Source organism: Pituophis catenifer, unplaced genomic scaffold, assembly GCF_029215685.1.
Source record: "Pituophis catenifer annectens isolate HBS135680 unplaced genomic scaffold, rPitCat1.0.hap2 SCAF_2, whole genome shotgun sequence".
NCBI classification, from domain to species: domain Eukaryota; kingdom Metazoa; phylum Chordata; class Lepidosauria; order Squamata; family Colubridae; genus Pituophis; species Pituophis catenifer.
In genome coordinates, this window is record NW_027256882.1 from 7,745,251 (window position 1) to 7,817,339 (window position 72,089).

Consider the following 72,089-nt stretch of genomic DNA (forward strand, 5'->3'; position numbering starts at 1 on the left):
ATTTCTTCAAAAAGGAAATGTAAATTATAAGTGCTTTCAGCTAATGCCAAGATTAATTTTAATACTAGAACTATTTTCTGTTTCACTCTCTATTTTCTATAAGCTCTTTATCCTTTAATGTCCCATTCCACTCTATCTTCCTGATTTTAGCTGTTTTTTTAGTTTCTGTTTCCTGTTTTTCGTCTGTCAGAAAAGGAAGAATTGAATTTTTCTTGAATTTTTCCTTCATTTTAAAAATATTTTTCAAAATATTCTTTCATTATTCTTTCTGAGGAAGACCTTCCTAAAAGAGAGAAGATTTCCCCTTCAGCTCCTCCAGTTCTGAGGGGGAGACAAAAGACCCGCCTCTCTCTTTCCCTAGTGGCTGCCTCTGTTCCTGGCCTGCCCCTGTCGTCATGGCAACCCAGCAGCAGCCAATCAAACAGGAGGGAAGAGATAATGGTTGCCTGGGAACTCAGCCACCAATCATGGAGAAGAGGTTGAATAAACAAAGACAAAGGGTGGGGTGTGTGGAGAGTTTCACATAAGAATAAAATTAAGAGCTTTCAGCGTGATGAGAAAGAGGCAAAACCTGCCAGAAATGCAGCGGGAGGGGAGGCTGAAGTCCTAAAAGTGTCTCTCCACCTAGAAATGGCTGCCTTGAAGAGATTCTCCTCCAGTGGAGGCTCTTGGGCAAGTGGGAGCAGCGGCTGCCCAGGAGAGCCCGGCCGGAGGGTCTTCAGGGGCTATGAGGGACCAACCCCAGGATGCCCCTTTCTCAGAGCCCCAGAGGGTCCATCCAGGGAGACCCACATTGCCTTTTTCTCACAAACCCTCATTGACTGCTTCCCCCTAAAATGCAACACAAAAGCCCATAAACCACGTTAGTTTCTTTTCAGAATTGGGGTGTGTGTGAAGAGTTCCCCCAGATCCTCTCCTCCTTCCTGGGCCTTTTCTATGGGCAACATGATGGGTCTGGGCCTTGGTTGTGTGGAAAAGAGTGGCAGTGGAGGATGGGCCCCCTTCCCTCCATTTCTTCCTTACATGCAGGTGAAAGTCATCATTTATTTCTCTAATTTCTCTCTCACACACACTCTCTGTACAAGGGTTGATATTATTCTTAACTATGTTAATTCCTGATGACTAGTTTTTCTCATAGGTTGATTTTGTCCTTGTGGACTGGTAGTCCATGAGTTATGACCACAATTGAGCCCAAAATTTATGATGCTAAGTGAGTTAAGAGAGTTTGTCCCATTTTACAACTTCTCTTGCCACATTTGTTAAGTGAATCATTGCCGTTCTTAAAATAGTAACAATGTTGTTAAGTGAATCTGATTTCCCCATTGACCTTGTTGGTCAGAAGGTCTCCAAAGGGGATCACATGATTCCGGGACCGTCATAAAGGTGAGTCAGTTGTCAAGCATCCAAATGTAAATCACGTGACCATGGGGATGCTACAACAGTCATAAGTGTGAAAAATTGGCCATAAATCACTTTTTTCAGTGCCATTGTAACTATGAATGGTCACTAAGCGAATGGTTGTAAGTTGAGGACTACCTATATTGCATCAACCTTTTGTGGTGGAGCCCTTCAGTATTCTCTTTCAAAATAAAGTAAATTTTGGCTCTAACTCAGTAGGAAGCAATTTCAGTTCAGTGACATGTTCAGGCATTAAATAGTCCCCGGAGTTTTCTCTTTAACCTCTATGCCAACAAATGTCACAATTCTTTTTCTTCAACCACAGATGCCGTGTATTCCCTCTGGGCCAGTTTCAAGGATGGAGCTTTCAAACCTCTCAATTCTTGGTGAACAATTTAATTCTATCTTTACTGTATCATTTTGAACCAGATGGGGATTATTTCCCTTCTGTTTCTCTCCAGAGAAATGCCCAATGAACTCCGAGTCCAAGAACTAGTTAAATTACTCAGGGATCTCTCGTGAGAAGGAAAATTATTATCCTCAAAGTTTTATCTCTGCTCTTCGGCCGAATCCTCCAGGGGAGACTTTGGGCAGAGACAGATGGAGTCAGCTGCAGTTCACTTCTCACACTGACCTGGAAGGTCCTAAATGGAAATCTTTCCTAGTGGAGAACTTGGCTTTAGGCAAAAAATGTCACTGGAAAATTTCAGACTTTGGACTTCAAGCCCCACAAAAAATCAGGGCTGTCTGTCTTCCATCATATCAAAATGTGCTGCCCTGAGAAAAATAAGAGCTAAATTCAAATGCAACTGTTTTTCAGCCCCCTCCCCAAAAAAGAGTTCTCCTTTTTTGACCCCCTTTCTTTCCCCAACAAAGCCACTCTTTATGGTATAGAAGGGTTGGGGTGAGTAATTTAATCAATTCTAATTTTGGGTGGCTTGTTTCTAATAATCTGAGCAATTCCTGACTGACTTGAAGGGAAACATTATTTGAATTTTTTTTTTGTATGCATGGAATTCCTTTCCTATAGAGCAGGGGTGTCAAACTCGTGGGTTGCGTTACATGCTGCCCCTCCCCCGCCCAGTTTAGCGAAGGGGGGGAAAGTCCCGATACATCATGTGATGACGCCATGATGATGCGAGTTTGACACCCCTACTGTAGAGGGTTTGCTGCTAATAGACTTCTCCCTATTTGGAGGATTCTACTGATAGGCAAGAAAAACAAAATGCACAGGTACGGCCGTGTGCCTGGTGAGAGACTTATATAGATCTATTTCTGGCTGCCAGAAAGAAAAAAGCCCAGAATCGAGTGGATGTGATTCTACTGAGGCTAGGGCTGCAGAAAAACCTTGGTTACGTAGGAAAAACTTGGCTAGAGGAAAAACATATATATATGTCTATGTAGGTATTCACGGGTATATATGTGTGTACAGTTAATATCTCGGGTTTCTTCCCGTGTAATTGTAAACATATCCTTAAAAGGGTAGTAGCGACGTTTCAATGAAATTGCATTCATCATCTTCTGGCTGATGTTCTTGGTTTGGTGCTTATGGGCAAACTGTGTGATCATAACTGACGTTTTTCTATGAAAAGAGGCAAAGGTGTATTCTGATTGGTCGACAGTGTTGTTGTATTCTGATTGGCTGATGACGTAGCTGTATTTTGATTGGGTGGAAGCGCTGTTGCTTGGTTGTGGGTCAATGGATAAGTTATGCTGGAACTGGTGGCAACACAGGCATTATGATGAACTTTTGATCTATGGTTTATATTTAAGATTCGTCTGTCTATGAGAGCAGGTTTCCAAATAGTAGGCAGACAGGAAGCGTCATCACGTTTATTCATACAATATGGTCTTTTCTCTATTTCAATGGCCTCTCTGATTATTCTGCCATTGAGATGTTCTATTTTTGCAACTGTTTTTGTGTTATTAAAATTAATATTATGTCCTAACATAGCATCACAGTTCCCTTTTCCTTTCCAGAATCTAATGCTTACTCATGTCCTAATTACCAGGTTATATAAATCAGATTACATGACAGTTAATACGGTGTTACTTAGGTTATTCTTTTTACAGGAATAATTCATTTTCTCTCAAGGGTGAAAGTTGATCTGAGCCAAATGAATGATGATTGCTGAGAAAGAGCACCAAACTCATATAGAGCTCTTGAAGTTGCAATTCTGCATCATCTAACACTAACCCTTCTGCTCCTAATAGAATCAGACCTGGAATGAATTGAAATACCAGTTTGGAAAGAACCGTGATGAGAAAATACAAATATCAATTATTAATTTATTTTATTGTTTGATTATTACCTTGGATTTTAATTTGATTAATGTAACTGTTTTTATTTCGTTGGATTTTAAATAACCTATATTGTCAAACAGAGGCAAACGAAGCATACAAACCAACAACAATGGCTATCAATAATCAACTATGAGCTGTGAGCATAAGAAATAATTTCATTATCAGGTCCCTACTTTTATCAATAAATGTTCCTTAGTATTTAGATCTGGTCTAAGGATAATAATGTAGCACTTGGGGAAGAAGATGCAACCTAACAGCCCAGCACCGGAGGCCAAGATGGAGAAGACCTGCACGGCCACCATGGACTTTCCTTTGGCACTCAGGTAGGTGGGCAGGAAGGAGATCCAGACACTGCAAAAGACCAGCATGCCGAAAGTGATCAGCTTGGCTTCATTGAAGGCACCAGGCAGGTTTCTGGCCAAGAAAGCTACTGTGAAGCATATGATAGCTAGGAAACCCATGTAGCTCAGGACAACGTAAAACATGATGACAGAGCCTTCGTTGCATTGCAGGATGATCTCTCCAGGCTGGGAGTGCATGTCAGAGTCCGGGAATGGGGGAGAAACTCCCAGCCACATGGCACAGATGAAAATTTGGACAGCAGAACAAGAAAGGATAATGGAGTTGGCCAAGCTCTTCCCCAACCATCTTCTCATCCTGTTGCCTGGTTTTGAAGCCAGGAAGGCCAGCATCACCGTGATAGTTTTGGCCAACACAGAAGACACAGCTATTGAGAAGACAATGCTGAACATTGTTTGTCGGAGAAGACAGGTGGCTTTTTTTGGTTGGCCAATGAAGAAAAAGGAGGACAAAAAGCAAAGCTGGAGGGAGACCAGGAGGATGAAGGAGAGATCCCGGTTGTTGGCTTTGACAATGGGAGTTTCTAGGTATTGAAGGAATATGATTAAAACAAGGCCTGTGATTAGGAACAAGAGTAGGGCAAATGACACAAGGATGATTCCAAGATATTCTTCATATGACAGGAAGGTTATTCTTTTGGAGATACATTGGACTCTTTTCTTGGTTGGATATTGATCATCTGGGCACTTGGTACATTTTTCAGTATCTGAAAAAACAAAGTAATATTTCTTTTATTATCTTTCAAATTTCAAGAAAACCTTTGGATGAGATATGATACCGAGCGACAGGAAAGTCTCACTAATAGTATATTCTTACACTAGCAAAAAAAAAAAAAAAAAAAAAAAACCCTAATACATACAACCTATAAAAACAACAACAAAAATGAAATAAGATGAAACTATATAAACAAGAACAACAAAATAAAATTAAAAGAAGAAACATATGGTGCCACAACCTCCCTTCTCTGAGAAAATCCATCAGATTCCTATCTTGCACTGAGCATAGCACAGCCCAAATGCCTGGGAGATGTAGCAAGTCTCCAGAGGTTTTGTTGGGGGCCAATTGAATGTTTTAGGGAACAGATCTTTTGCACACCAATTATATCTGGTCTGGTGGAAAAAACAGATACCCTCAAGGAGAGGAAGCTCTGCAGATACCCTGGTTCTGTCTCATGTAGGGCTTTGAAGGTGAATTTAATTGCACTTGAAAAGAAATGGGGAGCCTGTGCAGCTTGCACAACAGGGGTGTACCATGGAAGAACATAAGGAAACACTGTTCATGCCATTGGATTCTGGACCATCTATAATTTCCAGATGTGTTTTAAAGAGCAACATGAGTGTAGAGTAGAAACACAGGAACAGAAAAATGACTGCAAAAAAAAAAAAAAAGAGTGCTCCATCAAATCTGTCCTTTGAGGGTTTTTTTTTTTTTGGTTTTTTTTAGGTGTGTGTGTGTTTGTATTTATTCATTTATTCTTTTTTTGAGGGGGGTCATAGCTTTAGAGGAGGAAAACAAGAAAAAAAACTCTGCCTCCCAGCATCCATTTGGTATTCATCTGGCTAGCTTCCTTGCAGCAAACAGCCAACAACTTGGTCAGCTTCAGCATGTTATCGCAGCCTCAGCATGTGGCTCATCAAGGCTCTGCTCTGTTGCGCCTACCACCAGTCAACTGAGCTGAGCTGCTGCCGCTGCCAAGGAACACTGGAGCCTTCGCTGCCGAGTAGCTGATTGGCGGTTGGATCGGCTTCCCAGAATACTGCCAATCAGCTACCCTAGGCGGTGTGGATTGCCACCGCCACTTATTGCTGCCCATTCACCACTTCCCATTTTCTGTGGTGTGGCCCATTCACTGACAATCACAGCAGCCTGTTCATCTACATCCATCAGCGAACGAGTGGCGGTGACCGGGCAGCAGTGAACGGGCAGTGGCAAATGGGCGGCAATAGGTGGTGGTGATGGTGGTGATCCCCACCACCTAGAACCTAGATAGGTGGTATTCCAGGATGCTTAGCCAACCGCCAATCAGCTGCTCGGCGGTGAAGGCTCCAGCATCAGCCACCTCCCCCCCACCACAATATTCACTCAAACCTGCACAGAGACTTCCAGCCACTTTTTTTGGGGGGGGATCTTATAGTGTGAAAAATACAGTATGTTTATCCCTGCTGCAATATTTTCAGGATCAGACTCAATAATAATAATGAGAGTTAAAGGTTTAAATATACTTCCATTTATTTACAAATAGGCATTCTATATTCACTGAATATTCACAGATAGAAGCAAGGAAAAGGGTGTAGGTGGCTCCTTATATATACAATGGGTGGAGCTGTAAGTGGGAGTGGTAAATTATGAATACATTAAGAAGTAAAGAATAAGTTAACCCCTGATACCCCATTCATATATTATTTACACATTAGAGAATAAGGCATTTATATCTGACAAATCCCCCTCTAAATGCCGATTCGTTATACAACACCAATTACATTCAGATTCAGGACAATACAAAACATACAATTTAGATGTTAAATATTTGTGTTGCTTAGAAGGTAAAGGCTTTGTCAATATGTCAGCTAATTGTTCTGAAGTATCACAATGCACTGCTTTAATAAATCCGTCTTGAGATAATTGTCTCACATGTTTAAACTTTATATCTATATGTCTGGACCTTTGTCCAATGGCATCAGATCTAGATATTTCAATGGCTGCTTTATTGTCTTCATGCATAACAAAAGGTAAAGCAGGTTTTTTCCAAACATCTGAAATTAAATCATTAAACCATACAAGGTTATTTGCAGCTTTGGATAAACAAACATATTCCGCTTCCGTCGTTGAAGTAGCTACTAGTTCTTGTTTACCGGTATACCAGTAAACTGGACAGTTATTTAAGAGAAAAATATAACCAGATGTACTTTTTCTGCATGATGTGTCTCCAGCCCAGTCCGCATCTGCATAACATGCAAGCTTTGGTTCTTTGTTATCACTAGGTTCTAATACTAAGCAAAAATCTAGTGTACTTTTCAAATATCTTAAAATTCTTTTAACAGCTTCCCAGTGATACATTGTTGGTTTGCTGACGTGTCTGGATAATAAATTGAGTGGTAAGGCAATATCTGGTCTAGTCCAATTAGATATATAAAGAAGTGAACCTATGATTGATCTATAAAACGTGTTATCCTTGAATTCAGGTGAAGATTCATCAGTATTTCTAAGAAAATCAGTTTGCATAGGAGTATCACAGGGTTTGGCATTGTTTAAATTGCATTTATTTAAAAGTTCTATAATCTTATCTCTCTGAGTAAGTTTGAATCCCTTTCTAGTCTTATTAATTTGAACACCAAGATATTTGTTCACTTTACCTAGAGATTTCAATGAGAAATGTTCATTTAACTTATTTACAAAAGTTTCTCTTTTCTCTTTGTGTTTTCCTATATATAAAATGTCATCTACGTAAATCAACACAAATTCAGCGTAATCATCACTCTTTTTGACAAAGAAACAGTTATCAGCAGTGGTAGCGTTGAAATCCATGGTCTTAAGTACCTTTACTAAACAATCATACCATCTTTTACCAGATTGTTTTAATCCGTATAAACTCTTGTTCAATAACCAAGTTTCATTTTTGTTGGTGTATTGACTGTGAGGTGCTCTTACGTATATCTCCTTATCTAGTTTTGCGTGTAGATACGCAGTCTGTATGTCATATTGAAATACATCAAGATTGAGTGCTGATGCTACCACTAGAGCTGTTTTGACACTCTCTGTTCTTACAGTGGGGGAATACGTGTCAGTATAGTCCTCCGGATATTTCTGTGCATAACCTTGTGCAACTAATCTAGCTTTATATAGAGTATTGCCTCCCTCTAAGTTCTTAATTTTATATATCCACCTGGTACCAATAATTGTTTTATCTTTAGGTGCAATTGCAGGTGTAAATACATTTAATCCTTGTAAGCTTTCCATCTCTTTTTTCATAGCTAATTCCCATTTTTCTTTTTCTTCACGAGGGAGTTTTAACACTTCCTCATAAGTATTAGGTGTTATTGGCTCACCATCCATATGCATTATGTAATCTCTGTATTTATTTGGCATTTGATTTCTGTTGTTTCTAATGACTCTTACAGGTTTGCTATCGTTATCATGCAAATATTTTGCTTCCTTTTTTGTTAGTGTGTCTGTCTTTATTTTGTGTTGGCTATTTGTCCAAGTTTTGGTTTTGCTTTTATATTTGTTGATATTCTGTTTTTCTATGGTCCCTTTCTCTTGAGATTTTGTTTCTTTGCATTTATTTGGAAATATTTCATTAAGATGTAATTTAGACCAATTGGCCTGTTCATGGAACACAGCTGTTCTGGTAGATTTTCTTGGCCTGGGACTAGTTTTTAGTTTTGTAGATTTACATACTGAGCATTCCAAATAGTTTTCACAATTTTTTATTTTGACACCTTCTGCGTGTTCAGTCATTTTTTGTACTACAGGAAAACTGGCATGTCCTAACTTCCTATGTAAGATGTGAGCACACTCATCATGAATTGGTTTACCTATTTTTGGTTTTTTTTCATTGTGTGTATCTGCGTGATCATGAGATATTTTACATTCATCATTGTCACTGTTGCTAATATTTTCATCATTTGCTTCAATACAATCTTCCATGTTTGAATCAATGTTATGCAACCATTTTTCTTTTGTTATCAGATAAGGTAGGCCTCCTTTAATCATCACAGTGCCTATATTTATTTTATTCTTCTCTAAAGTCGCTTTTCCCTTTGAGAAAACTATATTAATGTCAGAATCTATACTTAGTTTTATGGCACTTAGTATGTTATGAGGTATTTCAGGTATTAACAATACCCCCTCTATTCTTCCTAGACCAGGCAAGGTTACATTTCCTCTGCCTAATACTTGAACCTTTTCTTGGTTAGCTACCTTTATTACAAATTTATCTTCTGTAAATGAAGACAATATATTTTTGTCATTAGTAGTGTGATTAGTTGCTCCAGAATCAATAAGCCAATTATTGTTCTCATTTTGCTGTATTTTAGTGTTGTCTTGTTTATTTAATCCATTCAGTGAACCAGATTTTCTATCCTTTGAATTATCTCTGCCCCCTCTATTCTCTTTGTAATTTGGTGGGCTTCTGTATCTATGTCTATCTATGGAAGACTGTCTATAATTGTATTTGTTCCTGTATTCTGACCTATGTCTTTCCTTTGAAATTTTAGGACAATCTCTTCTATTGTGTTCCCTGGATCCACAATTGTGACATTTAAATGTTTCATTATATTTTTCTTGGAAAGCTACTTTCCTATAAGGTTTGTGTTCTGTGTGATTGCTAGAACGATTTCTTCTTGAATTGTCTTCTGCTATCAATTTATTGGATAGACTTTCTATGGATAAATATCCTAGATTGATAGTGTCTAAATGTGACATAAAACTGTCCCATGATGAATCAAGTGAATTGATAATAACACTTTTCATTGTTTGGTCTGAAATCACCTCCCCCCTCAAATGCAGCTCAGCTCTTATTTTGTTTAAAGATATTAAATGCTCACTTATGGAAACCCCTGGTTTCACTCTAGAAAAAAAGAAATCCTTAGACATTCTTGTGGTGGTAGCCACACTATCGCTGTGAAACAAATTAAACATGCATTGAATAATTTCTGAAACAGTCAGACAAGGTTTGATGCTATGATACATTGCAGGGGACACACTAGATATTATTAAGAAAAATGCTCTATGGTGTAAACAATCTATTTTTAAAGTCCAAGGTCTTTTTGGGGGACTAGTGATAAAAAATAGTAAATTTTCTTTCATAAAGACAACCTGGAGTTGTTGATACCATTCTTGCAAATTAATGCCATCAACCCTTAGTTTTGGGAAGTCACTGGGTAAATTTCCGACATTATTTTGTCCATTACTTACGACCTGGGGCAGTCCGTGGTCTCGCAAGTGTAGAAAATTGCAAAATGGCATGGGGATGCTCGCAACGAGTCTGCGTGGTTCTCTCGCCATTTCATGTCTTCCCGGACCGTCTGCGTAGTTTCGCGCATGCGCGTTGTTCATTTCTTCTTTGAAGTCGTCGTGGAAGGTTCTCTCCATTGCGGCTCGCTCGCTCTGCTCAGCTTCAGACGAGTCGGTCTCCGGTTCGACCTTGGGGGTTCTGACGATGGCGGCTGCTCTCCTTTTTCTTTTGGGTGCGTTGACACTTGCTTCGGTTTGTGGTGTAGGGCGGAATCGACAAGGCTCTCTGGGTTCGGGCGTCGTCGCCTTCGAAGTCAGGATGGGAGCGGGCAGGTCTTGAGGTATCGGCTTGCTCGCTCGTTTCTTCGGTGTCTCTTTGGTAATTTTTAGTTTTGGCCCAAATGCAGCAAAAAGTGTTTTCATTGCTGATTTTACTTGGGATTTTGTTGAGTCATCTTCACTTTCTGATTCTGATTCTTCTGAGGAGTTCGAATCTTCTTTTTCGTTTTCGTTGTCTGATAACGTTTTTCGCGCCAGAAATTTCGAATTGAGCATTTTGATTGGCTCTGCTTCGCTCACCTTGGAGGCCTGTTGAAACCAAGATGGCTGCCATTCAAAATTTCGCGCGGGATCACTGTTTTTCTTCTTTGTAATGACTTTCTCTGCAGTTATATTACTCACTATTTTTGGGTCTTTAGACTTCTCATTAGTGATGTTTTTCTCTCTCGCTGCTCCGCTGTTCTTCAGCATTTCTTGGAGGTTCGCGATGAGGCTTTCATCATTCTTCTGACTTTTTAATAGTTTTAATATTTCTGACCTGAGTTTGTTATTCTCTATTTCGGTTTCCTCCTGGTCATCATTTTCGTCTATTATTTCTTCGTCTTCAGTGGTGTATTCTTCGGATTCTCTCGAAATTGCGTTTGTGGATTCGTTGATTATTTCTTGTTCTGTTTCCATTTCTTTGCTGTAGGCCCTGGTGTTGGGCCTATCTTTCTTAGACATTTTTAAGTTTTTATTGAGTCAATTAACCATCCTCTGCTACCAGCTTGTTGCAATATTTTCAGGATCAGACTCAATAATAATAATGAGAGTTAAAGGTTTAAATATACTTCCATTTATTTACAAATAGGCATTCTATATTCACTGAATATTCACAGATAGAAGCAAGGAAAAGGGTGTAGGTGGCTCCTTATATATACAATGGGTGGAGCTGTAAGTGGGAGTGGTAAATTATGAATACATTAAGAAGTAAAGAATAAGTTAACCCCTGATACCCCATTCATATATTATTTACACATTAGAGAATAAGGCATTTATATCTGACAATCCCAATAATGTTTAAACTCAGTTACTGATGATTGACCCACCAATCATGCTCCCAATAAACTGCTCTAAAAATATGGAGCACAAGATAAAAGTTGTCTGACATGTAGAGTCTTTTTAGTAGGAAGTGCACAATTGCTTACTTCAGAGCAAGTGGTACAGCCCAGGGGTGAAATGCTCCCAGTTCGGACCGGCTCGGGCGGGTAGGTAGCGATGGCGGTGGGCAGTTCGCATAACCGGTAGCAAAAATCCCTGCCCCTGCCCCCCATGCCCAGCTGAGCCATGCGATCATCAGAGCCTTTTTTTTCTTTTAAATGGCTCTGACGATCCAAGCTCTGACGATCCCAGCTGAGTTTCCTTATGATCAGGCAACTCAACGTCAGAGCCTTTTGAAAGCATTTTTTTACATGGTTTTACATGTAAAAAATGGATTTAAAAGTAAAAAAAAAAATTGGCCATGCCTACCCAGTCACATTAACCCCCACACACACCAAGCCACGCCCACAGAACCGGTAGTAACAAATTTTAGATTTCACCCCTGGTACAGTCCCTTCCATGAAAAGAAAAATCATTAACAACCTGAAATTTAGAGTATCTCCAGACTATGAGGCCCTCTAGAAATCCCTTAAAATGTAATAGTTTCCAATAGTCCTGGGGATCCCTTAACAACAGAGTCCTGTGTGATGGTTGCATGGTAGGTAGCATCTTGATGGATTCCTCTCTTGCTTTCTTAGCATTTAGTTCTCATTGTTTAAATTTTTAATTTGTGGTTTAATTGTGTGCCACCAAAAGTCCCTATGTCTGAAATACACAACCATATAAATAAATTTGAAAGGAAAGAGATCTTAAGGAAATTAATTCGTGAAGGAATTCAAGAAGAGGAACTGAATTTGTCACCTGCAAAATCTTTTTACTCTATAAAAAGGAGAAGGTGAAGCAATATATTTCTATACTCACTAGACTTGGCAACAAATTTAAAGAGAAAACGAATTCAACATTGGTATCAATGGATATTAAATAGATTGGTCTTTTATTACTTCTCCATTACCCCCCTCCTTTCTGTTTCTTTTAATTCCAATACTGTATATTAATGTAGTCTTTTTTTCCCTTTCAGAATCACATCTCTATTTCTTTTTTGTTGGTGTTATAATTGTTTGTATCTCAATATTTAACAACAATGAAAATTGGAAAAATAAGAAAAGGTGGGAAGTAAATAGCTACTTGGTGATTTTATATTGAAACTTCTGTTTTGTTTTCATTGTTCTTTCAACTCAATTAGATATTTCAGTTTAGAAGGATTTATGATCTTCATACAGATTAACTGATTAAATGAATGATTGATTGATGTATGTTTGGACCTGTAATTTAAAGTCAGGTTAGGTGAGCAAAACCATTGATCTAAAATCATTCCTCAGGTTACAAAGGATTCAAATATTCCTAAGGAAGATAAATATGGAAAGACACGTCCAAACTGGTAAATAAAAGAGAGATTTCCTACCAATCCACAACATCCTTCTTCCTACCTCATCCATCCAAATCTTTGTCCTATCCCTCCCTTTATGGAAGAAATTGGATACAATGAAAATAAGAACAAAACCATTAAATTTATATATGTCTTTAAGATGTAAATTGATACAAGTGGTCTGGATGAACCCAGTAGGTTTCCTTATGGTGTCACCCACCTTCCTGAGTGGAGATGGTCCCCTCTGGACAAGGAATGCAGTCGTAGCAGCAAAATGGCTCTCCTTCTCGAGCCTTCTTCACAAATCCAGCTTGACATTTTTCCACACATTTGGACTGAGGCAGAGACTGAGAAAAAAAAAGAAGGAATGAGAAAGAAAATATGTTGAGACTCATCATCCATGTAAGATGGAGATAGATATGAACATTAGCCAAGTAGTCTCTGGGCTTCACATAGGCAAATATGAAATCTCTCAATACCTCCAAATGGTTAAAGGAGATACAATTGAAGGCAGATGCCTCATTTAGTTCCTCCTGTTTTCTTGGGGCATATCGGATTGCAAACAAAAGTATCTTTTTATTTACTAAAGTCTGGAGGGATGAAATAGTGAAAATATTTAAGCATCAAGTAACAACCAGAGGTTTCCACCTCACAGTGGAATTAACACATTCCTCTCTTCTTCATATAGGCATGATTTTAAAATAAGGTATCCACTCGTACTAAGTTGTGAAGTAAACTTTACTGTAAAAGATTTATTAAGTTTTTATTCCATTAGATTTATTAGAATAAAACTGTGATGAAGAAAGAAAATTCTGACCAGTGGGATCTGGAAAGTTTTTTTCCTGGAGTACATAAAACATTGCAAAACTGTTTATCTTTGAAAGCAGTCCAAAATTATCTTCCAGTTAAGAAAAAAAGGAAAATTACCTTACAAATAAGGACTGTCAACCTTAAAGATGTTCATATATACTAGTTTACTAGTTTCTAAATCTATAGTGAGATGAGATGGTCATAAGAACATGTCCCTCAAAAAGGGTGAGTCAGGCATATATGAGCCAGTGGTGGGTTTCACTTAACTTTGCTACCAGTTTGCATGTGCTGAGCATATTTGATGACCTCTATGCAGGTGGGTGGAGCCTCCCACCACCACTGCTACAGATTCGGCCGAACCGGAGTGAACTGGTAGCAACCCACCATTGGTATGAGCCCTGTGTGAGAAAGGGATATCCAACACAAGTTCCTGAAAGACTACAATCAAGTGACAAAAACCCACAGAGAAACACACACACTCATATTTATAATATTATTATATTATATTATAATAAATTATAATATTTATAGTATTTATTATTAGTTTGATTTGGTCCCTCTCAGTGAGTCCCTGTTAGGTAGCTAACAGTCAAGATAAAAAATTGCACTGAAGGGAATTTCAGATGAAGTACATTTTTACAAGCCAATGCCAAAATCTATGTAATATTTCCCTCAAAATTGTCCCTTATTGCTTCTCATATCAGGATGATGATGATGATGATGATGATGATGATGATGATGATGATGATGATGATTTTGCACCAAAGTCATGCTTCAGTACTTCAGTTTTCAAGCCATTATCATGAGCAGCAAATAAATGTACTGAATCAATGAATAAATAAGCTCACAGATCAGAACAGTCATTATAAGTTCATGAGAATGGAAAGCCTTGGACCTCCTTCCTCAATTCCACTATCCCAGCGGGGTTAAAGAGAGGCATGTATAACTATGATTTCAGCTGATTAAAAGCATCACAGACTCTGGACCTGCAATTTTAGGAGACCCTGACTCCAACCAGGACATGATAAAGCTTATTTCCCAATTGAACCAATAATACTGCCATTCAATCTTGATTCCATTTCATCAGATTCAGCCCAAACCTGAATTCAACAGAATTGATTCATCTTTGATAATTGAAGACAAGGAACAAGTGTACCAGAAGCTATTAACATGAAAATCTTCAGCATATGAGGCCCTCTCTCACCTGTTTTATGGTGTTAAATTGCAGGAAGGATATTAAATGGCAATGATTTGTGTCCTAAATAATTATCACCCCAAATCTCATTTTGGATATAGCTGAATCAGTTTACAGCAGTACTCAGCATTATAGCATCTGAAGGATATTTTGGTCAATAGAACTGAAGCCTCCCTATCTGTCTAAGAAAATAATAAATGTTTTACTCCACACATTCAATTCTCAGTGAAGGTTACCCACCTTCTTGACTAGGTTTAGTCCATTTGAAATGGGTCCTAATTATTTGGAAAAAAGAGAAAAGACATCAATATTTCCCCCACCTTGTTGAGCAACTTTAGCTGTGACAAAACATTTTGGTTGATTGTAAGTCTCTGCCTTTCAAAACTCCCCAACTCCTTGTCGATGGGATCGTCCTTGGGCAAAACCACCCTACTAAAGATCCGCAGATCTGCTGCTACCTCTCCATTTTGATCCAAGTACACTTTTAGCAGAGAAAGATTGTACAATTCCTTCTTCTTTAGGAATGGATGAAACTACAATGGAAACATCCAGGAATTTTAAAAACAGAAATCTTGGTTTCTTATCTCTTACCTCTTTTTACATTTGAATCTTTCTTCTATGGTTTTTTAACTTGTAAATATTGTGAGTTGGGAGAACAAGTGTTGCCACTATCTTCAAAACATAAGAACAAAGGTTCAGTAATAGTTGTCAATCATACAATATATTGTCAAAAAGTATAGTGGGAAGGTGTAATTGACAAAATATGTCAGTTATAATTTTATACGTTTTAGGAAAGATCACATATCAGTTGAAGAAAATCCCAAAAATAACCGGAGTATTCATAAACTCCTTGAAAACAACAGGGAGATTACCAGAAATCAAAGATTTGTTAAGAAGAAAGTTACAAGGCCAAACTTCATTCAGGTAGAGCAGACAGGAAAAACGATCAGATGAACTAATTCCATTTTATTGTAAGACTACATTATCGGAATCTTGCAAGTGTGAAAGTAGAAATTTTTCATCACCTCATTTGACAGTTACAAAAAATTATCTCTGAATTTCTTTCTCTGACTGTTACACAGCTGCGGGTTCATTCCCCCCTTCCCATCTTATCTGATCCTTTCCCCCCCCATCTCTTTCTCTGGTCCACATTCCCACATATAATTAAAATTTCTTAATACATTGTGTTAAGGAATTCGCAGAGTAACCCTTGAGTAGCAAGGGTGTGCACATGAAAGTGATTGAGAGCACTTGCGAATAAACAGCCAACACACAGATACACTGAGTTGTGTTTACTTTTTAGAAAATAGTAATAAGGCACAGTCCAATAAACAGTCCAGGTCATACACAGATAAAGCAGGAGATAGTAAAACAATAGCCCAGGGATATTCCGATAACAAAGTCTTCTTACCAGTCGTTGTAGTCATACACAATAAAGAGTTGCAAATAGTAGCAAACACAGCAAATAGCAGTAACAATCAGCAAAGAGCAATAATGATCAGCATGTTTCAAGCTCCCTCTTAAGGACATTGGCTACAGAGCTAACCAATCAGGACACAGTATGATGCAATACAGCAATACAGTCTTAAAGCTCTATTGAGGGTTTATATATTGCCAACCCAACAAGTTAGGTAATTATCATTTCCTAACACATTGTGTGAATATTGGGGGTACAAAATGTTTTTTAAAAAAGAATTAACAAAATGCTTCATGATGTGATGAATGGGGATGTAGTTAATTGAGCATTGGATGGCATGATAACTAAGTGGATGCATCTTTAAAATTGTACTCAAATAAATTTTAATTTTATTGATAAAATTGGTGAGTTATGAAAAACAATTGAACCTTGGTTATTGATTCTTCTATATTTTCATTGATAAAGGAAGTAGATAAACTATGTCAGATTATTCATGAACTGGCAGAGACATGGTAACAAGGTCAGCCAATGAATAGGCATAGCAACTAAATCAGCCAATTGGGAGCTGAGACAGACTGGAGCCAGTGCATGTCTTAATCTGCAGCTTCTGAATCTGTGCAGAGAATTGAAATTGAAAGTAAGCAGTCCGTGTGTGCTTGTCTGCTCTGCTGAAATGAAACTAACTGTTCTCTCCTGCCTTGTGTTGTAACTGCTACTACGTTGAAAAAGAATCAACTATTAGTATTGTAAATATTTCATTTGTTATTACATATGTAAAGAAGTTAATGAATCCAGCTGAATCACTTATCTGTGTGTGCTTCTGGATTTGATTTTTGCTAGAAACTCTGATAAACTATGATTTTGGGCTGGAAAAATTATAATAATGCTTGAACAAAATTATTTTGATCTCCTTTAATAAAGTCCAAGCTTTCACAAAATAAAAGTATGGTAGAGAGAGGTGCTTAAGTAAAATTCAGTTGGAAACTAATTTTTAGCATTTAGGACTTGATACATGATTGTATCTTGGATAAGAACAAATGAATGGCAGCCACAATCTATATCTTTCTTTAAGTTTTCATTTGTAGTTTTTCTCACATTATTCTGTATGTAGATGGGTTACTGATTATAATAAAGTAGTAGTAATATTTTAATGATATGATAATAACCCTGTTATTAATTTGACGATAATGTCATTAATGATCCAGTGGAATCATACCAGGTCCTCTTGTAGGAAACATTTGTAGAAGACATTGCACAAAATATTCATCAGCTTTAGGCAAGGACAAAAAAGGCAAGGAAGAGCTCAAAGGAGCTGCTTTTAGCCTTGAGGAAAGACAACAAGGAGGAGAGCCATGTTGGTTTACAGGGAGCTTAAAATCAGAAGGAATCTGGGAACAATGTTTTGAATATACAAGTTCTTCTTGCAATAACTTAACAGATGTTGTACAGAAGCTTAAGATCTTAAACAACCAAGCTCAGACAGCACCAAAGACTCTGAAAAGGAATTTAGTTTGATGGATCCTTGTTGGGACCCCATACCTTCCATGGCTGCAGCTTTGAAGTTCCCAATCTTTCTTCTCCCTTCTTTCTTCTCCTCTTGACATTGGACATTGCAGCGTTTATGGCATGGGCCAGAATCTTAATGACACTATAAGTAATGACTCCATTTGTGAGCTGCATTCTTTTCCCTTTCTTTTGGGTATCCAGTGGTGTTTTCTGGGTGCATCTTCTCTGACCTTTGGCAGAAAAGATATTTTTTGAAAGAGAACATTGAAAATACTCATCTTGAAACTCAGGCTCTGCAAAGAAATAACGTTCATAGGCATTATCTTTTTCCCAATTCTCTTTCCACTGAAGAGGAAAGCTCCAAATACTATGGACGTATTTGAGACGGTTGTCCTTTGTCATTGAATACACTCCAATTACTGTCATGATCCAGACTTTCCCTTCAATGGGTCCTGGCAAACCTTCAAGTGCTGAATGGAAAGGAAGAATTCTAGGAAAAATGGGAACAAATTCTATGTAGTGAACAAAGACATTGACTTGTTTCCACTTGAAGAGGGCACTCCTGAGAGGTGCTGTATGTCCAGTTTCTGAGAATTGTTGTGATATAACAACACAAATTCTACTCTTGACAAGCATAGGAGTAAAAGTCCTCATGAAATTCTCCCCCTTCTCTGTGTCTGGAGCAAAGAGACCAATCAGGATCCATCCAAAATGGAGGAGCACTTGAACAATTCCTGGGTACTGGAAACCACCTTTGGGGAGCATCGGATGGAAAAAAGGGAATTGACTTTTATCATTCAGAGCCTCTGAAGCAATTCTATTACTGAGCTGTGAAAAGCAATGAAGTGCTGGTTATATTTAGGGTCCTACCAACTTCCAATTTTTAGCTTTTAATGAATCCAACTTTTTTCTCATGCACATATCCTGTTTCCCCAAAAATAAGACCTAGCATGGTTTTTTTTTACATATGTGCCTAATATAAGCCCTACCCACAAAATAAGCCCTACTTAAATGCCCATGCAGACAGTTGGCTGCCCATTCTGTCTGGGCAAGCAGAAGAAGGGGGCCGGCGGCCTTGCAGAGTCATGCTGGATGGGGCTGCCGGAGCTGTTGATGTGAGGTGAGGCAGGTGTTGGGCATGAGTGGCCTGGCCTTTGGTCTACATAAGCTCCTTTAATGTTGAGGGAGCCAAGATCTAGTCACAGAGAAAAATACACTGGGTAAGAAAAGGTATGAACTACCTCTATTGGCTCATCATCTAATAGCCCTATATGGCAATGACATCATTTTCCAAAGACCATAACCTTTGACTTTGGCTTATCAATAATCAGGTAATTCTTATGAGAATAGGAGTCAAGTCTTCTTAACAGTATATGAAACCCAAATGTCATATGGGCAGTACCCTTGTCTTACCTTTTGGTAAGGATCAGTCCTACTTCTTATGGCTCCATTGATCCTAAAACAGGGTACCCCAATCTATGGGCCACACCTACTAGTGTCGCTGGGAGAAATTTGCAACCGGGATGCAGAAACAGCCAGCAAGTGCTAATGTTCATAGATGCATCCTCACACGGCCTCTTGGCTGGAACCATCCCCTCTGCTCCTCCACCCCACCCCAGTGTACAAAGCTAGAAACATTAGGGAACTCTGACTTAAAACACACTCTCAAACAAATGAATGTAGAATATGGAATAATTGGGACAGAAGGGATCTTTAAGGTCTTCTGGTGCAGCCCTCTTCTCACATAGCAGATCATATGCCATTCCAGACAAAATGAATGTCCAGCTCTTTTTGAAAACCTCCAGTAATGGAGCATGCATTCATGAAGCAAGCTGTTCCACTGATTAATTTATTTTATTTATTTATTTATTTATTTATTTATTTATTTATTTATTTATTTTATTTATTTATTTATTTATATGCCGCCTATCTCCGCAGGACTCAGGGCGGCTCACAACAATAAAATATCCAATAAAAGTGTGTTAAAATACATGTTAACCCCCCCAGTCCAGGCTGAACAACCATGTCTTTAAGTCGCGGCGGAAGGTGCGGAGGTCAGAGGCCAACTGGAGCCCCAGAGGAAATTGGTTCCAGAGGGTGGGAGCACCCACTGAAAAAGCTCTGTCTCTAGGGGTCACCAGTTGACACTGTCTAGCCGACGGCACCCTGAGTAGGCCCTCCCTGTGAGAGCGCTCCGGGTGATGGGGAGCTGTTGTTGGTTGACTAGCGCATGAGTAACTGTGCGTAGGGCATCCCGGTCCAAATAAGGGCGCAACTGGCGCACCAGGCAGACCTGGGCAAATGCCCCCCTGGTCACGGCTGTTATATTATATATTATACATTATATATAATTTTTCTCACTGTCAGTGCTTGTAGAAAGGGCTTTGAAAAGGGTCAACATTCTGAGTTCCATTGTAAGGGCAATCAGTTTCCTCCATAATATTTCTTGGTTTACTGTGTCAAATGCTATAAAGATAGCAAACCATTATTACCTCTGACTGATATGTTTTTATAGTTAATGGTTCAAGGCAATGCAATTACCAATAGTAAATCAAATCTGCTTGAAGACTGCTGGAGCTTCTACAAGGAATGCACTTTTCATCCACCTACCCTCAACTCTACTCAAGTGGAAGTTTGCATATAATTTAGTCAGAATAACTGTTACAGAATGGGCCATGAATAATTAGGGTCCTTTTAATTCCCTTTTTTATACAGTATATATGAACTACAATTGCCATTTTTGACCCAAATTGGAATGGCAATTATTATTTATATGTGTAAAGGAACCTGCCTATAGAGTTGGGATATTTATTGAATTGTAAATCTGGTAAAATTGTTCTTAACAAATTTAACAATGAATTTGAACATGAGCATTTTAGGGTAAAAAATAGTTGACATTTGGCTAACATATTTGTAATTCTTTTATAAAATGGTTAATTTATGTTTGAGATTATCATTACTTTGGCTAATATCATTTAGCTAATATTGGCTAATATTGAACATTGGGCACTATTTAACAAAATGAAATTCAACGGTGAAAAAAGTAAGGTTCTACATTTAGGCAAGAAAAAGAAAATGCACAGGTACAGTATATGGTACCTCGCTCAATAGTAGTAACTGTGAGAAGGATCTTGGAGTCCTAGTGGACTATTATTTAAATATGAGCCAGCAGTGTGCCACAGCTGCCAAAAAATGCAACATAGTTCTAGGCTGCATAAACAGAGGAATAGAATCAAGATCACATGAAGTGTTAATACCACTTTATAATGCCTTGATAAGGCCACACTTGGAATACTGCATTCAGTTTTGGTGATCATGATGTAAAAAACATGTGGAGATGCTAGAAAGAGTGCAGAGAAGAGCAACAAAGATGATTAGGGGACTGGAGGCTAAAACATATGAAGAACGGTTGCAGGAACTGGGTATGTGTAGTTTAATGAAAAGAAGGACTAGAGGAGACATGATAGCAATGATCCAAGATCTCAGAGGTTGCCTCAAAGAAGAGGGAGTCAAGCTATTCTCCAAAACACCTGATGGCAGCACAAGAAGCAATGGGTAGAAACTAATCAAGGAGAGAAGCAACTTAGAACTAAGGAGAAATTTCCTGAGAGTTAGAACAATTAATCAGTGGAACAACTTGCCTCCAGAAGTTGTGAATGCTCCAACACTGGAAGTTTTTAAGAAGATGTTGGGTAATCATTTGTCTGAAGTGGTGTAGGGTTTCCTGCCTAGGCAGGGGGTTGGACTAGAAGACCTCCAAGGTAACTTCCAACTCTGTTATTCTATTCTATTCTATTCTATTCTATTCTATTCTATTCTATTCTATTCTATTCTATTCTATTCTATTCTATTCTATTCTATTCTATTCTATTCCAAGATAACCGTGAAAGAAATGTCAGCTTTCTATGAGTGCTACACCTTCCTATTGTCCAGAAGAAACTTTGATTGAACACAGAACCTCCCCTCACCTTCACAAGTGTGCGGTAAAAGCCCTTAAAGCAATGAGGAAGGTCTCATGAGTAGATGTTTCCATTTTGATCCTTCCTCCCTCCCCACTGTTACCTAAATCCCCAGCCATGAAATCTTCATAAAAGTCAAAGCGAAAAGCAGATTTTGAATTCTATAGAGAAGAAATGGTTGGAGCTATCACTCAAACACCAACACCCCACTCACTTTACCTGATAGAAAAACACAAACACAAACCTGGGCAACTTTGTAGGGACCGACTAATGTTGACATCTGGACAGAGATGTCTCTGTCAGCTCCATCAAGAATCACCAAAAGGTTGTCCTTCCTTCCACAACTGTAGTTGGGAACATTGGCTTCTCCAGTAGAAAGCATACCTAGCAATGCCTCTGAAGTGCCGAGGGTGTTATCATAGTTGTCATAAATGTTGTAGCCAAGTGTGCAATTGCGCAGGAGCTGCTCATTTTTATTCACCACTTCAATATTGAAAATCATGCATATTATTTTGTTCTTTCCATAATATGAACTAGTGTAAAACCATGCTCAGGTTAATATTAGCATCATCGATAGCAAAAACTATTTTTTCTCTATTTAATCCTTTTTTTCTCCACAAACTAACTAACTCTTAAGCCAATATTGATCCAAAACCAGAGGTACATGATAGACTCCCATCACCCTTTAATATTTGTGAGTATGGGAAAGATAGCATGGAGATATTCCTCCAAGAGGATTAAAAATAAGACATAAACCACTATTTGTAGAAGTACTAACTTTCATCAGCCCAGTAAACAGGTTGCAAAATAATTCAGTCATTAAAGTAGAACAATCATAAAAGGAAGAAAATATTTGATATGTGACCCAGAAAAGCTATTCTAAAAACAAATCATCTTCTATTCCTTTAAAAATCAGACATTGAATATCAATCAGTGGGTATAAAAATATGGAAATGAGCTGGGCAGGGGAGACTACAACAATTACTCTTTTCAACAAAACTCAGTATTCACACCATTAATTTAGGATTGGACAGGGAGAGGAAAATAATGTGGACTGCTTTCAGGTTTTCCCCCCTCATGTGTGGATCTGAGCCTCTCCCAGTAAATAAGACAAAAGAGAGAAGCCCTGGAAATCAAAACAATTCAAGAAATTAGTCAAGTCCTGTAGTATAAAAGTAAGTAAAAGAAGAAAAAGAAAAGAAAGTGTTAGAACTGCAAATGGAGGGAATGAAACTCCATCACAGTGAATCACTTACAATTGAATCTGACTAGAAGGAGCCATGTTGAAAGGTAAAGTTGCAAGTGTTATTTCTGATGGAGAGACGACTATACCAAGGAGAAGATCTCCTGGCGTATAATAGCTCCATGGCTTTTCTCCATCCTGGTGGTCCAAATTCAGTGGGCACTTCAGCTTCCCCAAGACTGGCTGGGGCACCAGCAGCATCAGAAGCCGAAGCAAAAGCAGGAAGTCCATAATTCATGGGGCTGAATCAATCCTCTTGTTTCTAAAGAAGAATTAGAAGAATTCAAAGCAATCTCAAAGGATGGAATATCCAGTGGCTTTCCTGATTCAAACAGAGACAAATCAAGATTCATCTGGAAGAGAGAGAAAGTACACTCAAGAGCACAGCTCCTGCCAGTCCCATAACTTGAGCCACAAAGAGCATAATCCATGGTATTTATCCTTTTCTAATGCAAGATCCCTTCCATGTTGCTTCAGTCTGATGTTTACATCAAAGGCAGTCACTGGGAGAAAAAGGAGAAGAGGTCTCAAGGCCTGTAAGGGGATAATTAGAGTGAGAAGTAACTGGTCCTCTTGGGACCCTGAACTACTACCATCTAATGAGGGGTAGGTGGAAAAAAGCATGTTGGTGAAAAATCACAGCTACACCCCTTGGGGCACTGTCCTATGGTGGCCATAGTCCTTCTTGTTAGGACATGTCCAGAAAGTGATGCTGGAGCAAGATACTTCAACAATCAGAAAAGTGATTTCTGCTCAAGTGGTCTCTTACCTCCAGAGACTGCTAGTGAAGGCCACCCAGAGATATGGATTGCCACAGGAACAGGACGCTCAAGTTCAAAGCCCAAGAGAGGGTATCAATAACCCTCACTCTCCACTCCATGTGGTCAGCTACCCAGGACTTCAAACCCATGTGGTCCATTTCACCATTAAACCATCCTTCCAGGCAGCCCCCATGTTTCCAGTGCCTTTCTCCCCACTTGGAACTGAACCCAGATGGACATTTCTTCCAACACTTGCTCCCTTGCTTTTCTCTGTTCTTTGACTCTTCGCAGTCAAAGTAACTTACAGATTTTGATCCAACCTAGAACTAAGGAGAAATTTCCTGACACTTAGAAGAATTAATCAGTGGAATGATTAACGTCTGTCTCCAGAAGTTATGGATGTTCCAATACTGGAAGTTTTTAAGAGACTGGACAACAAATTCGTCTGAAATGGTAAATGGTAGGGTTTTCTGCTTGAGCAGGAGGTTAGACTAGAAGACCTCCAAGGTCCCTTCAACTCTGCTATTATTATTATTCTGTTTCAGGCATACAGTATATTTAGCAAATTGTTAAAAAGGTTGTTAGAGATTGGAGGGCAGAGGTGGGGAGTTTAGTTTTAGCACCTAATTTGGGGATGGGGTACACATTTGAAAATGGACAAATTTGTCTCCTCCAGCTTTTTTGTGTTCTTTATTGAAGAAATTTGGGTTTTCGGTTGGTTTGCAGTCACCCAACAGCCTGATGGTCAGGGTTGAAAGCTTCAAAAGCAGCTGCCATTTCTACAAGAACTTGTCAGGGTATTGAAAATGATGGCCACTTCCAGGAGGCAATGGGGATCAGGCCTAGGCACTGCAGGGTCCATTTGGGCCAATATTGAAGGAGGAGAGGTTTCCAGCCAGAGGGGAAGATGTTACCAAACCACATCTGGAAGGATGCAAGACCCCCAACACTTGTATACCACAAAGAGGGGCTTGGTGATGGGGCAAAAGAGTCAAGGAGAGGCTTCCATCCCTTGAAGAAAGCTCACATTTTGGGAAAGGAGATGGAAAAGGAGGGGCTCTCCTTGATGGTGGGTGACCCCAGTAGGTAAAAACACGGCTTCATTTCCATTCAGCTGTTATTTTCCCCAGAGTGGCACATTTTGATATGAAGGAAAACCGCCATGATCTTTAGTGGGAAAGAAAATTGAAAGTCCTTCTGAAGCTCTGGTTTGTCGTTGTGTGTTTCCAGGAAAGGCTCCTGTCTGGGGGAAGCCACGCAGGGCCTTTGTCTCCAAAGGGGGATCCGGCATTGCTCAGGAAGAGAAGGCAAGGGGGGTCTCCCTGGAGGGACCTTCAGGGGCTCTGAGGAAGGGGAATCCTGGGGGTCCCTCATGGCCCCTTAAGACTCTCCAGCTGGGCTCTCCTGGGCAGCCGCTGCTCCTACTTGCCCAAGAGCCTCCACTGGAGGAGAATCTCTTCAGGGCAGCCAATGGTGGGATGCCCCCAGTTTGGACCGGTTCTATAGAAGTAAAACCTGCGGGAGGCTCCGTCCACTGACCCTGACATGATCAGAAGCGATCTGCGCATGCGTTGCGAACCAGTAGTAAAGGTAAGTAGAACTCACCGCTGAGGGCAGCTATTTCTAGGTGGGGGAGGGGAAACCCTTTCAGGACTTCAGCCTCCCCTCCCTCTGCAGTTCTGGGAGTTTTTGCCTCTTTCTCTTCACACTGAAAGCTTTTTAATTGTATCCTTATTTGAAACTCTCCCTCTTTTATCTTTGTTTGTTCAACCTCTTCTCCATGAGGCTGATTGGTGGCTGAGTTCCCAGGCAACCATTGTATTGGTGACTGGAAACCCATTATGGATTTTTTTTTTAAAAAAAATAAAGTTGTGACTTACGGTTTTCATATGGAGGAAAGTATCGATAAAAAGAGTCACAATGTAACCTCGGGAAAAGAGACGTTAAAATATAATTGTACTTATAACTGCTGTGAAGAATATTGGGAGGTATTTGTTGATATTTTTATTTGACAATTTAGACTATTTAACATTTCCTAAAGATTATTGCTTTTTCCCGTACCTATTTTGTCAAGCATTCAAAATTGGTATGCTGCATAAGTAACAAAAAGTCCAGGGATACAATAATTAAATCACAAATTAGTTTTTTTCTTTTAAATGGCTCTGAGGATCCAAGCTGAGATCGTCAGCTGGGGTGGGGTGGGGGGCAAAGTGGCGGCAGTGGCAGGGAGTCCCGGAACTCCCAGGGACTTTTCCTGCATGGGTTTTTCCGCTGCAGGCATCAGAGGCACAGGAGTAGAGGAGGGGCATCCCAGTAATCCCCGTGGCCAGGCCCACTTGCTCCCAATAGAATGAGACCTGTATTAAATTGAAATACCAGTTCAGAAAGTACCATGAAGGGAAAATACAAATATTTTTTTGCATTGTATTTGTATTTTGTACAAATAAGAGCTGAGGTGGTGCAGTGGTTAGAGTGCTGTACTGCAGCTACTTCAGATGAATTGCTAGTTCAGCAGATCAGCAGATCAAATCTCACCAGCTCAAGGTTGACTCAGCCTTCCATCCTTCTGAGGTGGGTAAAATGAGGACCCAGATTGTTGGGGGCAATATGCTATTTAGTATACTGTCTTTGGTGTAGGCCGCCCAGAGTCCTCGGAGAGTGGGCGGTATAGAAATATGATTAAATAAATAAATATTAATTATTAATTTATTTTATTGTTTGATTATTACCTTGGATTTCAATTTGATTAACATAAGTGTTTTTATTTCCTTGGATTTTAAATAACCTATATTGTCAAACAGAGGCAAACGAAGCATACAAACCAACAACAATGGCAAACAATAACCAATGATGAGCTGTGAGAGTAAGAAATAATTTCATTATCAAGTCCCTACTTTTATCATTAAATGTTCCTTAGTATTTAGATCTGGTCTAAGGATAATAATGTAGCACTTGGGGAAGAAGATGCAACTCAACAGCCCAGCACCGGAGGCCAAGATGGAGAAGACCTGCACGGCCACCATGAACTTTCCTTTGGCACTCAGGTAGGTGGGCAGGAAGGAGATCCAGACACTGCAAAAGACCAGCATGCTGAAAGTAATCAGCTTGGCTTCATTGAAGGCCCCAGGCAGGTTTCTGGCCAAGAAAGCTACTGTGAAGCAAATGATAGCTAGGAAACCCATGTAGCTCAGGACAAAATAAAACATGATGACAGAGCCTTCGTTGCATTGCAGGATGATCTCTCCAGGCTGGGAGTGCATGTCAGAGTCCAGGAATGGGGGAGAAACTCCCAGCCACATGGCACAGATGAAAATTTGGACAGCAGAACAAGAAAGGATAATGGAGTTGGCCAAGCTCTTCCCCAACCATCTTCTCATCCTGTTGCCTGGTTTTGAAGCCAGGAAGGCCAGCATCACTGTGATAGTTTTGGCCAACACAGAAGACACAGCTATTGAGAAGACAATGCTGAACATTGTTTGTCGGAGAAGACAGGTGGCTTTCCTTGGATGGCCAATGAAGAAAAAGGAGGACAAAAAGCAAAGCAGGAGGGAGACCAGGAGGATGAAGGAGAGGTCCCGGTTGTTTGCTTTGACAATGGGAGTTTCTAGGTATTGAAGGAATATGATTAAAACAAGGCCTGTGATTAGGAACAAGAGTAGGGCAAATGACACAAGGATGATTCCCAGATGTTCTTCATAGGACAGGAAGGTTATTCTTTTGGGGATACATTGGACTCTGTTCTTGGTTGGATATTGATCATCGGGGCACTTGGTGCATTTTTCAGTATCTGAAAAAACAAAGTAATATTTCTTTTATTGTCTTCCAAATTTCAAGAAAACCTTTGGATGAGATAGGATATTGAGGGACAGGAAAGTCTCACTAATGGTATATTCTTACACTCTAGCAAAAACAAAAAAATACATACAACCTATAAAAACAACAACAAAAATGAAATAAGATGAAACTATAGAAACAAGAACAACAGAATCAAATTAAAAGAAGAAATATCTGGTGCCACAACCTCCCTTCTCTGAGAAAATCCATCAGATTCCTATCTTGCACTGAGCTTAGCACAGCCCAAATGCCTGGGAGATGTAGCAAGTCTCCAGAGGTTTTGTTGGGGGCCAATTGAATGTTTTAGGGAACAGATCTTTTGCACGCCAATTATATCTGGTCTGGTGGGACAAACAGATACCCTCAAGGAGAGGAAGCTCTGCAGATACCCTGGTTCTGTTTCATGTAGGGCTTTGAAGGTGAATTTAATTGCACTTGAAAAGAAACGGGGAGCCTGTGCAGCTTGCACAATAGGGGTGTACCATGGAAGAACATAAGGAAACACCTTTCATGCCATTGGATTCTGGAACATCTACAAATTCCAGATGGGTTTTAAAGAGCAATGTGAGTATAGGATAGAAACACAGGAAGAGAAAAATGACTGCAAAAAAGAAAGAGTGCTCCATCAAATCTGCCCTTTGAGGGTTTTTTTTTTTTTTGGGGGGGTTGTATTTATTTATTTATTTATTTATTTATTCATTCATTCATTTATTCATTCATTCATTCATTCATTCATTCATTTAATCATTTATTCAAATTGCAATATAGTATTTTCTCCCTATGTATAATTTTACTGTGAATTTGACGGAGTGGTTTCCACCACTGTTCTTGCTGCTGTTTTGCTCTTTAGTCTGGTCATGTGCCAGCTATGAGTCTTGGATGTTTTGGTCTTTTTGGTCTATGACCACAATAAAGTATGCTATGCTATTCATTCATTCATTCATTCATTCATTCATTCATTCATTCATTCATTCATTTATTCTTTTTTTTTTGTCATAGCTTTAGAGGAGGAAAACAAGAAAAAAACTCTGCCTCTGCCTCCCAGCATCCATCTGGTATTCCTTGCAGCAAACAGCCAACAGCTTGGTCAGCTTCAGCATGTTATCACAGTTTCAGCACGAGGCTCATCGGGGCTCTGCTCTGTTGCACTTACCACCGGTCAACTGTGCTGAGCTGCTGCTGCTGCCAGGGAACACTGGAGCCTTCACTGCCGAGTAGCTGATTGGTGGTTGGATCGGCCTCCCGGAATACCGCCAATCAGCTATTCTAGGCAGTGTGGATTGCCACCGCCACTTATTGCTGCCCATTGACCGCTGCCCATTCGCTGCCGCCAATCGCCGCCACCCATTCGCCACTGCCCATTTTCTGTGGCCCGTTCGCTGCCAATCACCGCAGCCTGTTTGTCGACAGCCATCAGCGAACGAGCGGCAGTGAACGGGCAGTGGCGATTGAGCTGTGGCGAATGGATGGTGGCAAACGGGCAGCAGCGAACGGGCAGTGGGAAATGCTAGAGTGTAAGAATATACCATTAATGAGATTTTCCTTTGTTCCTTTGTTTTTTCAGATACTGAAAAATGCACCAAGTGCCCAGATGATCAATATCCAACCAAGAACAGAGTCCAATGTATCCCCAAAAGAATAACCTTCCTGTCATATGAAGAACATCTGGGAATCATCCTTGTGTCATTTGCCCTACTCTTGTTCCTAATCACAGGCCTTGTTTTAATCATATTTCTTCAATACCTAGAAACTCGCATTGTCAAAGCCAACAACCGGGACCTCTCCTTCATCCTCCTGGTCTCCCTCCTGCTTTGCTTTTTGTCCTCCTTTTTCTTCATTGGCCATCCAAGGAAAGGCACCTGTCTTCTCCGACAAACAATGTTCAGCATTGTCTTCTCAATAGCTGTGTCTTCTGTGTTGGCCAAAACTATCACAGTGATGCTGGCCTTCCTGGCTTCAAAACCAGGCAACAGGATGAGAAGATGGTTGGGGAAGAGCTTGGCCAACTCCATTATCCTTTCTTGTTCTGCTGTCCAAATTTTCATCTGTGCCATGTGGCTGGGAGTTTCTCCCCCATTCCTGGACTCTGACATGCACTCCCAGCCTGGAGAGATCATCCTGCAATGCAACGAAGGCTCTGTCATCATGTTTTATGTTGTCCTGAGCTACATGGGTTTCCTAGCTATCATATGCTTCACAGTAGCTTTCTTGGTCAGAAACCTGCCTGGGGCCTTCAATGAAGCCAAGCTGATCACTTTCAGCATGCTGGTCTTTTGCAGTGTCTGGATCTCCTTCCTGCCCACCTACCTGAGTGCCAAAGGAAAGTCCATGGTGGCCGTGCAGGTCTTCTCCATCTTGGCCTCCGGTGCAAATACAAATACAATGCAAAAAAATATTTGTATTTTCCCTTCATGGTACTTTCGGAACTGGTCTGATTCTATTGGGAGCAAGCGGGCCTGGCCAAGGGGATTTCCGGGATGCCCCTCCACTGCTCCCGTGCCACTGATGCCTGCAGCGGAAAAAGCCACGCAGGAAAAGTCCCTTGGAATTCCGGGACTCCCTGCCACTGCCGCCGCTTTGCCCCCCCCCCCGCCAACTGACGATTTCAGCTTAGATCCTCAGAGCCATTTAAAAGAAAAAAACTAATTTGTGATTTAATTATTGTATCCCTGGACTTTTTCTTACTTACCAATTTTGAGTGCATGGCTTGACAAATGTTTACAAAAAATAGGTAGGAGAAAAAGCAATAATCTTTAGGAAATGTTAAATAGTCTAAATTGTCAAATAAAAATATCAACAAATACCTCCCAATATTCTTCACAGCAGTTATAAGTACAATTATATTTTAACGTCTCTTTTCCCGAGGTTACATTTTGACTCTTTTTATCCATACTTTCCTCCATATGAAAACCGTAAGTCACAACTTTATTTTTTTTAAAAAAAATCCATAATGGGTTTCCAGTCACCAGTACATGTAGATGTTGCCCATTCTCTGTTCAAAGTAGGCAGTTTGTTCATCTCAGAAAGTTCTGTCAATTTCACAAGCCATTCCTCCCCGGTGGGTAGTTCTATTGTGGCAATTCCCAACACAATAATCACATATTAAAACAATATTCCTTGGCATTTTCCTAACTGATCATCCATCAATCCTCAAAGAAAGTATTGAATATTTCTTTAAAATCCTCAGTATTTGAAAACATTTTTTATCTATGTGTCATCTCTCAAGGTCTTGAATGTTTCCTTCATTTTTAAAATATATATATTTTTTAAAATATTCTTTTATTTCTCCCTACTCTGGGCTACATCTGAGCAGAGTTTCCTAAAAGAGAGAAGATTCTGCCTTCAACTCCTCCAGTTCTCAGGAAAGGCAAAAGCCCCGCCCCTCTCTCTCCTCAGTGGCTGCCTCTTGTCCTGGCCTGTCCCTGTCATCATGGCAATCCAGCAGCAGCCAATCAAACAAGAGGGGAGAGACAATGGTTGCTTGGGAACTCAGCCACCAATCAGCCTCATGGAGAAGAGGTTGAACAAACAAAGATAAAAGAGGGAGAGTTTCAAATAAGGATACAATTAAAAAGCTTTCAGTGTGAAGAGAAAGAGGCAAAAACTCCCAGAACTGCAGAGGGAGGGGAGGCTGAAGTCCTGAAAGGGTTTCCCCTCCCCCACCTAGAAATAGCTGCCCTCAGGGGTGAATTCTACTTACCTTTACTACCGGTTCGCAACGCATGTGCAGATCGCTTCTGATGACGTCAGGGTCAGTGGACGGAGCCTCCCACCGGTTTTACTACTGGTTCTATAGAATTGGTCCAAACTGGGGGAAACCCACCATTGGCTGCCCTGAAGAGATTCTCCTCCAGTGGAGGCTCTTGGGCAAGTAGGAGCAGCGGCTGCCCAGAAGAGCCCAGCCGGAGAGTCTTAAGGGGCCATGATGGACCCCCAGAATTCCCCTTCCTCAGAGCCCCTGAAGGTCCCTCCAGGGAGACCCCCCTTGCCTTCTCCTCCTGAGCAATGCCGGATCCCCCTTTGGAGACAAAGGCCCTGCGTGGCTTCCCCCAGACAGAAGCCTTTCCTGGAAACACACAACGACAAACCAGAGCTTCAGAAGGACTTTCAATTTTCTTTCCCACTAAAGATCATGGTTGCTGTCTTCCTTCACATCAAAGTGTGCCATCCTGAGGAAATCAGAGCTGAATGCAAGTGGAGCCATGTTTTTACCTACTGGGGTCACCCACCATCAAGGAGAGCCCCTCCTTTTCCTTCTCCTTTCCCAAAATGTGAGTTTTCTTCAAGGGGTGGAAGCCTCTCCTTGACTCTTTTGCCCCATCACCAAGCCCCTCTTTGTGGTGTAGAAGTGTTGGAGGTCTTGCATCCTTCCAGATGTGGTTTGGTAACATCTTCCCCTCTGGCTGGAAACTTCTCCTCCTTCAATATTGACCCAAATGGACCCTGCAGTGCCTGGACCTGATCCCCATTGCCTCCTGGAAGTGGCCACCATTTTCAATACCCTGACAAGTCCTTGTAGAATTGGCGGCTGCTTTTGAAGCTTTCAACCCTGACCATCAGGCTGTTGGGAGACTGCAGAAACCCCCAAAACCCAAATTTCTTCAATAAAGAACACAAAAAAGCTGGGGGAGACAAATTTGTCCATCTTCAAATTTGTACCCCATCCCCAAATTAGCTGCTAAAACTAAACTCCCCACCTCTGTCCTCTAATCTCTAACAACCTTTTTAACAATTTGCTAAATATACTGTATGCCTGAAACAGAATAACAATAGCAGAGTTGAAGGGACCTTGGAGGTCTTCTAGTCTAACCCCCTGCTCAATCAGGAAACCCTACCATTTACCATTTCAGACAAATTTGTTGTCCAGTCTCTTAAAAACTTCCAGTATTGGAACATCCATAACTTCTGGAGACAGACGTTAATCATTCCACTGATTAATTCTTCTAAGTGTCAGGAAATTTCTCCTTAGTTCTAGGTTGGATCAAAATCTGTAAGTTACTTTGACTGCGAAGACTCAAAGAATAGAGAGAAGCAAGGGAGCAAGTGTTGGAAGAAATGTCCATCTGGGTTCCGTTCCAAGTGGGGAGAAAGGCACTGGAAACATGGGGGCTGCCTGGAAGGATGGTTTAATGGTCAAATGGACCACATGGGTTTGAAGTCCTGGGTAGCTGACCACATGGAGTGGAGAGTGAGGGTTATTGATACCCTCTCTTGGGCTTTGAACTTGAGCTTCCTGTTCCTGTGGCAATCCATATCTCTGGGTGGCCTTCACTAGCAGTCTCTGGAGGCAAGAGACCACCTGAGCAGAAATCACTTTTCTGACTGTTGAAGAATTTTGCTCCAGCATCACTTTCTGGACATGTCCTAACAAGAAGGACTATGGCCACCATAGGACAGTGCCCCAAGGGGTGTATCTGTGATTTTTCACCAACATGCTTTTTCCCACCTACCCCTCATTAGATGGTAGAAGTTCAGGGTCCCAAGAGGACCAGTTACTTCTCACTCTAATTATCCCCTTACAGGCCTTGAGACCTCTTCTCCTTTTTCTCCCAGTGACTGCCTTTGATGTAAACATCAGACTGAAGCAACATGGAAGGGATCTTGCATTAGAAAAGGATAAATACCATGGATTATGCTCTTTGTGGCTCAAGTTATGGGACTGGCAGGAGCTGTGCACTTGAATGTACTTTCTCTCTCTTCCAGGTGAATCTTGATTTGTCTCTGTTTGAACCAGGAAAGCCACTGGATATTCCATCCTTTGAGATTGCTTTGAATTCTTCTAATTCTTCTTTAGAAACAAGACGATTGATTCAGCCCCATGAATTATGGACTTCCTGCTTTTGCTTCTGCTTCTGATGCTGCTGGTGCCCCAGCCAGTCTCTGGGAAGCTGAAGTGCCCACTGAATTTGGACCACCAGGATGGAGAAAAGCCATGGAGCTATTATACGCCAGGAGATCTTCTCCTTGGTATAGTCATCTCTCCATCAGAAATAACACTTGCAACTTTACCTTTCAACATGGCTCCTTCTAGTCAGATTCAGTTGTAAGTCATTCACTGTGATGGAGTTTCATTCCCTCCATTTGCAGTTCTAACACCTTCTTTTTATTTCTTCTTTTTTTACTTACTTTTATATTGCAGGACTTGACTAATTTCTTGAATTGTTTTGATTTCCAGGGCTTCTCTCTTTTGTCTTATTTACTGGGAGAGGCTCAGATCCACACATGAGGGGGGAAATCCTGAAAGCAGTCCACATTATTTTCCTCTCCCTGTCCAATCCTAAATTAATGGTGTGAATACTGAGTTTTGTTGAAAAGAGTGATTGTTGTAGTCTCCCTTGCCCAGCTCATTTGCATATTTTTATACCCACTGATTGATATTCAATGTCTGATTTTTAAAGGAATAGAAGATGACTTGTTTTTAGAATAGCTTTTCTGGGTCACATATCAAATATTTTCTTCCTTTTATGATTGTTCTACTTTAATGACTGAATTATTTTGCAACCTGTTTACTGGGCTGATGAAAGTTAGTACTTCTACAAATAGTGGTTTATGTCTTATTTTTAATCCTCTTGGAGGAATATCTCCATGCTATCTTCCCCATACTCACAAATATTAAAGGGTGATGGGAGTCTATCACGTACCTCTGATTTTGGATCAATATTGGTTTAAGAGTTAGTTAGTTTGTGGAGAAAAAAAGGATTAAACAGAGAAAAAATAGTTTTTGCTATTGATGATGCTAATATTAACATGAGGATGGTTTTACACTAGTTTACATTATAGAAAGAAAAGAATACTATGCATGATTTTCAATATTGAAGTGGTTAATAAAAATCACCAGCTCCTGCGCAATTGCACACTTGGCTACAACATTTATGACAACTATGATAACACCCTCGGCACTTCAGAGGCATTGCTAGATGTGCTTTCTACTGGAGAAGCCAATGTTCCCAACTACAGCTGTGGAAGGAAGGACAACCTTTTGGTGATTGTTAATGGAGCTCTGAGAGACATCTCTGTCCAGATGTCAACATTAGTCGGCCCCTACAAAGTTGCCCAGGTTTGTGTTTGTGTTTTTCTATCAGGTAAAGTGAGTGGGGTGTTGGTGTTTGAGTGATAGCTCCAACCACTTCTTCTCTATAGAATTCAAAATCTGCTTTTCGTTATGACCTTTATGAAGATTTCATGGCTGGGGATTTAGGTAACAGTGGGGAGGGAGCAAGGATCAAAATGGAAACATCTACTCATGAGACCATCCTCATTGCTTTGAGGGCTTTTACCTCACACTTGTGAAGGTGAGGGGAGGCTCTGTGTTCAATCAAAGTTTCTTCTGGACAATAGGAAGGTGTAGCACTCATAGAAAGCTGACATTTCTTTCACGATTATCTTGGAATGGAATGGAATGGAATGGAATGGAATGGAGTGGAGTGGAGTGGAGTGGAGTGGAATAGAATAGAATAGAATAGAATAGAATAGAATAGAATAGAATAGAATAGAATAGAATAGAATAGAATAGAATAGAACTAAGGAGAAATTTCCTGACAGTTAGAACAATTAATCAGTGGAACAACTTGCCTCCAGAAGTTGTGAATGCTCCAACACTGGAAGTTTTTAATAAGATGTTGGATACCCATTTGTCTGAAGTGGTGTACGGTTTCCTGCCTAGGCAGGGGGTTGGACTAGAAGACCTCCAAGGTCCCTTCCAACTCTGTTATTCTATTCTATTCTGTTCTGTTCTGTTCTGTTCTGTTCTGTTTTGTTCTGTTCTAAGTTGCTTCTCTTCTTGATTAGTATCTACCCATTGCTTCTTGTCCTACCCTCTGGTGTTTTGGAGAATAGCTTGACTCCCTCTTCTTTGAGGCAACCACTGAGATCTTGGAACATTGCTATCATGTCTCCCCTAGTCCTTCTTTTCATTAAACTACACATACCCAGTTCCTGCAACTGTTCTTCATATATTTTAGCCTCCAGTCCTCTAATCATCTTTGCTGCTCTTCTCTGCACTCTTTCTAGAGTCTCAACATCTTTTTTACATCATGGCGACCAAAACTGAATGCAATATTCCAAGTGTGGCCTTACCAAGGCATTATAAAGTGGTATTAACACTTCATGTGATCTTCATTCTATTCCTCTGTTTATGCAGCCTAGAACTATGTTGCATTTTTTGGCAGCTGTGGCACACTGCTGGCTCATATTTAAATAATTGTCCACTAGGACTCCAAGATCCCTCTCACAGTTACTACTATTGAGCAAGGTATCACATATATGGTACCTGTATATTTTGTTTTTCTTGCCTAAATGTAGAACCTTACTTTTTTCATCATTGAATTTCATTTTGTTAGATAGCACCCAATGTTCAATATTAGCCAATATTAGCTAAATGATATTAGCCAAAGTAATGATAATATGTTTACACATATAAATAATAATTGCCATACCCATTTGGGTCAAAAATGGCAATTGTAGTTCATATATACTGTATAAAAAAGGGAATTAAAAGGACCCTAATTATTCATGGCCCATTCTCTAACAGTTATTCTGACTAAATTATATGCAAACTTCCACTTGAGTAGAGTTGAGGGTAGGTGGATGAAAAGTGCATTCCTTGTAGAAGCTCCAGCAGTCTTTAAGCAGATTTGATTTACTATTGGTAATTGCATTGCCTTAAACCCTTAACTATAAAAACATATCAGTCAGAGGTAATAATGGTTTGCTGTCTTTATAGCATTTGACACAGTAAACCAAGAAATATTATGGAGGAAAGTGATTGCCCTTACAATGGAACTCAGAATGTTGACCCTTTTCAAAGCCCTTTCTACAAGCACTGACAGTGAGAAAAATTATATATAATGTATAATATATAATATAACAGCCGTGACCAGGGGGGCGTTTGCCCAGGTCTGCCTGGTGCGCCAGTTGCGCCCTTATTTGGACCGGGATGCCCTACGCACAGTTACTCATGCGCTAGTCAACCAGCAACAGCTCCCCATCACCCGGTGCGTTCTCACAGGGAGGGCCTACTCAGGGTGCCGTCGGCTAGACAGTGTCAACTGACGACTTCTAGAGACAGAGCTTTCTCAGTGGGTGCTCCCACCCTGTGGAACCAACTTCCTCTGGGGCTCCAGTTTGCCCCTGACCTCCGCACCTTCCGCCGCGACTTAAAGACATGGTTGTTCAGCCTGGACTGGGGGGGTTAACATGTATTTTAACACACTTTTATTGGATATTTTATTGTTGTGAGCCAACCTGATTCCTGCGGAGATAGGGCGGAATATAAATAAAATAAAACAAAACAAAACAAACAAACAAACAAATCAATCAATCAATCAATCAATCAATCAATAATATAAAAAATATAAAATAAATTAATCAGTGGGACAGCTTGCCTCATGATGGTGTGCATGCTCCATTACTGGAGGTTTTCAAAAAGAGCTGGACATTCATTTTGTCTGGAATGACATATGATCTGCTATGTGAGAAGAGGGCTGCACCAGAAGACCTTAAAGATCCCTTCTGTCCCAATTATTCCATATTCTACGTTCATTTGTTTGAGAGTGTGTTTTAAGACAGAGTTGCCTAATGTTTTTAGCTTTGTACACCGGGGGTGGGGTGGAGGAGCAGAGGGGATGGTTCCATCCAAGAGGCCGAGTGAGGATGCATCTATGAACATTAGCACTTGCTGGCTGTTTCTGCATCCCGGTTGCAAATTTCTCACAGCGACACTAGTAGGTGTGGCCCATAGATTGGGGTACCCTGTTTTAGGATCAATGGAGCCATAAGAAGTAGGACTGATCCTTACCAAAAGGTAAGACAAGGTACTGCCCATATGACATTCGGGTTTCATATACTGTTGTTGTTGTTGTTGTTGTTGTTGTTGTTGTTGTTGTTGTTATTATTATTATTATTATTATTATTATTATTATTATTATTATTATTATTAATTGAATTTGTATACCGCCCTACTCCCGAAGGACTCAGGGCGGTGAACAGCCAGATAAAATACATATAATACAAATGTTAAAAAGCATTAAAATACAATTAAATAATTTGGCCCGGAAAACGAAATTTAACACACCCCAAATTCTTAAGACAAATTTAAAATTTAATTTTTTAAAAAAGTTTAAAATAGAGGTTAGGCCAGGCCGGCCTGCTGAAAAAGAAATGTTTTGATGGCACGGCGAAAAGCACGCAGGTCCGGGATCCTCCGTATCTCCGGGGGGAGCTCGTTCCAGATGGCGGGTGCCCCCACAGAGAAGGCTCTCCCCCTGGGGGGCCGCCAGTCGACATTGTTTGGCCGACAGAACCCTGAGTAGCCCCTCTCTATGGGAGCGTACTGGTCGGTGAGAGGCTACTGGTGGCAGAAGGCGGTCTCGTAAATACGAGAAGACTGGACTCCTATTCTCATAAGAATTATCTGATTATTGATAAGCCAAAGTCAAAGGTTATAGTCTTTGGAAAATGATGTCATTGCCATATAGGGCTATTCGATGATGAGCCAATAGAGCAAGTTCATACCTTTTCTTACCTGGGGTATTTTTCTCTGTGACTAGATCTTGGCTCCCTCAACATTAAAGGAGCTTATGTAGACCAAAGGCCAGGCCACTCATGCCCAACACCTGCCTCACCTCACATCAACAGCTCCGGCAGCCCCTTCCAGCATGACTCTGCAAGGCCGCCGGCCCACTTCTTCTGCTTGCCCAGACAGAATGGGCGGCCAACTGTCTGCATGGGCATTTAAGTAGGGCTTATTTTGGGGGCAGAGCTTATATTAGGCACATACGTAAAAAAAAACATGCTAGGTCTTATTTTTGGGGAAACAGGATATGTGCATGAGAAAAAAGTTGGATTCACTAAAAGCTAAAAATTGGAAGTTGGTAGGACCCCAAATATAACCAGCATTTCATTGCTTTTTACAGCTCAGTAATAGAATTGCTTCAGAGGCTCTGAATGATAAAAGTCAATTCCCCTTTTTCCATCCAATGCTCCCCAAAGGCGATTTCCAGTACCCAGGAATTGTTCAATTGCTCCTCCATTTTGGATGGATCCTGATTGGTCTCTTTGCTCCAGACACAGAGAACGGGGAGAATTTCATGAGGACTTTTACTCCTATGCTTGTCAAGAATAGAATTTGTGTTGTTATATCACAACAATTCTCAATGACTGGACATACAGCACCTCTCAGGGGTGCCCTCTCCAAGTGGAAAAAAGTCAATGTCTTTGTTCACTTCATAGAATTTGATCCCATTTTTACTAGAATTCTTCCTTTCCATTCAGCACTTGAAGGTTTGCCAGGACCAATTGAAGGGAAAGTTTGGATCATGACAACAATTGGAGTGTTTCCAATAACAAAGGACAGGCGTCTCAAATACGTCCATAGTATTTGGAGCTTTCCGCCTCAGTGGAAAAAGAGTTGGCAAAAAGATAATGCCTATAAAGATCCTTTCTTTGCGGAGCCTGAGTTTCAAGATGAGTATTTTCAATGTTCTGTTTCAAAAAGTAACTTTTCTGTCAAAGGTCAGAGAAGATGCACCCAAAAAACACCACTGGATACCAAAAAGAAAAAGAACAGAATGCGGATCGGAAATCCAGGCATTAATTATAGTGTCATTAAGATTCTGGCCCATGCCATAAACGCTGCAATGTCCAATGTCAAGAGGAGAAGGAAGGAGGGAGAAGAGAGGTTGAGGACTCCAAGGCTGCAACCGTGGAAGGTATGGGGTCCCAACAAGGATCCATCAAACTAAATTCCTTTTCAGAGTCTTTGGGGCTCTCTGAGCTTGGTTGTTTAAGATCTTAAGCTTCTGTACAACATCTGTTAACTTATTGCAAGAACAACTTGTATATTCAAAACATTGATACTCAGCTTTATATTTCCACCCCGAACCAACCTAGTGATGCCCTCGATGTGATGGCCCAGTGCCTGGAAGCGGTACGGGTCTGGATGGGTAGAAACAAATTGCAACTCAACCCAGCCAAGACCGAGTGGCTTTGGGTACCGGCATCTCGGTTCAGGAGAGAGGTGCCATCACTGACTATAGGGGGTGAAATTTTGCCGCCTGTAGACAGGGTGCGCAACTTGGGTGTCCTTCTGGATTCACGGTTGAGCTTAGAAGACCAGATAACGACCGTGACCAGGGGGGCATTCGCCCAGATACATCTGGTGAGCCAGTTGCGTCCCTACTTGGACCGAGATGCCCTACGCACAGTTACTCATGCGCTGGTCACCTCACAGATTGACTACTGCAACGCTCTCTACGTGGGGCTGCCCTTGAGGACCACTCGGAGGCTTCAGCTGGTTCAAAATGCGGCCGCGTGGGTTGTGATGGGAGAATCCCGATACTCCCATGTTACACCCCTCCTGCGCGGTTTGCATTGTCTACCGGTTGCCCTCCGGGTGAGATTCAAGGTGCTGGTGTTGACCTATAAAGCCCTACATGTCTTAGGACCAGTATATTTGGCGGACCACCTACAGCCAGCAACAACATCCCATCGCCCGGTTCGTGCCCATAGAGAGGGCCTACTCAGGGTGCCGTCGGCTAGACAGTGGCGGCTGGCGGCCCCCAGGAGTAGAGCCTTCTCGGTTGGGGCGCCCACCCTCTGGAATCAACTCCCCTTGGAGCTCCGACTAGCGCCTGACCTTTGCACCTTCCTCCGGGAATTAAAAACTTGGCTTTTCAAATCCCTTGACCTGCTCTGATGACGGGGCTTTAAGGGTTTTAATGGGTTAATTTTAAATTTTTTAGATTTTAGTCTTTATTTTTATTGTGACTTGTGTTTTATTGTTGTGACAGCCCTGAGTCCATTGTGAGATAGGGCGGCATATAAGCCGAATAAAATAAAATAAATAAATAAATAAATTGTTCCCAGATTCCTTCTGATTTTAAGCTCCCTGTAAACCAACATGGCTCTCCTCCTTGTTGTCTTTCCTCAAGGCTAAAAGCAGCTCCTTTGAGCTCTTCCTTGCCTTTTTTGTCCTTGCCTAAAGCTGATGAATATTTTGTGCAATGTCTTCTACAAATGTTTCCTACAAGAGAACCTGGTATGATTCCACTGGATCATTAATGACATTATTGTCAAAGTAATAACATGGTTATTATCATATCATTAAAATATTACTACTACTTTATTATAACCAGTAACCCACCTACATACAGAATAATGTGAGAAAAACTACAAATGAAATCTTAAAGAAAGATAAAGATTGTGGCTGCCATTCATTTGTTGTTATCCAAGATACAATCATGTATCTAGTCCTAGATGCTAAAAATTAGCTTCCAACTGAACTTTACTTAAGCACCTCTCTCTATCATACTTTTATTTTGTGAAAGCTGGGAATTTATTAAAGGAGATCAAAATAATTTTGTTCAAGCATTATTATAATTTTTCCAGCCCAAAATCATAGTTTATCAGAGTTTCTAACAAAAATCAAATCCAGAAGCACACACAGATAAGTGATTCAGCTGGATTCATTAACTTCTTTATATACGTAATAACAAATGAAATATTTACAATACTAATAGTTGATTCTTTTTCAACATAGTAGCAGTTACAACACAAGGCAGGAGAGAACAGTTAGTTTCATTTCAGCAGAGCAGACAAGCACACACGGACTGCTTACTTTCAGTTTCAATTCTCTGCACAGATTCAGAAGCTGCAGATTAAGACATGCACTGGCTCCAGTCTGTCTCAGCTCCCAATTGGCTGATTTAGTTGCTATGCCTATTCATTGGCTGACCTTGTTACCATGTCTCTGCCACTTCATGAATAATCTGACATAGTTTATCTACTTCCTTTATTAATGAAAATATAGAAGAATCAATAACCAAGGTCCAATTGTTTTTCATAACTCACCAATTTTATCAATAAAATTAAAATATATTTGAGTACAATTTTAAAGATGCATCCACTTAGTTATAGAATAGAATAATTTTATTTATATACCGCCCTTCTCCCGAAGGACTCGGGGCAGTGTACAGCCGGTTTAAAAACATAAATATACAAATATCATAATTAAAATTAATTAAAATCATTAAATAGTTTGGCCGAATTTTAAAACCACAACATTTAAAACCCCAATTTAAAATCATTCAATTAAACAGCCCCGCCTGTCGGAACAGTAGGGTCTTAAGGGCACATCGGAAGACCCGAAGGTCAGAGATTGTACGGATGTCCGGGGGCAGTTCGTTCCAAAGGGCAGGAACTCCGACAGAGAATGCTCTCCTCCTGGGTGTCGCCAGCCGACATAACTTGGCCGACGACACCCTGAGGAGTCCCTCTCTGTGGGAGCGGACTGGTCAGTGGGACGTTATCGGTGGCAGAAGGCGGTCCCATAGATACCCTGGTCCTATGCCATGGAGCACTTTAAAGGTGGTGACCAACACCTTGAATTGCACCCGGAAGACCACTGGGAGCCAGTGCAGCTCACGCAGGAGAGGTGTTATGTGTGCGTAACGGAGTGCACCCATAACCACCCGTGTGGCTGCATTCTGGACCAGTTGGAGCCTCCGAGTGCTCTTCAAGAGGATCCCCATGTAGAGAGCATTACAATAGTCCAGCCGGGAGGTGACAAGGGCGTGAGTGACCATGCACAGGGCGTCCCGATCCAGAAAGGGACGCAACTGGCGGATCACGCAAACCTGACAAAAAGCCCCCCTGGCTACGGCCATCAGATGCTCTTCTAAAGACAGCCGTGAGTCCAGGAGGACACCCAGATTGTGAGACCTCTCTGTGGGGGGTAAAGATTCACCCCCAATAGTCAGCAATGGCACCTGCTGACTATACCGGAACGCCAGAAGCCACAGTCACTCGGTCATGGAAGGGTTGAGTCTGAGCCTATTTCTCCCCATCCAGACCTGCACGGCCTCCAGGCAGCGAGACATCACATCAAGGGCATTGTTGGGGTGGTCTGGGGTGGAGATGTACAGCTGAGTATCATCAGCGTACAGATGGCACTTCACCCCAAAACCACGGATGATCTCACCCAGCGGCTTCACATAAATGTTGAACAGAAGGGGCGAGAGGACCGACCCTTGCGACACTCCCCATGTGAGGCACCTCGAGGTCGACCTCTGCCCCCCTGCCAACACAAACTGCGAATGGTCGGAGAGGAAGGAGGAGAACCACCACAGAATGGTGCCCCCCCCTTCCTAACCCCTCATGCTGCAGCATGATGCCATGGTCGATGGTATCAAAAGCCGCTGAGAGATCTAATAGGACCAGGACTGAGGAGCAACCCCTGTCCCGAGCCCTCCAGAGATCATCCACCAGCACGACCAATGCCGTTTCTGTGCTGTACCCCTGCCTGAAGCCTGACTGGTACGGGTCCAGATAGATAGCTTCATCCAGGTGCCAGGGAAGCTGTCGTGCCACCACACTCTCAACAACCTTCCCCACAAAATGAAGGTTGGAGACCGGACGGTAGTTAGCTAATTCAGCCAGGTCCAGGGACGGCTTCTTGAGGAGGGGCCTCACCACCGCCTCTTTCAAGGCGGTGGGAAAGGCACCCTCACTCAGAGAAGCACTGATAATCCCCTGGAGCCAGCCTCGTGTAACCACCCGGGAGGCCAGTACCAACCAGGAGGGACATGGGTCCAATAAACATGTGGCAGCACTAATCTTACCCAGAACCCTGTCCACATCCTCGGGAGCCACAGGATCAAACTCCTCCCAGATAATATTCTCAAGACCTACCCTCATCTCCTCCCCTGGATTCATCCAGTCAGAGTCCAAACCTTCCCGAATCCGAGCGACTTTATCGTGAAGGAATTGCACAAAATCCTCAGCTCGACCCTGCAAGGGATCTTCCCGCACTCCCCCCCCGTTATTTATTTATTTATTTATTTATTTATTTATTTATTTATTTATTTATTTATTTATTTAATGTTTATACAGCCCCCTCTCCCAAAGGACTTGGGGCGGTGAACAGCCAAGATTAAAAATATACAATATAAACATTAAAATACATTTAAAATAAAATTAAATCCATAATGGCTTTCCCCAATTTAAAACCCCTTACCCATAAAATTCACCAATAAAAAAATTTAAGCCAGCCCGACTTGCCGAAATAGGAACGTTTTCAGAGCCCGGCGAAAGGTTCGGAGATCCGGGATTGTCGTATCCCTGGGGGTAGCTCATTCCAGAGGGCGGGTGCCCCCACAGAGAAGGCTCTTCCCCGGAGGGTCACTAGTAGATATTGCCTAACCGACAGCACCCTGAGGAGACCCTCTCTGTGGAAGCGTATTGGCCGGTGGGAGGTTATTGGTGGCAGAAGGTGGTCTTGTAAATAACTGGGCCCTAAGCCATGGAGCACTTTGAAGATGAGAACCAATACCTTGAAGCGCATCCGGAAGACCACTGGAAGCCAATGCAGCTCGCACAGGAGAGGTGTTACATGGGAGCACCATGTCGTCCCCATAAGTACCCAAACAGCTGCATTCTGCACCAGTTGGAGCCTCCGGGTGCTCCTCAAGGGGAGCCCCTTGTAGAGAGCATTGCAGCAATCCAGGCAGGAAGTGATGAGGGCATGAGTGACCTGTGCATAAGGAGTCCCGATCCAGAAAGGGGCGCAACTGGCGTATCAGGCAAACCTGATAGAAAGCCCCCCTGGCCACGGCCGTCATATGCTCTTCTAAAGACAGCCGTGCATCCAGGAGGACACCCACGTTACGCGCCCTCTCCGTGGGGGCCAATGTCTCGCCCCCAATAACCAGCGATGGCACCAGCTGGCTATATCAGGATGCCACAGCCACTCAGTCTTGGAGGGGTTGAGTCGGAGCCTGTTCCTCCCCATCCAGACCTGCACGGCCTCCAGGCACTGGGACATCACTTCAAGGACATCGTTGGGGTGGTCTGGGGTGGAGATGTACAGCTGAGTGTCATCAGCATAAAGATGGCACTGCACCCCCAAACCACGGATGATCTCACCCAGCGGCTTCACATAAATGTTGAACAGGAGGGGCGAGAGGACTGACCCTTGTGGCACTCCCCATGCGAGACGCCTCGAGGTCGACCTCTGTCCCCCTGCCAACACAAACTGTGAGCGGTCGGAGAGGAAGGAGGAGAACCACCGCAAAATGGTGCCCCCTATTCCTAACCCCCTCAATTGCTGCAGCATGATGCCATGGTCGATGGTATCAAAAGCCGCTGAGAGATCTAATAGGACCAGGACTGAGGAGCAACCCCTGTCCCGAGCCCTCCAGAGATCATCCACCAGCACGACCAATGCCGTTTCTGTGCTGTACCCCTGCCTGAAGCCCGACTGGTACGGGTCTAGATAGATAGCTTCATCCAGGTGCCGGGGAAGTTGTCGTGCCACCACGCTCTCAACAACCTTCGCCACAAAACGAAGGTTGGAGACTGGACGATAGTTGGCTAATTCAGCCGGGTCCAGGGAAGGCTTCTTGAGGAGGGGCCTCACTACCGCCTCTTTCAAGGCAGCAGGAAAGGCACCCTCACTCAGAGAAGCACCTATAATCCCCTGGAGCCAGCCTCGTGTAACTTCCCGGGAGGCCAGTACCAACCAGGAGGGACACGGGTCCAATAAACACGTGGCGGCACTAATCTTACCCAGAACCCTGTCCACATCCTCGGGAGTCACAGGATCAAATTCCTCCCAGATAACATTCTCAAGACCTGCCCCGGTCTCCTCCCGTGGACTCATCCAATCGGAATCCAAGCCATCCCGAATCCGAGCGACTTTATCGTGCAGGAATTGCACAAAATCCTCAGCACGACCCTGCAAGGGATCTTCCCGCACTCCCCCCCCCGAAGAAGGGAGTGGGTCACCCTAAACAGGGCGGCTGGGCGGTTCTCTGCAGATGCGATAAGAGTGGAAAAATGGTTAGATTTTGCCGCTTTTATCGCCACTAGGTAGGTCTTGATATAAGACCTCACCTGTGTCCGGTCGGAATCGGATTGACTAGTCCTCCAAATACTCTCTAGGCGTCTTTTCCAACGCTTCATCTCTCTCAGCTCCTCAGAGAACCAAGGAGCTAATTGAGATCGGCATCAGGTCAGAGGCCGCAAAGGCACGACGCGGTCCAAAGCTCCAGCGGCCGCCCTCTCCCAGGCGGCCACCAGCTCTTCAGTCGAGTCGTGTGTTAGAGTCTCAGGAAATGGCCCAAGCTCCGTCAGGAACCTTTCGGGATCCATCAGGTGCCTGGGACGGAACCATCTGGTCGGTTCCGTCTCCCTGCGGCAGGGGCAGGTGGTAGGAAAGTCTAGTTGAAGGAGTGAATGATCTGTCCATGACAAGGGTTTAATATCTAGGTCCCCTCTACCAAGATCATTCAACCACTGACCAGAGATAAAAATCAAGTCCAGAGTGTGTCCTCCTATGTGAGTGGGGCCTTGAACTAACTGGGTCAGGTCCAAGGCCGTCATGGAAGCCATGAACTCCCGAGCCACCTCTGACGCCTCACCCACGGATGGGAGGTTGAAATCCCCCATGACAATAAGTCTGGGGGTATCGACCACCCCCCTGGGAATGACGTCGAGTAGCCCGGGCAGGGTCGCTGCCACGTGGCAGGGAGCCAGGTACGTAGTCAGCAAACCCATCTGCACCTCACGGCCCCACTTCACACAAAGGGACTCACATCCGGCTATCTGAGGAACAGTGGTCTCCCTCGGACAGAGACTCTCCCTAATGATCACCGCCACTCCCCCACCCCTCCCCTTGGCCGTTGGCTGATGAAATGCACGGAAACCTGGTGGGCACATCTCGACGAGGGGGACCCCCCCCCTCTTGGCCCAACTAGGTCTCCGTAATACCTGCCAGGTCTGCACCCCCCTCCAAAATAAGATCACAGATGACGGGGGCTTTATTAACCACTGACCTGGCATTACACAACATCAGCCGCGGACCCTGGGCCTGAGGCTCTACACAGCCCAGGACACGAGTCACGCATTGGGGGCCGGAGTGCGAAATCGCTCAGAGACAGCGCGTGCGCACCCCCGACACTTGATATGACCCCCTGCACCCGTCATACCTACCCCTCCCACTCATTATTTCAATTACACAGCCCTTTCTATCGTCCCACTGCCCCCCGGTTAAATTTCCTTTCGCGACCCCTCTGCTGCAGCTAATCGACCCATCATCCCGCGCAGTCGCTATCTGGACCCCCCCAGGTCCACTTTTACAACCCCCACCTGCCCTCCTGGGTCCCCTTAAAATTTTCCTTAAAAATTTAGCTAAAAAACCCCTCAACCCCCTCTTTGCTGCATGCCATCTCTCGGGGTCCCAAAGCCCGTCATCAAGATAGGCCCTCGATAACGTGGAGGGCCAGGCCTGCGAGAGGGGGGAGTCTCGCAGCGCAAGAAGGTCGGTTTTTTGGAGCATCAACGGAACCAAAGATGGGAAAAGAAAGGCCAGTCCGGGAATCTATCATAGTCCAAGGGATAACTGAGCATAAAGATCACAAAATATCCATTTATAGGGCTGGACTCCACTGTCCTCTCATGACAGGGAGAGGGTCCAATGTTCTTTTTCTCCAACGGAGGCTAATGGCCAACCATCCTCCCACGATGGCCGGTCCCGTTACGAAGTTAACAGGAGCAATGTTCTATCCTCTCCGTTGGGATGTGGAAAATCCCTCAGCTCTCTCAAATGGTGCTCAGTCTCTCCTACCAGCGAGGGCGTGAGTGGAGCATAATAAGGGGTCCAGAGTGTCCAAAGTGTAGATGTTAATAATGACGGTAATAATAAAGATGTTAATAAAGATGATAATAGACCCATGGGCACAAGATCTTCCTTAAGGTGAGAGTAGGAGTAGCGAGACAGGAAAGCCCAATCCAGGGGTGGTTGGCCATTAAGGCCAACACCCACCCATACTTACTTGCAAGATTCTGATAATATAGTCCTACAATAAAATGAAATTAGTTCATCTGATCATTTCTCCTGTCTGCTCTACCTGAATGAAGTTTGGCCTTGCAACTTTCTTCTTAACAAATCTTTGATTTCTGGTAATCTCCCTGTTGTTTTCAAGGAGTTTATGAATACTCCAGTTATATTTGGTATTTTCTTCAACTGATATGTGAACTTTCCTAAAATGTTCCCTATAACTGACAAATTTTGTCAATTACACCTTCCCACTATACTTTTTGACAATATATTGTATGATTGACAACTATTACTGAACCTTTGTTCTTATGTTTTGAAGATAGTGGCAACACTTGTTCTCCCAACTCACAAAATTTGCAAGTTAAAAAACCATAGAAGAAAGATTCAAATGTAAAAAGACATAAGAATTAGAAACCAAGATTTCTGTTTTTAAAATTCCTGGATGTTTCCATTGTAGTTTCATCCATTCCTAAAACAGAAGGAATTGTACAATCTTTCTCTGCTAAAAGTGTACTTGGATCAAAATGGAGATGTTGTAGCAGATCTGGACATCATTAGTAGGGTGGTTTTGCCCAAGGACAATACCATCAACAAGAAATTGGGGAGTTTTGAAAGGCAGAGACTTAGAATCAACCAAGATGCTTTGTCACAGCTAAAGTTGCTCAACAAGGTGGGGGAAATATTGATGTCTTTTCTCTTTTTTCCAAATAATTAGGACCCATTTCAAGTGGACTAAACCTAGTCAAGAAGGTGGGTAACCTTCACTGAGAATTGAATGTGTGGACTAAAACATTTATTATTTTCTTAGACAGATAGGGAGGCTTCAGTTCTATTGACCAAGATATCCTTCAGATGCTATAATGCTGAGTACTGTTGTAAACTGATTCAACTATATCCAAAATGAGATTTGGGGTGATAATTATTTAGGACACAAATCATTGCCATTTAATATCCTTCCTGCAATTTAACACCATAAAACAGGTGAGAGAGGGCCTCATATGCTGAAGATTTTCATGTTAATAGCTTCTGGTACACTTGTTCCTTGTCTTCAATTATCAAAGATGAATCAATTCTGTTGACCTCAGGTTTGGGCTGAATCTGATGAAATGGAATCAAGATTGAATGGCGGTCCTGTTGGCTCAATTGGGAAATAAGCTTTATCATGTCCTGGTTGGAGTCAGGGTCTCCTAAAATTGCAGGTCTAGAGTCTGTGATGCTTTTAATTAGCTGAGACCATAGTTATACATGCCTCTCTTTAACCCCGCTGGGATAGTGGAATTGAGGAAGGAGGTCCAAGGCTTTCCGTTCCCATGAAATTATAATGACTGGTCTGATGTGAGCTTATTTAGTCATTGATTCAGTACCTTTATTTGCTGCTCATGATAATGGCTTGAAAACTGAAGTACTGAAGCATGACTTTGGTGCAAAAAAAAATAACAATAATCCTGATATGAGAAGCAATAAGGGACAATTTTGAGGGAAATATTACTTAGATTTTGGCATTGGCTTGTAAAAGTGTACTTCATCTGAAATTCCCTTCAGTGCAATTGTTTATCTTGACTGTTAGCTACCTAAGGACACACCGAGGGGGACCAAATCAAACTAATAATAAATATGAGTGTGTGTGTTTCTCTGTGAGTTTTTGTCACTTGATTGTAGTCTTTCAAGAGAAAGGAACTTGTGTTGGATATCCCTTTCCCACACAGGGCTCATACCAGTGGTGGGTTGCTAACAGTTCACCCCAGTTCGGGCGAACCTGTAGCAGTGGCGGTGGGAGGCTCTGCCCACCCGCCCAGATGTCATCAAATATGCTCAGCATATGCAAACTGGTAGCAAAGGTAACTGAAACCCACCACTGGCTCATATATGCCTGACTCACCCTTTTTGAGGGACATGTTCTTATGACCTCGCCTCCATCTCATCTCACTATAGATTTAGAAACTAGTAAGTCAGTTTTAATTTTAGTTTAAATTTAATACACACACACACACACACACACACACACACACACACACACACACACATATATATATATATATATATATATATATATATATATATATATATATATATATATATATATATATATATATCAAACTATTCTAAAAATACGAGTTCCAGGTATATTAGTAAAGAAAGAATCAGACATCCTGCGAACTCTGGAACTTAAAATTTTAAAATCTTAAAAGAATTTTATTTTACTAAGCTTTCGTCAGCCATCTGCTAACAACGTCAGAATATTTAACTACCATTACAGAGATCTCTGCCTTTATATGCCATTAATCAATTTGGCCCTTGCACTTGTAATAGGCCCTTTCAGCCGTCTACTACTTGTAATCAGCTGTGTTGTTTTTGCTGTTGTCATGCTGGATGATGGAGTGTTCTGTCCCCGTCCCACACACGCACCCTCACGGATGGCCCAGAGTTAATTAAGCCACACGACAAAATCTTTGAAGATAAAGCTGGCAGCAACCAAGTGGCTAGCTGCCAATTCAGACTTTACTCACACAAAACAAAGATTAGACTGCAAGCATTCTGATAAAGCAGGCAAAGTTTCCGCAATATAAGGATTAGTCCAAATGCAGTCCGACAAGGCAGGCAGAAGTCCAGTAACGCAGAGATCATGGATTATTCCTAGTTTTTCCTCATCACAAACTGAACCGGCCACCACACCCACATTTATACCCTGTGGGGTGTGGTCCAGTGACTCAGCTAATCTCTGGCACACCTTCCCCTCTGCTGCGCACGCTTCTCCCTGAACCTCTGCCGAGGGTCCAGCCTGCACTTATCTCCCTCGTCGCTGTACACCTGTGGCTGTGGGGACATGCTTGGCTCTGGGCCTATCTTTTGGCCTTCGGTGTCCTCTGGAGGCATTGCCAGAGAGGAGGGTCCTGGAGAGGGAGGCCTTGCCAACTCCTCTCCCTCACTCTCAGAGTCTGCATCTGTCGATAGCCCAGGCTCAGGCAACGGAGCCACAACAGGAGGCTTGATTCCTACTGTTTCCTCCCTCCTAGCTTGCTTATCAGTGGGGGATGATGTTAACCTGTCAGCCATTGGAATTTGCTGCGTTGTCCGTGACCTCGTAGTTTAAAATTCTTGTAAAATTTTAAAATTTTAAGTTCCGGAGTTCACAGAATGTCTGCTTCCAGATCAGAATTTTCTTTCTTCATCACAGTTTTATTCTAATAAATCTAATGGAATAAAAACTTAATAAATCTTTTACAGTAAAGTTTACTTTACAACTTAGTATGAGTGCATATCTTATTTTAAAATCACGCCTATATGAAGATAAAGGAATGTGTTAATTCCACCATGAGGTAGAAACCCCTGGTTGTTACTTGATGCTTAAATATTTTCTCTATTTCAGCCCTCCAGACTTTAGTAAATAAAAAGGTACTTTTGTTTGCAATCCGATATGCCCCAAGAAAAAAGGAGGACCTAAATGAGGCACCTGCCTGCAATTGTATCTCCTGTAACCATTTGGAAGTATTCAGAGATTTCATATTTGCCTATGTGAAGCCCATAGACTACTTGGTTCATATCTATCTCCATCTTACATGGATGATGAGTCTCAACATATTTTCTTTCACATTTCTTCTTTTTCTTCTCAGTCTCTGCCTCAGTCCCAATGTGTAGAAAAATGTCAACCTGGATTTGTCAAGAAGGCTCAAGAAGGAGAGCCATTTTGCTGCTACGACTGCATTCCTTGTCCAGAGGGGACCATCTCCACTCAGGAAGGCAGGTGACACCATAAGGAAACCTACTGGGTTCATCCAGACCACTTGTATCAATGTACATCTTAAAGAGACATATAAGTTTGATGGTTGTGTTTTTAATTTTCATGGTGTCCAATTTCTTCCCTAATGGTAGGGGGAAGAAAAAGATCTTGAAGGATGAAGTAGGAACCTAATGGATGGTGGAGGGGAAGCGGCTGATACTGGAGCCTTCACTGCTGAGCAGCTGATTGGCGATTGGATAGGCCTCCCGGAATACCACTGATCTAGGTTCTAGGTTTGTGGGGATCACCACCATCACCACTGCCTATCATCGCCCTTTTGCCACTGCCCATTCACTGCCGCTTGTTCGCTGATGGATGTTGACAAACAGGCTGTGGTGATTGGCAGCAAACAGGCCACAGAAAATGGTTGGCGGAGAACGGGTGGCGGTGATCAGTGGCAGCGAATGGGTAGCAATAAGCAGCAGTGGTAATCCACAGTCTAGAATAGCTGATTGGCGGTATTCCAGGAGGCCGATCCAACCACCAATCAGTGGTAAGCACAACAGAGCAGAGCCCGACGAACCACATGCTGGGGCTGCGATAACATGCTGAAGCTGAACAAGCTGTTGGCTGTTTGCTGCAAGGAAGCTAGCCAGATGAATACCAGATGGATGCTGGGAGGCAGAGGCAGAGTTTTTTTCTTGTTTTCCTCCTCCAAAGCTATGACCAAAAAAAAAAAGAATGAATAAATGAATGAATGACCAGATATAATTGGCATGCAAAAGATCTGTTCTCTAAAACATTCAATAGCCCACCAACAAAACCTCTGGAGACTTGCTACATCTCCCAGGCACTTGGGCTATTGTAAGCTCAGTGAAAATAAGAATCTGATGGATTTTGTCAGAGAAGGAAGGTTGTGGCACCAGATATTTCTTCTTTTAATTTTATTTTGTTGTTCTTGTTCTTATAGTTTAATTTAATTTTGTTGTTGTTGTTGTTTTTATAGGTTGTATGTATTAGGGATTTTTTTTGCTAGAGTGTGAGAATATACCATTAGTGAGACTTTCCTGTCCCTCAGTATCATATCTCATCCAAAGGTTTTCTTGACATTTGAAAGACAATAAAAGAAATATTACTTTGTTTTTTCAGATACTGAAAAATGCACCAAGTGCTCAGATGATCAATATCCAACCAAGAACAGAGTCCAATGTATCCCCAAAAAAATAATCTTCCTGTCATATGAAGAATATGTGGGAATCATCCTTGTGTCATTTGCCCTACTCTTGTTCCTAATCACAGGCCTTGTTTTAATCATATTTCTGCAATACCTAGAAACTCCCATTGTCAAAGCCAACAACCGGGACCTCTCCTACATCCTCCTGGTCTCCCTCCTGCTTTGTTTTTTGTCCTCCTTTTTCTTCATTGGCCAACCAAGGAAAGGCACCTGTCTTCTCCGACAAACAATGTTCAGCATTGTCTTCTCAATAGCTGTGTCTTCTGTGTTGGCCAAAACTATCACAGTGATGCTGGCCTTCCTGGCTTCAAAACCAGGCCACAGGATGAGAAGATGGTTGGGGAAGAGCTTGGCCAACTCCATTATCCTTTCTTGTTCTGCTGTCCAAATTTTCATCTGTGCCATGTGGCTGGGAGTTTCTCCCCCATTCCTGGACTCTGACATGCACTCCCAGCCTGGAGAGATCATCCTGCAATGCAACGAAGGCTCTGTCATCATGTTTTATGTTGTCCTGAGCTACATGGGTTTCCTAGCTATCATATGCTTCACAGTAGCTTTCTTGGCCAGAAACCTGCCTGGGGCCTTCAATGAAGCCAAGCTGATCACCTTCAGTATGCTGGTCTTTTGCAGTGTCTGGATCTCCTTCCTGCCCACCTACCTGAGTGCCAAAGGAAAGTCCATGGTGGCCGTGCAGGTCTTCTCCATCTTGGCCTCCGGTGCTGGGCTGTTGGGTTGCATCTTCTTCCCCAAGTGCTACATTATTATCCTTAGACCAGATCTAAATACTAAGGAACATTTAATGATAAAAGTAGGGACTTGATAATGAAATTATTTCTTACTCTCACAGCTCATCATTCGTTATTGATTGCCATTGTTGTTGGTTTGTATGCTTCGTTTGTCTCTGTTTGACAATATGGTTATTTAAAATCCAAGGAAATAAAAACAGTTACCTTAATCAAATTGAAATCCAAGATAATAATCAAACAATAAAATAAATTAATAATATTTATTTATTTATTTATTTATTTATTTATTTATTTATTTATTTATTTATTTTATTAATCATATTTCTGTACCGCCCACTCTCCGAGGACTCTGGGCGGCCTACACCAAAGACAGTATACTAAATAGCATATTGCCCCCAACAATCTGGGTCCTCATTTTACCCACCTCGGAAGGATGGAAGGCTGAGTCAACCTTGAGCTGGTGAGATTTGATCTGCTGATCTGCTGAACTAGCAAGTCATCTGAAGTAGCTGCAGTACAGAGCTCTAATCACTGCGCCACCTCGGCTCTTATTTGTACAAAATACAAATACAATGCAAAAAAATATTTGTATTTTCCCTTCATGGTACTTTCTGAACTGGTATTTCAATTCAATACAGGTCTGATTCTATTGGGACCAAGCGGGCCTGGCCATGGGGATTACTGGGTTGCCCCTCCTCTACTCCTGTGCCTCTGATGCCTGCAGCGGAAAAAGCCGTGCAGGAAAAGTCCCTGGGAGTTCCGGGACTCCCTGCCACTGCTGCCGCTTTTCCCCCCACCCCACCCCAGCTGACGATCTCAGCTTGGACCCTCAGAGCCATTTAAAAGAAAAAAAAACTAATTTGTGATTTAATTATTGTATTCCTGGACTTTCTCTTACTTATGCAGCATACCAATTTTGAGTGCATGGCTTGACAAATGTCTACAAAAAGTAGGTACGGGAAAAAGCAATAATCTTTAGGAAATGTTAAATAGTCTAAATTGTCAAATAAAAATATCAACAAATACCTCCCAATATTCTTCACAGCAGTTATAAGTACAATTATATTTTAACGTCTCTTTTCCCGAGGTTACATTGTGACTCTTTTTATCTATACTTTCCTCCATATGAAAACCGTAAGTCACAACTTTATTTTTTTTTTAAAAATCCATAATGGGTTTCCAGTCACCAATACAATGGTTGCCTGGGAACTCAGCCACCAATCAGCCTCATGGAGAAGAGGTTGAACAAACAAAGATAAAAGAGGGAAAGTTTCAAATAAGGATACAATTAAAAAGCTTTCAGTGTGAAGAGAAAGAGGCAAAAACTCCCAGAACTGCAGAGGGAGGGGAGGCTGAAGTCCTGAAAGGGTTTCCCTTCCCCCACCTAGAAATAGCTGCCCTCAGCGGTGAATTGTACTTACCTTTACTACCGGTTTGCAACGCATGCGCAGATCGCTTCTGATGACGTCAGGGTCAGTGGGCGGAGCCTCCCACAGGTTTTACTTCTATAGAACCTGTCCAAACTGGGGGCATCCCACCATTGGCTGCCCTGAAGAGATTTTCCTCCAGTGGAAGCTCTTGGGCAAGTAGGAGCAGCAGCTGCCCAGGAGAGCCCAGCCAGAGTGTCTTCAGGGGCCATGAGGGACCCCCAGGATTCCCCTTCCTCAGAGCCCCTGAAGGTCCCTCCAGGGAGACCCCCCTTGCCTTCTCCTCCTGAGCAATGCCGGATCCCCCTTTGGAGACAAAGGCCCTGCGTGGCTTCCCCCAGACAGGAGCCTTTCCTGGAAACACACAACGACAAACCAGAGCTTCAGAAGGACTTTCAATTTTCTTTCCCACTAAAGATCATGGTTGCTGTCTTCCTTCACATCAAAGTGTGCCATCCTGAGGAAATCAGAGCTGAATGCAAGTGGAGCCATATTTTTACCTACTGGGGTCACCCACCATCAAGGAGAGCCCCCCTTTTCCTTCTCCTTTCCCAAAATGTGAGTTTTCTTCAAGGGGTGGAAGCCTCTACTTGACTCTTTTGCCCCATCACCAAGCCCCTCTTTGTGGTGTAGAAGTGTTGGGGGTCTTGCATCCTTCCAGATGTGGTTTGGTAACATCTTCCCCTCTGGCTAGAAACCTCTCCTCCTTCAATATTGGCCCAAATGGACCCTGCAGTGCTTAGGCCTGATCCCCATTGCCTCCTGGAAGTGGCCACCATTTTCAATACCCTGACAAGTTCTTGTAGAAATGGCGGCTGCTTTTGAAGCTTTCAACCCTGACCATCAGGCTGTTGGGAAACTGCAGACACCCCCAAAACCCAAATTTCTTCAATAAAGAACACAAAAAAGCTGTGGGAGGCAAATTTGTCCATCTTCAAATTTGTACCCCATCCCCAAATTAGGTGCTAAAACTAAACTCCCCACCTCTGTCCTCCAATCTCTAACAACCTTTTTAACAATTTGCTAAATATACTGTATGCCTGAAACAGAATAACAATAGCAGAGTTGAAGGGACCTTGGAGGTCTTCTAGTCTAACCCCCTGCTCAATCAGGAAACCCTACCATTTACCATTTCAGACAAATTTGTTGTCCAGTCTCTTAAAAACTTCCAGTATTGGAACATCTATAACTCCTGGAGACAGAAGTTAATCATTCCACTGATTAATTCTTCTAAGCGTCAGGAAATTTCTACTTAGTTCTAGGTTGAAAGTTGATTTTAAAGTTGAAGAACTTAAATTAGAAGTTAACGTTAAGATGAAAGACAATGATTATAAAATTGCTGATGTTGACAATAAAATGCAGAGAGTTGAAGACGAGATTGTTATGATACAATTCAGGGCAATGGAGTTTGCTATACGGCTTCGAGGAATTCGAGAGGAGGAAAGAGAGGATTTGAGACAAGTTTGTTCTGAGGCCCTGGCCAAGATTATACAAGTCAATCCTGATGTGGTTTTTCATAAAATAGATAAAATTTACAGAGTCAATTCTTGGGTGGCCAGACAAAGACAATTACCTAGAGATGTGGTCATATATTTTACAGATAGAGAAATAAGAAATGATATCCTGCAAAAATCATTTTACACTTCTGTGCAAGTGGGGGGCTCACGAATTGGAATTTATAAAGAATTACCTCCTAAAATGCTGAAAGCTAGAAAAGAATTTGGTTTTCTTGTTAAGGAATTGCAAAATTTACAGATACCTTTCCGGTGGGACGCACCAGCTGGAGTAATTTTCAGATACAAGGGAGAAAGACATCGCTTGAATACCGTGGAGAAGGCACAGCACTTTTACACTACTATTCTTAAGGAAAGAACACCATCTCCACGTACATCTACAGTTCTGGAGATTAAAGAGAGTGAAGAGAAGCAACCGCAACGAGATTTGCAACGACAGTCTAAGCAGGATTTAGAGGAAATGCAAGGCGCAGAAGGAGGTTTTTTAGATGAGCCCTTGCTGGAATCTTCTCCAATCTTGGATTCGGTTCAGATGATTGAAGTTAAGGATCAACGTATAACTCGAGCTCAATCTAAGTTACTTAAACAAAAGCAACAACAACAACAAAGGCAAGATAAGGAGGCAGCTAAGAGTATTGCACAAGAGACTGGAGCCATGGGGGGAGCGAGATCGAAGCTTTCGGATGACCTTCAATTATTCTGCTCCTTGCTCCCAAAAGAGGGAGATGATATTTAAGTGTTTATCTTCGAATGTTAATGGGTTGAATTCAGCACAGAAAAGGAAGAAATTATTTATATATTTGAAACAATTTAATAATGATATAATTTGTTTACAAGAAACGCACATCACAACTCAAGATCAAAAATATTTGATAAACTCCAAACTAGGAATACATTTTATATCCTCAACCTCACAAAAAAAGAATGGTGTGGTTATTTATGTAAATAAAATGTTAACAGCTAAAGTTATAGAAGCAGATGAAGATGGTAGGTTTGTAGCAATTGAATTGCTTACAGCAAATGGCCAAATTCTTCTGATTGGAATTTATGCTCCCAATCAACAACAGGACCATTTCTATAAGATGTTACATACTAAAATACTGCAATGGGATTACAGATCTATTTTAATTATGGGAGACTGGAATGGAGTAATTGATTCTAAATTAGATAAAAAGAGTTTGGCAAAGTCTAGAATCAGACTACCACAGACTTTTTTTGACATGAAAGAAGATATGGAACTAAAAGATGTTTGGAGAATACATAATCCAAAAGAACTGGACTACACTTTCTTTTCTGATAGACACAGATCCTTCTCTAGGATTGACTTTATCTTGTTGTCAGATGATTTACTTGTCAAGACAAAAAGAACAAAGATTTTTCCAAGAACTTTGACTGACCATAGCCCAGTATGGATAGAAATTGAGATGGATAAGGTTGAGAGACGTTCTTGGAGATTAAATGAGAACTTGTTTAGATATGAAAAAAATACAACAGAACTTAAAAAGCACTTGAAAGAATTTTTTGAAATAAATTCGAATAAAGGTACCCCAATTGAAATTGTCTGGGACGCAAGTAAAGCTTATATGAGAGGGGTACTTATCTACATGAACTCTAAACATAGAGAGTGAGTGTTATTGATGCCCTCTCTTGGGCTTTGAACTTGAGCTTCCTGTTCCTGTGGCAATCCATATCTCTGGGTGGCCTTCACTAGCAAGAGACCACTTGAGCAGAAATCACTTTTCTGATTGTTGAAGTATCTTGCTCCAGCATCACTTTCTGGACATGTCCTAACAAGAAGGACTATGACCACTATAGGACAGTGCCCCAAGGGGTGTATCTGTGATTTTTCACCAACATGCTTTTTTCCACCTACCCCTCATTAGATGGCAGAAGTTCAGGGTCCCAAGAGGACAAGTTGCTTCTCACTCTAATTATCCCCTTACAGGCCTTGAGACCTCTTCTCCTTTTTCTCCCAGTGACTGCCTTTGATGTAAACATCAGACTGAAGCAACATGGAAGGGATCTTGCATTAGAAAAGGATAAATACCATGGATTATGCTCTTTCTGGCTCAAGTTATGGGACTGGCAGGAGCTGTGCTCTTGAATGTACTTTCTCTCTCTTCCAGATGAATCTTGATTTGTCTCTGTTTGAATCAGGAAAGCCACTGGATATTCCATCCTTTGAGATTGCTTTGAATTCTTCTAATTCTTCTTTAGAAACAAGAGGATTGATTCAGCCCCATGAATTATGGACTTCCTGCTTTTGCTTCGGCTTCTGATGCTGCTGGTGCCCCAGCCAGTCTCGGGGAAGCTGAGAATGAAGTGCCCACTGAATTTGGACCACCAGGATGGAGAAAAGCCATGGAGCTATTATAGGCCAGGAGATCTTCTCCTTGGTATAGTCGTCTCTCCATCAAAAATAACACTTGCAACTTTACCTTTCAACATGGCTCCTTCTAGTCAGATTCAATTGTAAGTCATTCACTGTGATGGAGTTTTATTCCCTCCATTTGCAGTTCTAACACCTTCTTTTTTTCTTCTTCTTTTACTTACTTTTATATTGCAGGACTTGACTAATTTCTTGAATTGTTTTGATTTCCAGGGCTTCTCTCTTTTGTCTTATTTACTGGGAGAGGCTCAGATCCACACATGAGGGGGAAAAACTGAAAGCAGTCCACATTATTTTCCTCTCCCTGTCCAATCCTAAATTAATGGTGTGAATGCTGAGTTTTGTTGAAAAGAGTAATTGTTGTAGTCTCCCTTGCCCAGCTCATTTCCATATTTTTATACCCACTGATTGATATTCAATGTCTGATTTTTAAAGGAATAGAAGATGACTTGTTTTTAGAATAGCTTTCCTGGGTCACATATCAAATATTTTCTTCCTTTTATGATTGTTCTACTTTAATGACTGAATTATTTTGCAACCTGTTTACTGGGCTGATGAAAGTTAGTACTTCTACAAATAGTGGTTAATGTCTTATTTTTAATCCTCTTGGAGGAATATCTCCATGCTATCTTTCCCATACTCACAAATATTAAAGGGTGATGGGAGTCTATCATGTACCTCTGGTTTTGGATCAATATTGGCTTAAGAGTTAGTTAGCTTGTGGAGAAAAAAAGGATTAAATAGAGAAAAAATAGTTTTTGCTATTGATGATGGTAATATTAACATGAGCATGGTTTTACACTAGTTTACATTATAGAAAGAACAGAATACTATGCATGATTTTCAATATTGAAGTGGTTAATAAAAATCAGCAGCTCCTGCGCAATTGCACACTTGGCTACCACATTTATGACAACTATCTGAACACCCTTGGCACTTCAGAGGCATTGCTAGGTATGCTTTCTACTGGAGAAGCCAACGTTCCCAACTACAGCTGTGGAAGGAAGGACAACCTTTTGGTGATTTTTGATGGAGCTCACAAAGACATCTCTGTCCAGATGTCAACATTAGTCGGCCCCTACAAAGTCACCCAGGTTTGTGTTTGTGTTTTTCTATCTGGTAAAGTGAGTGGGGTGTTGGGGTGTGAGTGATAGCTCCAACCACTTCTTCTCTATAGAATTCAAAATCTGCTTTTCGTTATGACCTTTATGAAGATTTCATGGCTGGGGATTTAGGTAACAGTGGGGAGGGAGGAAGGATCAAAATGGAAACATCTACTCATGAGACCTTCCTCATTGCTTTGAGGGCTTTTACCGCACACTTGTGAAGGTGAGGGGAGGTTCTGTGTTCAATCAAAGTTTCTTCTGGACAATAGGAAGGTGTAGCACTAATAGAAAGCTGACATTTCTTTCACGGTTATCTTGGAATAGAATAGAATAGAATAGAATAGAATAGAATAGAATAGAATAGAATAGAATAGAATAGAATAGAATAGAATAGAATAGAATAGAATAGAATAACAGAGTTGGAAGGGATCTTGGAGGTCTTCTCGTCCAACCCCATGCCTAGGCAGGAAACCCTACACCACTTCAGACAAATGATTACCCAACATCTTCTTAAAAACTTCCAGTGTTGGAGCATTCACAATTTCTGGAGGCAAGTTGTTCCACTGATTAATTGTTCTAACTGTCAGGAAATTTCTCCTAAATTCTAAGATGCTTCTCTCCTTGATTAATTTCCACCCATTGCTTCTTGTCCTGCCATCAGGTGTTTTGGAGAATAGCTTGACTCTCTCTTCTTTGTGGCAACCTCTGAGATATTGGAACATTGCTATCATGTCTCCCCTAGTCCTTCTTTTCATTAAACTACACATACCCAGTTCCTGCAACCATTCTTCATATGTTTTAGCCTCCAGTCCCCTAATCATCTTTGTTGCTCTTCTCTGCACTCTTTCTAGTGTCTCCACATCTTTTTTACATTGTGGCGACCAAAACTGAATACAGTATTACAAGTGTGGCCTTACCAAGGCATTATCAAGTGGTATTAACACTTCATGTGATCTTGATTCTATTCCTCTGTTTATGCAACCTAGAATTGTGTTGGATTTTTTGGCAGCTGCTGCACACTGCTGGCTCATATTTAAATAATTGTCCACTAGGACTCCAAGATCCCTCTCACAGTAACTACTATTGAGCGAGGTACCATATATTGTACCCGTGCATTTTCTTTTTCTTGCCTAAATGTAGAACTTTTTTCACCGTTGAATTTCATTTTGTTAGATAGTGCCCAATGTTCAATATTAGCCAATATTAGCTAAATGATATTAGCCAAAGTAATGATAATCTCAAACACGAATTAACCATTTTATAAAAGAGTTACAAATATGTTAGCCAAATGTCAACTATTTTTTACCCTAAAATGCTCATGTTCAAATTCATTGTTAAATTTGTTAAGAACAATTCTACCAGATTTACAATTCAATCAATATCCCAACTCTATAGGCAGGTTCATTTACACATATAAATAATAATTGCCATTCCAATTTGGGTCAAAAATGGCAATTGTAGTTCATATATACTGTATAAAAAAGGGAATTAAAAGGACCCTAATTTTTCATGGCCCATTCTCTAACAGTTATTCTGACTAAATTATATGCAAACTTCCACTTGAGTAGAGTTGAGGGTAGGTGGATGAAAAATGCATTCCTTATAGAAGCACCAGAAGTCTTTAAGCAGATTTGATTTACTATTGGTAATTGCATTGCCTTGAACCATTAACTATAAAAACGTATCAGTCAGAGGTAATAATGGTTTGCTGTCTTTATAGCATTTGACACAGTAAACCAAGAAATATTATGGAGGAAACTGATTGCCCTTACAATGGAACTCAGAATGTTGACCCTTTTCAAAGCCCTTTCTACAAGCACTGACAGTGAGAAAAATTATATATAATATGAAATATGAAATATAACAGCCGTGACCAGGGGGGCGTTTCCCAGGTCCGCCTGGTGCACCAGTTGCACCCTTATTTGGACCAGGATGCCCTACGCACAGTTACTCATGCGCTAGTCACCTCCCGTATTGACTATTGCAACGCTCTCTACCTAGGGTTGCCCTTGAGGACCATCCGGAGGCTTCAGCTGGTAAGAATGCAGCCGCATGGGTCGTGATGGGTGGTTCCCAATATGCCCATGTTACGCCTCTCCTGCGCGACTTGCATTGGTTGCCGGTTGCCCTCCGGGTGAAATTCTTGGTGCTGGTGATGACATATAAAGCCCTACATGGCTTAGGTCCAGGATATTTGTCGGACCATCTGCAACCAGCAACAGCTCCCCATCACCCGGTGCGCTCTCACAGGGAGGGCCTACTCTGGGTGCCGTCGGCTAGACAGTGTCAACTGGCGACCCCTAGAGGCAGAGCTTTCTCAGTGGGTGCTCCCACCCTCTGGAACCAACTATAAATAAATATATAAATAAATAAAATAAATTAATCAGTGGAACAGCTTGCCTCATGAAGGTGTGTATGCTCCATTACTGGAGGTTTTCAAAAAGAGCTGGACATTCATTTTGTCTGGAATGACATATGATCTGCTATGTGAGAAGAGGGCTGCACCAGAAGACCTTAAAGATCCCTTCTGTCCCAATTATTCCATATTCTACGTTCATTTGTTTGAGAGTGTGTTTTAAGTCAGAGTTGCCTAATGTTTTTAGCTTTGTACACCGGGGTGGGGTGGGGGAGCAGAGGGGATGGTTCCATCCAAGAGGCCGAGTGAGGATGCATCTATGAACATTTGCGCTTGCTGGCTGTTTCTGCATCCCAGTTGCAAACTTCTCACAGCGACACTAGTAGGTGTGGCCCATAGATTGGGGTACCCTGTTTTAGGATGAATGGAGCCATAAGAAGTAGGACTGATCCTTACCAAAAGGTAAGACAAGGGTACTGCCCATATGACATTTGGGTTTCATATACTGTTAAGAAGACTTGACTCCTATTCTCATAAGAATTATCTGATTATTGATAAATCAAAGTCAAAGGTTATGGTCTTTGGAAAATGATATCATTGCCATATAGGGCTATTCGATGATGAGCCAATAGAGCAAGTTCATACCTTTTCTTACCTGGGGTATTTTTCTCTGTGACTAGATCTTGGCTCCCTCAACATTAAAGGAGCTTATGTAGACCAAAGGCCAGGCCACTCATGCCCAACACCTGCCTCACCTCACATCATCAGTTCCGGCAGCCCCATCCATCATGACTCTGCAAGGCCGCTGGCCCCCTTCTTCTGCTTGCCCAGACAGAATGGGCTGCCAACTGTCTGCATGGGCATTTAAGTAGGGCTTATTTGGGGGGTAGGGCTTATATTAGGCACATATGTAAAAAAACCCATGCTAGGTCTTACTTTTGGAGAAACAGGATATGTGCATGAGAAAAAAGTTGGATTCATTAAAAGCTAAAAATTGGAAGTTGGTAGGACCCTAAATATAACCAGCACTTCATTGCTTTTCACAGCTCAGTAATAGAATTGCTTCAGAGGCTCTGAATGATAAAAGTCAATTCCCCTTTTTCCATCCGATGCTCCCCTAAGGCGATTTCCAGTACCCAGGAATTGTTCAACTGCTCCTCCATTTTGGATGGATCCTGATTGGTCTCTTTGCTCCAGACACAGAGAAGGGGGAGAATTTCTTTTCTTTTTCTTTTTTTAATTGAAAAAGTTTTATTGATGAAAAAAAAACCACAGTTTTCCCACAACCCTCCCACCCAACCCCCCCTCCCCCTCCCTGACTTCCCAGAGCAGAACACAAGGTATTTCTATTAACTTTTAACAATAAACAAAATTGCTTAACCAACCATTAAACTAACACCCCCTAAAAAAATTCTTAACCCCGATAGATAAAATCCTACTTCTTAGACATAATACTTCTAATATCACTTATATAGTGCTTATACAGTTAAAAAAATCATTCATAAGCTATTTGATATTTTTTAGTCTGATACTTATTTTGAATATAATCAATCCATCTTCTCCAGTCCTGTATATACCTTTCTTGTGTGTGATCCTTCAAATATGCTGAAATTTTAGCCATTTCAGCTAAATTAGTTACTTTCAATATCCAGTCATCAATAGTAGGCAAAAAGTCCTTCTTCCAATGTTGTGCTATCAACAGTCTTGCTGCTGTTATCAAGTGCAAGGGAGTGGGAGTGGGAGTGAAAGGCCAGGTACTGGCGCCTGGAGGCTCAGCGAGCTGAGATGGTCAGCCAGTTCCAGGCCATAAGGCAGTCCCACTGGAACAAGACCCTCCGGCTCTTCGCAACCAGCAGTGCTTCCCTCCAGTCTTTGCCCAAAGCCCCACACCAGGAGGCTGAAGCAGACCCCAAGTCAGAATTTCTGCCCCCCGCCAACGCGCACAAAAAGACCCTGAAGCGGGAGACTCTCTGCAGCAACAGAAACGTTCATTGCATGTATCTGTCCCAGGGGCCGTAGTTTGAGGAACCCTGATTTAGTGCAATATAAAAAATGCAAATAATTTTGAAGGATCAAGCGTAGCCTTAAAAGAAAAAGATTTGATATATCATATCAAATATGGAAATATTTGGAAAATGGAAGGAAATATATGTTTGCAGACGAGGAAATGAAGATAAAGTGATTAAAAATAAAATAAAGTAAAGATGGATTGTAATAATAGAAAGGAGGTTTTTATAGAAATTAATGTTAAAAGAAATTAATTAATACATGTAAAGTTATGATGGATGCAAGAACTATGTTTTAATGTTAAAATGTTAAGGAAAAAGAATAAGGATAAATATGATTAATTGAACATGTTAAAAGAAATTTATAAACATAGTTAAAGATATGTTTTAAGCAAAAACCATGTCTCAATGTTAAAATGTCATGAATGTCATGAAAAAGGATACAGAAAAATAAGACAATGTGAAAAAACAATGCATAGATGGATGGAAACAACAAAGAAAGGTTTAAGTAGAGATTGATAGTTAAACCAACTATGAATATGCTGTGTTGAACAACCAAACAAAAATGAATATGCTGTGTTTAACAGCCAAATAAGGAAGGGGATGCTGTGTAACAGCCAAAAAATAACAAAAGGATATGCTGTGTTCAACAGCTAAAACAAATGTTTATGCTATGTTTAACAGTCAAGAAATAAAAATGATTGGTTTAACAACAAAGTTAAAGATAATAACGCTGGGTTTCTTTAGGAAAATATGAGGTGGGATAATTAAATTGAGGAGATGTATGTTGAAAGTGATAGTTAAGATAAGAGGAATAAGGTTGGTTTAATAATAGAAATAAAGAGTATAAATTTGGAGTCTAATAATTAGAAATAAAATGGGTATGTTGAAATTAAATATCCTTGGAATGTTTAATATAATTGTATGCTTTATATTGTTAAAATATATCCATCTAGGCAAATGAAAGAGAAAAATGGATTAATAATTTGTTAGTTTAAGGTAACGGGTTTTTGGGGATAATGGCATAGTTATATAGACAGATTTGAGTGAAATACTTGTTTAAAATATTTAGTTGTGTTAATTGAAAAATAAGATTTGTTAATGATTTGCTTTAATATGTGACTGGAACAAAAGCTTCGTTTTGAAAAGATGTGTTTTATGTTTTTGTTTTTTTAAATATATATATATATATATATATCTTTTAAAAAAAGAAGAAGCAATGGGTGGAAACTAATCAAGAAGAGAAGCAATTTAGAACTAAGGAGAAATTTCCTGACAGTTAGAACAATTAATAAGTGGAACAACTTGCCTGTAGAAGTTGTGAATGCCCCAACACTGGAAATTTTTAAGATGATGTTGGATAACCATTTGTCTGAAGTGGTGTAGGGTTTCCTGCCTAGGCAGGGGGTTGGACTAGAAGACCTCCAAGGTCCCTTCCAACTCTGTTATTCTATTCTATTCTATTCTATTCTATTCTATTCTATTCTATTCCATTCCATTCCATTCCATTCCATTCCATTCCATTCCATTCTATTCCATTCTATTCTACTGAATTGCCTGACAATTACCCAGAGCTGCTTTTACTTTCATTCTGTGCTGAAATGATGTACTCAATGAAGTTTTGCCTTAAGAGACTGGATCGTCTCAAAAGTGCTTGATTGGGTTCGTCAGTCGGAACATTGACATTCTGGAGGTGATAAAGAAATATTATTTTCAATCTTTATGCTTATTCTCTTGCATTTGTTTTTAACTTCTATTTTTATATAGAATTTGTTAATAGTTACATAGTTTGTTAATATTCTGTGTATCATATCCTGTAACTTGATATGACCTCATGACTAATCAACAAGAAAAGTTGGACGTATGAAAAGCTAAAATTTTCAACTTGGTAAGACCCTGATTATAATATAGCAAAGATTATAATCTTTGTTGCTTTTTCAGGTCAATAATAGATTTGCTTCAGAGGCTCTGAGTGATAAAAATCAATTCCCTTTTTTCCATCCGATGTTTCCCAAAGAAGGGATCCAGTACCCAGCAATTGTCCAACTGCTCCTCCATTTCGGATGGATCTTGATTGGTCTCTTTGCTCCAGACACAGAGAAGGGGGAGCATTTCATGAGAACTTTTACTCCTATGCTTGTCAGGAATAGAATTTGTGTTGTTATATCACAACAATTCTCAACAAATGGACATCCATCAGCCCTCAGGGTTGCCCTCTCCAAGTGGAAACAAGTCAATATCTTTGTTCACTTCATAGAATTTGAGCCCATTGATAACAGAATTCATCCTTTCCATTCAACATTTGAAAGTTTGCCAGGACACATTGAAGGGAAAGTCTGGATCACGACAATGCTTGGAGAATATACAATGAAAAAGTACAGGCATTACAAATATGTTCATAGTATTTGGACCTTTATTTTTCAATGGAAAAAGAATTGGCAAAATGATGAGCCCTATAAAGATTTTTTCTTTGTGGAACATGAATTTCAAGATGAGTGTTTTCACTGTTCTGTTTCAAAACAAATCTTTTCTGTCAAAGGCCGGAGAAGATGCACCCAGAAAACACCATTGGAGACCCAAGAGAAAAAGAATAGGATGAAGGTCCCAAATGGAAGCCATACTTATAGTGTCATTAAGATTCTGGCCCATGCCTTAAATGCTGCATCCAAATCCAAGAAAAGAATGAAGGAGGGAGAAGAAAGGTTGAGGACTCCAAGGTTGCAGCCGTGGAAGGTATGTGGTCCTAACAAGGATCCATCAAACTAAATTCCTTTTCAGGGTTTTTTGGTGCTGTCTGAGTTTGGTTGTTCAAGATCTCAAGCTTCCTACAAGAGGACCTGGAATGATAATCACCCTGTTGTTTTCAAGGAGTTTATGAATACTCCAGTTATTTGGGGGCTTTCTTCAATTGATTTGTACTTTTTTCTAAAAAGTTCCCTTTAGTTGACAATTTCTGTCAATCGTATCTTCTCACTATATTTTTTGTCAATATACTGTTGAGAACTATACTGAACCTTTGTTCTTGAGTTTTGAAGATAGTGGCAACACTTGTTCTCCCAACTCACAATATTTGTACATTAAACAACTATAGAAGAAAGATTCAAATGTAAAAAGACTTTGTGAGATAAGAAAACAAGATTTCTAACTTTAAAATCCCTCAATGTTTCCATTCTAGTTCCATCGATTTCTAAAGAAGAAGGAATTGTACAATCTTTCCCTGTTTGAAATGTACTTGGATCAAAATGGAGACATAGCAGCAGATTTGGGGATCTTGAGTAGAGTGTTTCTCCCCAAGGAGGATCCCTTCAACAAGGAATTGGGGAATTTTGAAAGACAGAGACTTACAATCAACCAAGATGCTTTGTCACAGCTAAGGTTGCTCAACAAGGTGAGGAAAATATTGATGTCTTTTCTTCATTTTTCCAAAGAATCCGGACCCTTTTCAAGTGGGCTAAATCTAGTCAAAAAAGGTGTGTTACCTTTATAGAGAATTGAATGTGTGGAGTAAAATATCTATAATTTTCTTAGACATGATCTATTGACCATGTTATCCTTCAGATGCTATAATGCTGAATACTGTTTTAAGCTGATTCAACTATATCCAAAATGAGATTTAGGATTTAGGACACAAATCATTGTTATTTAATGTCTCTTCTGCAATTTATCACTATAAAACTGGTGAGAGAGGACCTCTCATACTGAGGAATTTTGTGATAATACCTTCAAGTTCATTTGTTCCTTATCTTCAAATATGAAAGATGAAGGCAATTCTGTTGACCAGGGTTTGACTTCAGGTTTGGACTGAATCTGATGAAATGGGATCAAGATTGGATGGAGATCCTGGTGGTCCACTTGGCAAAATAAGCTTCATCTTGTCCTGGTTGGAGTCAGGATCTCCTCAAATTACCAGTTCATAGCCTGCAATGGTTTTAATCAGCCGAGACCTGGTCATAGTTACACATGCCTCTCTTTAACTCCACTGGGGCAGTGGAATTTAGGAAGGAAGTCCAAGGTTCTCAGTTCACATGAAATCATAAGGACTGGTCTGATGTGAGCTCATTTATTTATTTATTAAATTTATTTTCTGCCCATCTCACCCTGATAATGGCTTGAAAACTGAAATAGTGAAGCATGATTTCGGTGCAAAGAAAAGCAATTCCTGACATCAGAAGTAATAAGGGACAATTTCAAGGGAAGTATTACTTAGGTTTCGAAATTGGCTTTTAATAGATAGAATAGAATAGAATTCTTTATTGGCCAAGTGTGATTGGACACACAAGGAATTTGTCTTGGTGCATATGCTCTCAGTGTACATAAAAGAAAAGCTACGTCCATCAAGAATTATAAGGTACAACACTTAATGATAGTCATAGGGTACAAATAAGCAATCAGGAAACAATATCAATATAAATCATAAGGATACAAGCAACAAAGTTAGAAACATACAGTCGTAAGTGAGAGGAGATGGGTGATGGGAACGATGAGAAGATTAATAGTAGCACGGACTTAGTAAATAGTTTGACAGTGTTGAGGGAATTATTTGTTTAGCAGAGTGATGGTGCTCGGGAAAAAATGTTCTTGTCTCTAGTTGTTCTGGTGTGCAGGGTTCTATAGCATCATTTTGAGGGTAGGAGTTGAAACAATTTATGTCCAGGATATGAGGGGTTTGTAAATATTTTCACAGCCCTCTTTTTGACTCCTGCAGTACACAGGTTCTCAATGGACGGCAGGTTGTTAGCTATTGTTTTTTCTGCAGTTCTAATTATCCTCTGAAGTCTGTGTCTGTCTCATTGGGTTGCAGAACCAAACCAGACAGTTCTAGAGGTGCAGATGACAGACTCAATAATTCCTTTGCAGAACTGGATCAGCAGCTCCTTGGGCAATTTGAGCTTCCTGAGTTGGTGCAGAAAGAACATTCTGTGTTGTGCTTTTTTGATGACGTTTTTGATGTTGGGTGTCCATTTTAGGTCGTGAGATATGGTCGAACCTAGAAATAAGAGTGCACTTCATCTGAAAATCCCTTGAATGTAATTGTTGATCTTGATTGTTAGCTACCTTAAGACAAGGAGGCTTCAAATCAAACTAATAATAAATATGGGCATGCATTTCCCTGTTATTTGTGTCATTTAAATGTAGTCTTTTGACATAAAATATCTTCTTTTGGATACCTTGTATTGAATATCCCTTTCCCACACAGGGCTCACATTCATGTCCCACGTGCTGCTGCATCAAAAAATGCCTGACTCACTCTTTTTTTTTGGGGGGGGGACATTCTCGTGACCTCACCCCCATCTCACCTCACTATAGTTTTAGAAAGTAGTCAGCCAGTTTTAGTTTTAGTTCAGCAGCATTGCTGAACGATGCTGCTATACAGTAAGTAGAACAGGGAAATATAACAATAAAGAAATCTCCTTTAAGGTTAATAAGCCCTTATTTGTAAAGAAATTTTCCTTTCTATCTTAATTGGGAGATAGTTTTGGTCTACTTTCAAAAGGAAACCGCTTTGCAATGTTTTACGTACTCCTGAAGGAACTTTTCCAGACCCTACTCATCAGACGTTTCTTTCTTTATCACGGGTTTTTCTTAGAATAAAACCATTGGATTTTTTTAGAACTATTGGAATAAAAATAATAATAAATATTTGACAATAAAGTATAATCTAAAATTTAGTATGAGTGGATATCTTATTTTAAAATCATGCAAATCTGAGGAATGGAGGAATACATGTTCATTTCACTACAAGGTTGTAACTTAATGCTTAAATCTTTTTTTTTCAATTGCATCCCTCCAGACTTTATTAAGTAGAAAGATACTTTTTTTTTTTTGCAATCAGATATGCCGGAAGAAAAAGGGAGGAACTAAACGAGGTACAAGTGCAATTGTATCTCTTGAAGCCATTTGGAAGTATTCATAGGTAAATAGTCATATTTGCCTACGTGTAGCCAAGAGACGTGCATAAGCACACCAACATGCATACCGTCCCTGTCCTACTGTCCCCATTTATTCGTATCCATATCCTGTGTTCATAATCATGTTTCTACTTATATCTGTTATCTTATACATGCTTGACAAATAAATAAATAAATAAATAAATAAATAAATAAATAAATAAATAAATAAATAAATAAATAAATAAATAAGAGACTATTTTGGTAATGTTCATGTCCACCTCCATTTTACATCCACGGTTAGTTCTAACATATTTCCATTGGCATTTCTTCATTTTCTTCTCAGTCTCTGCCTCAGTCCAAATGTGTGGAAAAATGTCAGCCAGGATTTGTGAAGAAGCCTCGGGAAGGAGAGCCATTTTGCTGCTACGACTGTGTTCCTTGTCCAGAGGGGACCATCTCCACTCAGGAAGGTGGGTGACTCCATAAGGAAACCTTCTGAATTCATCCAGAGCACTTTGATCAATATGCATATCAAAACACATATCAATTTGGTTCATTTGTTCTTAATTTTCATGGTGTCCAATTTCTTCCATAATGGCCAGAATAAAAAAAAGATATTGAAGGATGAGGGAGGAAGAAGGATGTTGTGGATTGGGTAGAAAATCTCTTTTTTATTTGCCACTTGGAATGTGTCCGTCCATATTTATCTTCCTTAGGAACATCTGAATTCTTTGTAACTTGAGGTATTTTTTTTTCTTCTTTTCCTCCCCAAAAGCTAGGTGAGTCTTATATTTCTGAGAGTCTTATAGACCAAAAAATACAGTAACCTCTTTTCTTGAAGTTGAAGCACGCTGTTTGCCTGGGGGCTATGATCCGAAGGCTTAGGGAAGAAGAGAAACTGAGATGATGTTCTTCTACTTTTACCAGTTTGCCTTTTTGGTCTTTTCTGAGGCCTTTTCTTAGTATTTTACAGAAAAAGTAGGAAGGTGGTGTTTGTGTGTGTGTTTGCATGTACACAAAGTAGTCTAAGTAGTTCTTAGACTATTTTGTGGGTCTTCCGAATCCAGACATTTGAGTTGCAACTCCTGCCTTATGGAACACTTTCCCCCTTGAAATCCATCAGATTTCCACCCTCCTAATCTTCTGGATATTTGGCTCTTCTCCCAGGAATTGGGATAAGGTGACATCAGTATAATAATAATAATAATAATAATAATAATAATAATAATAATAATAATAATAATAATAATAATAATAATTTTATTTCTATACCGCCCTTCTCCCGAAGGACTCAGGGCGGTGTACAGCCTATTTAAAAACACAAGACAAAACATCAATTAAAATTTAAAATAATTAAATAAATTTGGCTCAATTAAAACCCCAAAAATTTAAAATACCCCAATTTAAAACTATTATGTTGATAGCCCGGCCTGGCGGAACAACAGGGTCTTCAGTGCACAGCGAAACACCCGGAGGTCAGAGATCTTACGTATTGCCGGGGGCAATTCATTCCACAGGTCTGGGGCTCCCACAGAAAAGGCCCTCCCCCTGGGCACCGCCAGCCGACATAACTTGGCCGATGGCACCCTGAGGAGACCCTCTCTGTGGGAGCGGACTGGTCGGTGGGAGGCTATAGTGTAGGATGAGAATGTGGTGGGTTGCATTAGTGAAGGTTGGTTGGGGTGCCAGGTATTTCTTCTGGGGTTTAATGTTGTTCTTGTTTTCATTATTAGTGATGAAAATTAGTAATATATGTATATATTAGATTTCTTTTTTTACATTAAAGTTGCCCAAAGATGGGTTTTAAGATGGGCAGCCAGACATATGTAATACCTTTTGCCATTTGCTAAAAAAAAATCTTTCTTGAAATATAGAAAGATATAAATGAAATCTTTGTTTTTTTCTCAGATACTGAAAAATGCACCAAATGCCCAGATGATCAATATCCAATTAAGAAGAGACTGCAATGTATGCCCAAAAGAATAACCTTCCTGTCCTATAATGAACTTCTCAGCATCATCCTCATTTCCTTTGCTCTCCTCCTGTTCCTAACTACAGGATTCATTTTAATCATATTCCTTCAATACCTAGAAACTCCCATTGTCAAAGCCAACAACCGGGACCTCTCCTTCATCCTCCTGGTCTCCCTCCTCCTTTGTTTTTTGTCCTCCTTTCTCTTCATTGGCAGACCAAGGAAAGCCACCTGTCCTCTTCGACAAATGGTTTTTAGCATTGTCTTCTCAGTAGCCGTGTCTTCTGTGTTGGCCAAAACTCTCATTGTGGTGCTGGCCTTCCTGGCCACAAAACCAGGGAACAGGATGGGAAGATGGTTGGGGAAGAG

General features: G+C 41.1%; 2 protein-coding genes and 1 pseudogene across 2 annotated transcripts; 1 reads left to right on the top strand and 2 right to left on the bottom strand.

Moving 5' to 3' along the window:
• Positions 1 to 3,863: 3,863 nt before the first annotated feature.
• On the bottom strand, positions 3,864 to 22,191 carry LOC139309798 (vomeronasal type-2 receptor 26-like). Its single transcript, XM_070934003.1, has 4 exons — positions 21,934 to 22,191; positions 17,441 to 17,494; positions 13,023 to 13,149; positions 3,864 to 4,768 (listed from the first exon to the last, which is right to left on the bottom strand). Exons 1-4 carry the CDS (start codon positions 22,189 to 22,191, stop codon positions 3,864 to 3,866), a joined length of 1,344 nt encoding a protein of 447 aa, XP_070790104.1.
• Positions 22,192 to 22,764: 573 nt separating this feature from the next.
• LOC139309799 (vomeronasal type-2 receptor 26-like) lies at positions 22,765 to 28,834 on the bottom strand. The gene is made up of 3 exons (XM_070934004.1): positions 28,681 to 28,834; positions 26,777 to 27,480; positions 22,765 to 22,815 (listed from the first exon to the last, which is right to left on the bottom strand). Exons 1-3 carry the CDS (start codon positions 28,832 to 28,834, stop codon positions 22,765 to 22,767), a joined length of 909 nt encoding a protein of 302 aa, XP_070790105.1.
• Positions 28,835 to 28,989: 155 nt separating this feature from the next.
• LOC139309800 (vomeronasal type-2 receptor 26-like) lies at positions 28,990 to 29,828 on the top strand (annotated as a pseudogene).
• The last annotated feature ends 42,261 nt before the right edge of the window (positions 29,829 to 72,089 follow it).

Coding starts and splice junctions, on each gene's coding strand:
- LOC139309798 (XM_070934003.1), bottom strand. CDS start 22,191: ATGATTTTCAATATTGAAGTGGTGAATAAAAATGAGCAGCTCCTGCGC. Junction 17,495..21,933: donor GTCCCTACAAAGTTGCCCAG/GTTTGTGTTTGT, acceptor CCTTGCCTAAAG/CTGATGAATATTTTGTGCAA. Junction 4,769..13,022: donor GACCATCTCCACTCAGGAAG/GTGGGTGACACC, acceptor TTGTTTTTTCAG/ATACTGAAAAATGTACCAAG.
- LOC139309799 (XM_070934004.1), bottom strand. CDS start 28,834: ATGGGCAGCAATAAGTGGCGGTGGCAATCCACACTGCCTAGAATAGCT. Junction 27,481..28,680: donor CTCAGCACAGTTGACCGGTG/GTAAGTGCAACA, acceptor TTGTTTTTTCAG/ATACTGAAAAATGCACCAAG. Junction 22,816..26,776: donor TGATTACTTTCAGCATGCTG/GTCTTTTGCAGT, acceptor TTTGATTTCCAG/GGCTTCTCTCTTTTGTCTTA.